The sequence below is a fragment of the Rissa tridactyla genome, chromosome 7 (genome assembly GCF_028500815.1).
Source record: "Rissa tridactyla isolate bRisTri1 chromosome 7, bRisTri1.patW.cur.20221130, whole genome shotgun sequence".
Taxonomy (NCBI): domain Eukaryota; kingdom Metazoa; phylum Chordata; class Aves; order Charadriiformes; family Laridae; genus Rissa; species Rissa tridactyla.
The window spans coordinates 1,266,313-1,338,401 of NC_071472.1; positions in this window are offsets into that span (position 1 = coordinate 1,266,313).

The following is a 72,089-nucleotide window of genomic DNA, read 5'->3' on the forward strand; positions in this document are numbered from 1 at the left end:
AATGCAAAAAAAGAGAGATCTAATAAAAAGGACCGCACTACATCCGAGACGTGCCCCAAGACCACATTCAAGAACAGAGTGGCTACAATAGTTGGTAAAAATCTAAAATATATTTCATTTGAGCATCTCCCATGCAAGTTGATAAGAACAGTGAAGCCAAGCTGAAAGTAATGCTGAATATTGAAATATACCATCAGTATAGAGAACGAGCTAGCAATTCATTAATAAATAATGATTTATGAAGACAGCAAGGACCAAAAAGACCGTATCTTGAGGCACGGCGTGAGAAAACCCCTTTATTTGAAACCTTTATAGGGGAGGGAGGGAGGAAGGAAGGAAGGAGAGAGGAGGATATTAACTACGCATAGGAGAAATTCAGAATCAAAAAGAAATTTGGCCTGAGTCGGGATACTGAAGTTTCTAACCAAGTAGCAGGTTCTGCATGAAGCAGTGGGTGATGGTGGTAAGTGTTACGGTGGCATCTCAGAGCATCAAAGCAAAAACTCATTGAAGCTCAAAGCATAAATCACTGAAACTGTTAGTGAGAGTTGCCATGACTTCCCACGGAAGAGCAGAGGGGACAGACGTGACCGATAGCCCTTGAGCACGGACAGAAGAAAGAACCAGGGGTCGTTCGTGGTTGTGACGCTGTAATGAAGTTAACTTGGTTCTCTACTAAGTTGGCAGCAGCAATTAGAATTTCAAGAGGCAAAGGCGCTGGGCTCAAATAATTATAAAAAACCAGTGAGGATAATTTCTGAGATACAAACAACCCAGGCAACCCAAAAAATATGTTGTCCTGGTCTAGCTGGAGCAGATCAAGTAGTGCACTAATTAGCAGTGAGACTAGTGCAGACGTTTCCTTCTCTGATTCAACAGTGAAATTAAAATCCTTCAGCTACCAGAACGTACCAGCTGCTTGTTGGAGTTTGAGATCAGTATCCTCCCAAACTTCACGATTCGTGTGTGTTTTCAGCCGACTTAAGTCATACAATACAAGAAATTAATTTTTAAGGGCTAATAACATCTCAGTATGTTCGAATCAAACAACAAATTTAATTTTTCAACTTTCCTAGGACATAACAGGTTGTTTGTTTAAAATGTAATTGATCGTATTCGTTCATTTAATGCGAGACATGTAACTGTGTAATTCCTACATAACACTGGCTTAGCTCATTTACCTGCCTTGGCCCGGTTTCCCGAGGGCTGGGAGCGTGGTTCCTGCAAGTGTAGATCTTCACGTTCACGGAATGACGAACCTCAGGAACTGAGTCACGTGCATGAGGAATCCACAGTCAGGAAATGAAATATTTAAAACTTCCAAAAGTGGTTTGTTTTTTTTTTTTTCCTTTTAGTAAAAGTGCACCGTAAGCTGTAAGTTACTGAGGTTGTATCTGTGTATTTGAACCTTTTTAAAAATCAACATAACAGGTTGCGCATTGGGTTAGATGATCCCTTCCCATAACACACAGGCCTCGCCTTCATGAGGAGTTTTTTTGCAATTGGAAGAATTTTCTTCACAGAATTGTCACTACCAGAAGGAAAGGTTTTGCTCCCGGTGATGCCTTACGTACAAGTCCATTTCAGAGTAAGTATGTTTTAAACAAACCAAGTCAAATTCAGTGAATGAAATACAGAAATTGATGCTTTGAAGTTCTCGGTATTGTTTGAATCCAGCATTTTAGTAGGAAAGAACTTAACAAGAAAATTCTTGCATTGTTTATATTGCTTCTGTATGTTGCTGCCAGTTGTGCCAGCATTACTTTTACCGCCTTTGCTGACTTCTCCTTTCTTTGGGTAATTTCTGCACTGTCGCGTGCTGAATTCTGGCAGGTGCTGTTTAATCAGGCCTGTGTTGACCAGAGAATCTTTCCAGCAGCTCCCGCCAGGCTGTGGGCAGGATTCCTGCCTTCCACGGGGGCGCAGGCAGGGTCACCACCTTCGGGGGGGCGGCACTTGATTTGCTTCGAGATGCTAACGTTAATGATGAGTGTTATGAATAACAACGCTGCTCGTACAGAACCACTCCGGAAACTCGCTGTCGTCGTCTTTAAACTTTATCGCTTTTCCATATGGGAACTGGAAAATCACTCTGAATGTGTAGGAGCAGATAAGCGTTCTGGTCCTAGGTGTTTTCCTGAGGTTGTTTACCAGCCTCTTGGGCTGGAATCGCCAGATCTAATTGACTGGTAACAGTATGCGGCATCAGCGTGATTATTTTCGGAGTTATCTGTGCGGGGGCTGCCGCGGCGAGGAGAGGATGCTATAGATGGACGGTGACGTCTCTGCCACTTCAATTACGGCGGGTACCCGGCTCAGCGTGCATCTCGCCCCGCTCCACGCCAGCACCGGGGGAGCCGCGGGTGAGGATGCTCGGCGGGGGCACGGCCGCGGGGACGGGTCCTGCCGTGCGCGGTGGCAGGGAGAGATCCGGGATGGGCCACCGCTGCTGCCCCCCAGCCCGCGGGGTGCACCCCCCTCGGAGGGGATGGAGGGATGGATCCCAGCTGGGTGGTTGAAAATCTGTGGGAATTCAGGATTTCCAGTTATGAAATGTAGGCGGGGCTTAAAGAAAGAAAAAGTCTTAAAAAAGCACATTTAATTGATTGTTTTCTGTATTTTCTGGCTCTCCCCACCATGGTGACAGCACCTATAGGGTGCTTTGGCGCAATCCAAGTCCATAAATATGAAGAAATATATAAAACCTTGCAAAGTTCTAGGAACCACTGTATCGGTGTCTTTTGAAACGGTTTTATTTTTAAGTGCGGAAAAAGTGGAGAACTGTGACCTATTGTACTACCTATAAATGAAAAGTAGGTACTAAATATTTTATTTTGCCCCACTGGTCTATTTATTCTCCTGCCTTGCTTTTCAATCTTCATGTAAAGTTTGTGCGTGAGTGTATGTGTACTTTCTCTCCATGAGCACATACAGTATCTGTAACCGTGGGTTGGATTTAATAATTCAAAGTAATATGAAACCTTGCCAGTATGGAAATAGCTTGTCATTGGCTGTATCTGCTAGCTAGATAGGGTGAAAAAATCTCATTTTTGGAAAAATAATCAAAGATTATCAGCTGCATCCAGGAATTTTTGGAGTCTCACAGAGGAGAGTCGCCTGTTCTGCCCTTATGCATTTAAACTTCCCTATTGACACGCAAATATAATGCTTATATTAAAAATATATCAGAATATTTTTGAGTTGTGCTCCCGTCGCTTGTCTCATGCTCTGTTTTTTGCCAAGATATTAGCAAAAGACTGAGGCGAAGCCAACGCTGTAGGAGTTAGTGGACAGAGTCAGAGCATTGGGAGAAACACAGGGAGCACAATAAAGTGTAGGAAAAACCCCCAAACCCACCAAAACCCGGAGCAGCAGAAACCTGGCCCTGACTTCCATCCCCCGCCCGTCATTCCCTGGCTTCACTTGGGCGCTCGCCTCTATTTTTGTCAGCTAGAAATGTGTTTAAGCATATGCTCGGTGTTAAAGCTATTTAAGCGCTTTGGGAAGCGGCGAGCCGCTGGCCGGGCTCAGGGAAAGAAGTGCCGCTCGTCGGAGACGTTGGCCGTAGCCCTTTATCTTTAGCTCCCTTCGTGAGGTGCAGGAATACGCTTGTAACCTCTTACGGAGCATTAAGAGCATTTCGCTACCAAAAAGAAACAGCATTCGAGGAATATCACCTAAATTACAGCATGGATACCCAACATATATTTTATATACGTATACGCACACGTACGCATTAATAGGCATTAGGTGCAGATCCCTGCGCACCACAGAGAAAAAAAGGTATCTTTGAGCTCCGAGTAGTACACTTGGTTTTGAAATACTGTGGCCATCGTACTTTGAAGGAAAAATTAAACCAGTTAAAAAGTTCTTGATCCAACTAAGATCCTCAAAATTTAATCCCTTTGCCCTTTATACTCCCTTCTTTTTTAAAAAAAAAAAATAAATTCTTATATAAATATAGATATAGAGCATCGTGATTGGAACTCCCAGGGGGGATTTTTGTGGAACTTCAGAGCAAATGTGGTTGACACTTGTTCTTTGTTACCCTTGGGCTACTGTTTTGATCATTGACTGAATGGATTTATTCTTGTCAGCACAATGAATTTTTCACTCGTGTCGTAAGTAAATTTTACAATCCTTTCTCATGTGTAAATGAAGTACAAGTAAATTCAGGTGCTTTATGTTTCTACCAACTTTGGGAATCTATAAAAGGAATATCGTCAGATAGAAGAGAGGGAACCTGGAATCCAAATCCCGCTTTCGTTAAGCCAGTCTGGGAAATGCACTGCAATTCAGAGGTTTGATTTTTTTTTTTTTCTTTTTTTTTCTCCATGTGGATGGTAGGCACATGAAACTCTAAACGGCAATGGTGAAATAATTGGTATGAAGATGGAGAAGCTTAATTTTGATGAAGCAATTAGTAGTTGTTTCCTGATTGCTCTTACTCCTGTGAAGAGGAGGTGAAGAAGATCGTGCCACCTCTTTCAATTCCGAGCCATTTCACAGCTCCCGAGACCTTTTGCCCTGCTATTGGACACCAGCAAAAGTTGCTTTGAATTTTTTTAGAAAGTGTATTGCGACCATGGATTCTCAAGAAGGTTAAACATAAATTAGTCATAAAGCCAACAAAGGAGAGAGGAAAAGATGAGGCTGTACGATTCTCGTCCAAATTTCTATGTTTTCGAACTGCTGGTGTTTAATTAGGAAAAAAAAAAGAGCTAGATTCTTTTGCTCTTTAGAATAATAATAATAATAATAATAATAATAATAATAAAAAATGCTTTGGAAAACAGTGCCATTTATAACCTCAAACATTAATGTGCAACGAGCTATGTAATGCTGCAGATCTGAGCAGTGTTTAAGACAACAAAGTGCTATTTGATAGTCTAGCCTTTCTGTGGAACAGCTCTTCTTCCTGCCTTTGATGTGTGGATGGTTTATTTAATCAATTATTAATCAAAGTTATGGCATTCTTCTTATATATTTAGGTAAAAACTAAAAGATGCCTTTTCTTGCTTTCTTGTTTAAATAAAAGTTTAAATAGAATGCGGAAATGCTTGCTTTTGAACCAAAAAAAAAAAAAATACGTATTGGAGAGCTTCCAGTTTCAGGCGTTTGAGCAGTATATTGGATGTTTAGGAAAAAAGAGGAGGAAAAAAAAAAAATAGACGTTTCTAAGTTCTGTAGCTCAGCCAAAGGCGCCAGAAGGTTTCTGCTAACCTGCCTTGATATAACAAAGAGCAGGACAAATAATTTGATTAGTGTTTTCTTGGGCGGGCGCTGAACCCGCCCCGGAGCGCGGCGGTGCCGGGGAGCGGGGCGGGCAGCCGGACACTCGGCACGCGGAGCATCTTGAGCAGTTGGTAACATTTGGCAGCTTCACATAGGAAAAAAAATGACTGCTAGGGAGATCTCAACTGCTGCTAATTAGCAGCAATGAACTGTGGGTAAGGACAGTACATTTTAATGTGAGAAGAATTTTACAATAACCGCCACACTGAAAGAAATAGAAGGAAATGCTCCCTAGCTGACCCTTGTGGCAATCTAAGCTGCATATTGCAATAATCCTGTAAATTACTATGCTTTTTTATACAGTAACTTGGAGTTAATTAGTAATTTAACATTCCTCTACGCTATTAAATGTCTTTCTTGCATTATATTATGTTGTTTCATGGTCTTACCTTAACACTAATGGGGTTTAGTTATATTTTCTCAAAACAGTAACAGTAAAATAAAACCAAGCCGGAAAATTAATTAGTTCTCTTTTACCTTTGATTTACCTGTTAGTAACAATTAAGTGGCAATGTACAGTTTTGGAGCGGTGCGAGGTTACGCAGAGACGAACAGGCTCCCGGGATGCGCTGCTGGTGCCGGGGGGGATGAAGATGAGGAGTGGGAGAAGCGCTGGGGACCGTGCTGCAGGCAGGGGCTGGGCTAGGCAGGGCAGCATCCCTGCAATTCCCCATCCCTGCAATTCCCCATCCCTGCATCCCCGCGCTCCCACGTTCCTCTGTCCCCCCATCCCCACAATCTCACATCCCTGCGATCCCACATCCCTGCAATCTCACATCCCTGTATCCCCACAATCCCGCATCTCTGCATCCCCAATCCCCTGCATCCCTGTATTCCCGCGATCCCGCATCCCTCCATCCCTGCAATCCCACATCGTGGGCGCCGACGCTCAGCGATGGAGGCAGGCGGAATTTGGCAGAGCATGGCCGGGGGCTGGCGGGCCGGGGGAAGCGTTTGTTGTGAAAGCGGGAGCTGTGCGCAATTTACTCCTCCTCCTGTGTCGTCTTTGCAGCTGCAGGAATCCGTGGGCTAATTAGAGTAACCAACAATGATGAAACACGTGATCTGAGTGAAAGTTTAGGGTATAATTATGTGGGGCATCAGGTGAAAGAGTCTCTCCTAGATTAATCCAGCTCAAATTAAAAGCTGGAGTGCTTTTTTCTCTCCCTCCTTACTCAAGTCCTCTCTCCAGATGCAATATTTGCTTCTTTTTAAAGCCACGGGAGTAGCCGGGTTGGCCAAGACAGGTTTCTCGCTGGCTGTTTATGAAACTTAAGAGTTGGGAAGTGATGGCAGGTGAGGGGGGTGTTTTCTCCATGGGCGCCACCGCGGAGCCGCTTGGTGGAAGAGGAGAGCGAGGGGCTGAATGCAACACAAAACCCTGCCCGAAGACTTTGTCTCTGGGGGCTCCTGCTAAAAGCAGCGCTGCTACCATTTAAAACCCCATTCTTTGCAGCTGGATTTGAGCATCCATAAAAAATTCATCCCTGCTTTAAGAGATTTCTGCTTTTCTGTCCTCCCCATTGTTAGACAAATTGAAGTGTGCACTCTGAAGGAGTGTGGCGGTGAACTGAGAATTTATTTACTCATTCGATTCTAATATTGAGAGAATCTGCTCTCCCCGTTCAAAGGGTAGAGCAACAATGCGAGTGACATCGGGTCAGCGGCACTTCACAGCTACCTGCGAGATAGAATTGTTCTCCTGGCAGATAGGAAGTGACTGAAACCTCTTTTTCTCATCAATGTCTATTATGATTGATGGCTCTATGGTCACACTGAATATGCCCTTTTTAAATAATTCACAATGTCATCATCATAGTACTAGTTTATAACTAGCCTGTTATTTTTACCTTTGTTCATTCACTAACAGGAGATTCGATAAATTAAGTACTATGGATTTTGGTAGCATTAGAACTGATTGAAACATTCTTTTTTCTTTCTATTTTCTTTTCTTTTTTTCTTTTTTTTTTTTCTTTCAAGGCAAAGCCTTCCTGCACACAGTAGCAAAGATTTTTTTTTAAAAGCCACAAGCTTCGGCTGTGATAATTCATTAAAAAACAGCTTACCAAATCGATATAGTTTTGTTGATGACATTAATTAGAGTATTAAAAAAATCACCAAAATGAAGCGGCTACCTTCACCTAGCGTGGCTTCGAGTGCATCTATCATTCAGAGCGCAGTGAGAGCGTGTTTTAGACATCACAAATGCCTATTATAAGTTCAGGATGAGAATCGGTCATTAATTGATGCCGAGTATTATTCTTCGAGTGCGCTGGATATAGTCCAGATACCGGGTGCTCAAATTGGATAGCTGAATCATATTAGCAGCGGTTCATGGGTAAAATATTTCACAGTGTACTTTTCAAATCAGATTTTATTTGTTTAACTTTGAAATTGGGGCTTAGTAAGTCATGTTAGGCGGGAGTTGAGTATTTATCGTCGCTCACTTAACTGTAGAAATGCTGCTGATAATTAATGGCTGTTAGGAATAATCATATGGGTTTCCGTGCCAAGGCTTTGTAATTAGAAGGCTTTAAGTAATTTTTACATTGCTTGAATTGGTGGTTTCGGGGTTTTTTTTGGTTTGGGTTTTTTTTTTTTTTTTTTTGTCAAACAGCTGTAAGTAAATGTTTAATTCAGCCCCAATTTCTTTGGGTCCCTGCTCCCCATAGGACCTGTCCCGGAGCCTCCTGCCTGTTCCAGCCCTGGAAGGCTTCAAAGCGGGTCAGGGCATCTGCAGCAGGTTCCTGAGCAGGAGGAAAAGGTCACGAGAAGCTTTTCTTGTCGGTGCGGGAGCGTCGCCTTCCCCGCGAACACAAAGGATGGAAGTGCCCTGGGAAGAGGGTGGACTCCGTCACTTCAGCAGGGCCAACGTTGTACCCAAAATGTGAGAAATCTGAGATCTGCTCCTCCCCGAACCTCGCTGGGCAGCGCTCCTCTGGCTGGTAGGAACGGCAAAACTTCGGATGCCGTGAGTACAGAAATATCCACGGTCTGTGGAGCTGCTTCTCTGTCTCCCCACCTGACCCTCGCTCGTGGGATGGAACCTCTCCCGGCTGGCTTGGAGGGAGCCTGAGGAGCACCGCACCGATGGTGGTTTCCAGAATCAGTACATTCGCTGCTCTCTATGTGTGCAGTGAGTGAAGCAGGCTGCTTGCAAACAGGAGTGGGATTTTTTTTAAGAGTCTGCAGTTACAGCATAGCAAAATTTTATATATTAAAGCACAGTCTACACTTTTGGAAAGTCAGCATAACTTCAGCGCTAAATATGTGAGTGAGATACCCTTTTCACCACCTTTTAGGCACAGTCACAGGCAGACAAATTGCTGTTCGAATCTATTCAGGATACGTGTCCAAAATACTTTGGTTTTTCTGAACTTTTGGGGGTTTTTCGTTTGGGCTTTGGTTTGGTTTTTTTGGGGGTGGCTGGGGTTTTTTTTTTCCCATTTCTGTTTGGTTCTCGGGTTTTGTTTTTTGTTTTCCCCCAGTAAGAAGCCAGCTGCCTCTGCAAAGCTTTGGATTCCCTAGATCTTCCCCGATGATACCTCACGGGAGCGGAGATGATGCTGTGGCTCCGCAACTCCCTCTAGGACCCCGTGGTAGTAATTAATAAGAAGTCAAGTTCTCGACTAACTGTGACAAATTGGAAAGCTGTGAATTTGGAGATAAGAGCGGAAGGTCACAGTTTATTTGTAACTGGGTTATCGAATCATAATAAGCACTTATAGCAAAAAGCGTCATAAAAGAAAATAGTGAGGTACAAGAACCCGAGAGTAATTGGGTTTTCCCACACAAATAAGATCCACGTCGCAAAAGAATTTCCCTTTGAAGAAGCTGTTATAAATTTGGGGTCTACAGTTTCCATTAGCCCCTCATCGTTTCTAGCTCATTGCAAAATAGATAAAATGCATAAGTCTCCCCCAACATTTGATATCGTAATCCTATTTGGTTATATTTCCTAATGTTCCCCAATGTGACTATAAAAAATGACAAAATCGCAAGAGGGATAATACAACATTTAGTCTCTTTCATGGAAATAGAAAAATGAGATTCTTTGTTCTTTTTAATATTTTTTTTATTTTTCAATATTTGGTGATTGATTTAAAAAATATTAAAACTCCACTTATGTGCACCATAAGCTTAGGGAGTTGAAAAAACACGTTAATTCACAGATTTTAGTCTTCAGAGTTGCGGAATTCCTTCTATTCAGAGATGAAGGTGGGAATTAAGGAACAAAAGTGTAATAAGGAAAATAGTGGTTTATTTTCTGGGGGCATAAAAATGAACAGTGAAGTGTCAACTCTGTAGCAGGTAACTGCAAAATTGCTAGCAGCTTTAAAATATTGCTGGGTTCTCGGACGGAAGGTTTGGGCTTTGTTTAATTTGCCTTTTCACCAGGAGTTAGAAGCTAAACATTACTAATACGCTTTAGTTTACGTGTATTTATTGAGAGCTGTTTACAAGGTCGCTTTTAGGAAGCTAGTTTGGTTCCTGGAGAATTTGAGATAATTTTGGGGGTACCCGTGGACAGTACAGGTCTCCTTGTCAGCTGGTGGGAAAGTGACGGAGGAGAAGGCGTGGGTTAGGACATCGTCTCTCTGGGCTCTTGGTGAAGCATCGTCCCATCACAGCACGGTGCTGGGTTTAATTTTGCAGAAGCCTTTCCGTGTCCATCTCCCCTGTCGGGTGCGTTGCCAAGGCGATCCTTAGTCTGCTTAACCTCTGCTTTCCAACCGCGGGTGCCACTGGATGCCAGCACAGGGCTCAGTCCCACCTCAGCCTGACCCAGGGAGTCCTCACCCACCTTTCCCGCGGTTGCCTCGGCTCCAGCGTCTCCTGGTGTTCCGGTCTCTCGGTGTTTCCTTTATTCAAGCAGCCTGGGGTTGGTTTTTCTATGGTTTGCTCTGCAGTGGTCCCCTCTCACGTCCTGCCCGGCGTTACGTGGGCAGCAGCGTGGTTATGAGGATCTCGTAGCCACGGGGCAACCTCAGCCCCTGGCTGGTCCGGGGTGAAACCCAGGATCTTCTGTTCCTGGCTTTCTCCAGTTTGAAGCCCAGGTAACCCTGGATCTAAGAGGGAACACTCCAATTCCCGAGAAAATACCAGCCTCTCCAAGTACCTGTTTGATTTCATTTGGTTTCATTCACATCCCCACCTCGCCCGCCCTGTCGAACGGCGTCTGGCGCAGGCACAGCCGCCGGTGACGCCAATACTCTGTTGGGAAAGGAGAAGTGGCTAATGGGGGGTGTTTCCTGCGGCCGGGGCCCGAGCTCCTCCCTGGAGACCGAGCAGATCCCGTGCTGGGGAGCTGCGAACCGCGCAGGGTGAATCGCTCCTGCTTCACCAGCTCTGTGGAAAATTAGGCTGAGTTTTCAGAAGCATCAAGAATTTTTGGTGTTGTGTTATTTTGTTTCTTCAGGGGTTTTTCTTTGTTTGTTTGTCTGGTTTTTTGTTTATTTTATTTTGTTTGGGGTTTTTTTTTGTTTTGTTTTTTTTTTATTTTGTTTTATTTTATTCTATTTTACTTTATTTTTAAAATTCCAGCAGGCAGGGCATTGCCCAGGGCTGCCGAGGGCTGTGCAGGGACTCTGACACTGTGAAACAGCTGGACCAGGGCAAGGGATGCTTCTTCTCAGCAGGAACCAGCCCTTCGTCCAGCCCCCCCCTCGCCCGTCCTGAACAAACCCACTTGCAAGAAGGGAAAAAGCTTCAGCCGTTAGTGCAAGTGGAGGAATTGTCCTTCGAATGACGTTTTTAGGGCCAGGTGAGTGAGCAAGAAGGAAAAGCCAGTGTCTGGCTGTCGGGGGGGGCAGAGGGGTGGTCTCACACCGCCTGCCATGACAGATTGGAGAAACAGGTTGTTCGAAGTTTCGGGACCGGGGGAAGAGAGAAGGGGCGGTTTTGCTGGGAAACCAGCAGAAATGCTAAGCAATCAGTTAAAATATGTGGCAGAGTTTGGGGTTTTCTTAAAGGCATCTCTGCTGGAGCCACTTTGATTCACCATTGCTCAGCACCGCGCGCAAGCACCCACTTTTCCAAGTCAGCCTTGCGACAACAATGTTTGCAACGCTCTTTAAACCATTTTCCACTCTTTTTTTCATCCACTGATTAGCAAGGCCCAAACAGCAGACAACTCCCAGTGCAGGCTGAGATTTCCCCCTTTGGAAGCAGGGATGAAGAGCTCACACCTCGCCTCAAACCTGGACAAGCGCCAGAGCTCTTGGGGGGCATGCCCGGCATTGATGGGGGCTCACCTTCCACTCTCATAAGATGCTGGTCAGCATCAGTGTGAGGACTGTGCTAATGCTGCGGACCCACCGCTCGTTTGGTTGCGTACGGTTTGGGATGGAAGTTCGCCATGCTTATGGGGAGATATACATACTCTATACAAAATCAGCCGGCGTGTCCTAAGGAGGGGTTTATCAGTGATAAAGGGCTCTGGGTAATGACATCTAAACAAACACCATCTTTCTAATAGATATTTTGTTTGCCCAGGGTGGCAGAAAATCCTTTATACCCACCTAAGCGTGTGGTGGGGGTGTCTTTTGAACACATGCCCAAGGGGGAAGGGTTTTACGCTGACAGAGGGGAGATTGAGATGAGATGTGAGGCAGAAATTGTTGGCTGTGAGGGCGGTGAGCCCCTGGCCCAGGTTGCCCAGAGAAGCTGTGGCTGCCCCATCCCTGGAGGGGTTCAAGGCCAGGTTGGCCGGGGCTTGGAGCAACCTGGGCTGGTGGGAGGTGTCCCTGCCCAGGGCAGGGGGTGCCACTGGCTGGGCTTTAAGGTCCCTTCCAGCCCAAACCATTCTGTGATTCTATGATACGGACAGGTATGGGCAGGTGTGGCCCTATCCCATTGTCACTGTCTCTATGAGCGGTTTAGCTGGTGAAAAAGCCATTTTCTTCTTTTGTGACTGTCCCACCAGTGGTCGCATCAAGTGGAGCTTCTCCCGGCCCGAGGGCTGGCAGAGCATCCCGGGGACAGCGCTGGCTGGGGACAGGGAGCAGGGTGGTGGGTGAGGTGGTGCCTGGTGGCCACGGACCTTCTGGCTGCCCATCGACCGTCCGGTGGCAGAAAGAAGAGAACACGCATGAGAAACGCTCCCGTTGCAGAGACTGGTTGTGAAAAATCGGTGTGAGGTGGGGCTGCAGCGTCTGAATCGCCGTCTTTAGTTTATGAAAATTATAATTATTTTGATTTCTGTCCACAGACAGCTTGAAATGTTGCAAAACTCTGCAGGTGCTCTCTGTTATAACAAAACCCCAGAACAGATGGTGCAAGGTACCAGGCCAGCTCAAGGGATTAAACGCAAGGCTTTTGAAATTTAAAATTAAAGCTGGGTGATCTTGGGAAAATGTGCCTGCCAAACAAGCTTGCTTAAAAAAAAAAGTTCTCCAAGTTCTCCATACAAGCTGATTTAAATTCAAATGAGACAAAAATTGGGCACTTAAAAAGTGCTTAAGAGAGGATTAAAAACCTGCGTTCAAGGAAAAAATGGGATGTATATGAATTATTTGTTGTCGCAGGAGGATTTTTTTTGTGTCCGAAAGCAAATGTTCTCTTCGTTTTCTTGGTGGCGCTTGAGCGGATGGTAGGGGAAAGGCTTCGCTGACCTTTCCTTTCCCTTGTCTGCTGCTCAAGGGATGGATGAGTCGGGGAACACACCGAGGGGGTGTGAGCCCCCCGCGTCCCGTAGCAGGGGTGCCGGCGGTGGGACCACCACCCTGGCAGCGACGGGGAGGGGACGGTGCCCTCGTGGCGGCCGGGGAGGCTGGGGCTTTGCTGCCTTTGGGTGGGCGTGAAATTCATTCATGAATTTTTGCAATTCAAAGGGAAAAGGGCCCTCCTTTCGAGCGCGCTCCCCTTCCTTCCGCGGCAGCGAGGAGCGGGAGGGAAGGCGGTGCCCGCTGCGCGCCGAGCGCGGTGCCGCGCTCCAGATGTCCCCTTTGTTTCAGCAGCATTGTGTCCCCTGCACGGAGCAATTCCCATTTCTCACTGGCACGGGACATTGTTTTCCACATATTGTTTTGGTGTGTGGGTTTTTTTTGGTTTTTTTTGTTTTTTTTTTTAAATCGCTCTTAATCGTGAGCCTAGTGGGGGCATTTAGGCTCACAATGAAGAAAAAGCCTACTGGGTGAAAAAGCAGCAATCTCCCCGGCTTTGATGGCCTTGTTGGCCAGAATTTGGGACTCCAGCAAACAGTTTGCTACAGCTCTATTTAAAACCGAAAGGGCTGGCAAAGACTGTGACGCTGGACGGTGTTTGCTAAAGCCTTTGTTAATGTGTTAGATAACCTATTAATCACAACTTTTATATTCATATGCAAAATGTGCCTGGAGGACAATTTAATCATTTATTACAAGCGCTTTATATATTTACTTTCCCTTTCCCTTCCCCTCACGAGAGCCGTGCTCATTAACCCAGCGCCGGGGAGGCGGCTGCAATGGGACGGGGCTGCGCGGGAAAGGGAAAACTGCCGAAAGTTTCAGCCCACGCTGTGTTTCGGTACGAGTTTGAAAGCCGGCGTGATTAAAGCAATTGAAAGATCCTCTCTTATTTTTCTTTCCTATTCCTGTCTCGTCTTGTCATATTAAAGGTTTTTAAGGACTTTAATTAGGTATACTGGTTACGGAGACGACAGAGAGCAACCCTTTCCACGCCCAGACACTTGATGGAAGATGATCACTTTGGCAGGTACAGGCTGGCAAGCTGAACCGATATAAATTAACTAGGAAAGGTTAAATTAGAGTAAAATGAGGACTGCAGGCCGATCTCTGCAGCAAAGTTAATTCTGAGCCGGTGCCTTGTTCTGGCCGCTGTGCTTAGTCATAGCTGCGCAGAGGGCTCGGGATTAGGAGGCCTTTCCACGCGAATCGTCATTAACTCTTTCTTTCAAAATAAATTGTGATGTGGGGGGCTGAGTTAAGGCTGGGAGCTGTTGGTGCAGGACGGCGCGCCTCTTGTACAGAACTTTATTTTTAGAGCTGTGTCTTTATGTAGAAGGCAAGGCAAAGCTAACGAGAGCTTGTGAAGGCTGCCGTCGGGTGAAGAGCGGAGGACGCAAGAAGACCCCGGGGTGTGCTTTTGTGCAGCCATCTGGCCCTTCAGCCCGTGCCCATGGTCCCGTGCGTCACCGTCCTCCTCCACCAAGGACTCAAGATAAGGCCAAAACGTATCTCATGTTTCATATGCCCAGCTCTGCTCTTTGGACACGCTGGGGAGAGCAGGCTGCGAGGGACTGCGGGGCAGGGCGGTGGGGTCCGTCGGTGTGCTGGCGTTGGCTGGGAGCTGGGGGGGTCTGGCCAAACCCCCTGCTCAAAGCTCAGCCAACCTGGGGAGCTCGGGGCTGGTTGCCCGGGCCCTGGTTCTGTTGTATTTTGGGTATCCCCAGGGATGCTCTCCATGACTCGTCCACGTCTTCCTCGCGTGGCCCCTCCTGCCCCACTCCTTTCCACCCATCGCCCCAGCACCCCCATGCAGGACTTTGCCCCCCGCTATTGCTTAACCTCGGGAGGTCCTCTGGGCACGTTTCCCACCCTGACACCATTCCCAAGCCGCCACGGGCAGCGCGGTGCCATGTGGGATGTTGTCCCACGGCATCCCAGCACCGAGGGACGACCGCGGCCCTGAGTCACCTCAAACGTCCTGTTGAGTCAGCACCAAGTACTTTGGATGGACCCAGCTGGTGTGTGTTTTTAGTGATCAAGACTGAAAAAAATGGCAGTGTGGCAGCAGTGCATAAATGTTAACACACTTAAATTACTTTGCAGTATCCAGAAAGACAGTATTACCTATGGATTGTTCTAGATTGCTGTTTTAACTCTCATGTAGTCTAATTGAACAGCGCAAACAAACAGGGGTTGATCCTTTTCTTTATCCGAATTAAAAAAAATGACGATTTTTGTGTTTTATCAGGATGTCTATTTGTTTTGGTGTTCAATGACAGGGTTCATTAAATAAAGATCCCTATAGCTATATTTCATCTTTTCGTTGTGATGTGGTATTGTGGTGTATATTACGTGCGCGGTGCATGAGGCAAAAGCTGAGGGGCTCTCTCGCTGCCTGCAGTTGAGAAGGAACATCTGCCGCCTCCGGTTGATGGGAAGTCGCAGTGTTTTCAGGAGAGCCTCACGCTTTGCCGGGATGCCTGCAGCCAGCATTGCACCCACGAGGTGGGCTGCTTCCACAGCACCATTTTACGGAGCTATAATAGCCGGTAAAGATGTTTTTAATTTGTTCGACAGTCTTTAATCTACCCCTTTGTTAGAGTGTTTGGTGCTGAAGTATTTTTTTCAAGGACTTTGTGGTTGCTATAGATATTTTATTCCATAATAAGGATTACATTGCATGTAATCCTATGAAAAGATACAGTAATTAATTTGAAAATTGCTAAGGAGTCGATAAGTATTTAAAACCTTAATTACGTGTAACCTTGTTTTCTCTCGCGGCTCATCAGATACAGTGTCTTTGAAGAGGGGGAACGGCCTTTTGCCGTGGGTCTGCCCTCGCCGGCTCTTTGTGCATCTCCCAAGGACCGGCCGGGGCGCAAAGAGCCCGAATCCGCCGCGGAGAGCTCGCAGGCGCGGGGAAGTTGTTCTTTAAAGCTCTGGAGAAATGCAGCGCATTTATCAGCTTTGAGTGGATATCATTGTGTTTATAACAGAGTGGAGGCACCATGCAATTTTGCTCTTGAAATTGGTTTATATAGATGACTGGTTGCTGTGAAGTGTGTGTCAGAGTTGCATGCAGCCGTTATGAAGTAGTACAATTGTCATCGCTTCTTACATGGTTGTTGAGAAGAGCTTGAGAGCCCAGCTCAGTCAGCTGTTGAATAGATAACCCAACACAGTTAACGTGGCATACATTGTAAAGAATTACATGCCTGCTACAATGAGCTCTGGGCCTTTGGTCTAGATAATAATCCTGGTGGGTGTACCACGTGTAGTGGCTGTCTGATCGCTCAGATATGACTGACGAAACATAAAGAAAAATGTCAGTCGGCTAAAAGAAAAATGCTGCTGTAAGTTTGTTTAAGGTTCATGTAAACGGCTGTGCTTTTTTATTTAACCCCGAGTCTCCCAAAGACTTGGCTGTCAAGCTAAATGCGGATCTATATGTAAGCTGCGAGTGAAACTCCATTTTAGATGGCGTTGAGATTTGTCAGCTGCGATAAAGGCTTTGGCCATCTCTTCCCATCGCGGTGGCCTTGTCTTCTCATTTCACAGCAAGCAAAGTCCTTGTGTCAGTTTACATTTGCGAGGCGGGAGCCTAACACCACTAAAAAGGATGAGTGTTCGCGACTTTTTAAGTGCCGTGGCATGATTCATTTCAGTGAATTGAAGTAAGCCAGAATAATCAAGCTGGCAATACGGACTGGACCGGAGGAGCAGTAATTAATACTGCTAGCAAATTAAAAAAAAGAAAAAAGAAAGAAAAACTGCGATGTAAGAGCTACACGGCCGTTTGCCACTCAAACAAGGTTCAGACATTGGAAAGATGAACGCGTGCGAGAAACATGTCCATGGCCTCGAGGCACGGCCGAGCCCATGGAGTCGGAGGAGGTCAAGGCCAAGGCCGGTGTTGCTCTGGGTTGCTGTAATGGCACCTGTAGTCAGCACACCTTCCGTGAGGTTGCTTTGCACTGGTCTCCCGCAGCTTTAACCCCTTGTGCTGCTCCTCCTGCTGTTTGCAGTAGAGCATCTATGGATCTGGACGTAGACGGTATGAATGAGAGAGCTGAAGGGGCTGGCGTGGCCACCAACATGTAGACACCCATTGCCCACACAGTACTGTAGGGGAAGGAGGATTAAAGTCCTGCCGATCCTTTCATAAATCGAATTTTTTTTTTTTTTCTTTTTTTGTACTAGGAAATTGGCATTTTTTTAGGTTGCTTGAATTCTGTGCACGCATTCCTGTTTGGAGATAAGCCAGTTTGGCATCAATGCGGTTGCCCATGCTGAAAGGGCAGCTGGGCTCCTCCTGTGACCTGCACACGGGGCCAGCAGCCGTCCAGCCCTGCCCGAGCAGGATGAGTGCCAGCACCCGCCCTGGCGACATCTCTCCACCCGACACCGGTGGCCGCTCTGCCCATGAGACGCTAGTTTCAGAGGCTTCTCCTTATAACGGGTCCGAAATCCTACGGGATCATCTTGGGAATTCCAAATTCCTCTCCAGATATTTTAATATTATGTAAGTAATTGTTTGAGAATCGCTTTTATTCGCCCGAGTGACTGTAGCACGGAGTTTGCCAGAAAGATGGCACCCCTTCGAAAAGCCCAAGCCCCAGAAGCCGATTGGTGATGGAATAGGGTGCAGATGCTCCATTTGGGTAAGTTTTAAAGAGCAGCATCGCAGCGGCGGTGCTTGTGTCGGGGCAGACTTGGGGCTATTCTAGGGTTGTTTCAGTAAGAGCTGCTTCTGTACCACGTAAACCCCCGTAGACTGCTTTGCTTCGGTTTGGGGTTTTCTTGATTTTTTTGCACAGCAGTCAAATACTGGTGCTTTATTTATGACACCAATAATACTTCTGTGCCACAACAGGACACTTTTATTGCTGGTTTTGAGGTATTTGCATTTTTATTTAAAAGTCTGAGCCAAGCAGCAATCTGGAAAAAAAAAAAAATCGAAGCGAATAAATAAGAATTTGACAAAAATATGCATCGTGTGTCCCTAAAGGGATGAGCAGAAGAGGAGAGGCTGTGTGCTGAAGGGACCCCAACCCTTGGGTCCGGGGTGGCTGGGTGCTGGGCTCGAGGAGGAGGAGGGCGGGCAGCGATGGCCCTGGGGCTGGGCCGGGCTGCGGGACCCACGCAGCCTCCACCTCCCGCATCCCCAGGAGATGTTTTCCATCCACAACTTTGTCACGTGAGATGTGAAAATATCCAGCGCACCCTTTCCCTGCACACGGAGGGAAATGCCAGGTACAGCTCTTCCCTGCTTTATTATTTTCTCTCGGTTTACGTGGCAGTCTTTTACCTTCTATTTTTTGCCCCCCCATTTATTGCCCCCGGAGCTCGCGGTAGCACCGCGGTAGCTCAGAGCAGCTAATGAAGCATCAGCTACCTTGAGCAGAACGGGAATCTGGGGCTGAACCCGCGTCCTGCTGACACCAGGCTGAGCTTGGAGCAAAATAATTGGAAATCTTTTCAGATTTCCAACTGCCAGCGCGTACTGGGGGAGGAGGGGATGGTTGGAGATATCCCTTGGTAAACTCAGAGAACCGTACGGCTCAGAGAATGGGTTTGGACCGTTGGGTCCGAAGTCAGCAGCATCACCACAGAGCTGGCAAGAGAAGGTGACAAGGGAGAGGAGTTAGAGACGATGGATTTATTTCTTTCACCCTAAATTCCTCTGTCATATTTAGCCCTAAAAACTCTCTACTCACAGCTGTTGTGTGTGGTGTTCCTCTCCCCAGCCCGACGGAGCCACCACCAGCTTGGGGGTGTTTTCTTTTCAGTGCAGCAAAATTTGACTTTTTCTGATGAGCGAAGCTCTTCCTGCATAACGACAGCCTCCGCCTGCTGGGCACGTACGGTCTCCTTTTACCCTTATACCTGTCCTCTGTTAACTCTGATTTCGATGTTGTCGTTGCACCCCAAAAATGGGTGCCAGTTCTTCCTTACATCTCCCATTAATCGCAGCACGGGTTGTAAAGCGTGTTGCCTCAGTTTTCCAGAAGACTCTCATTGCATGGAAGTTCCTTAGGGCTCTACTCTAACCCTGAGCGTCTTTTAGATCTTTATCGTTGGGATGTGGCCGGTCATAATTTGGCCACTTTTCTTGTTATTCTCTTCCCTCCACCTCTAACTCCCCCCTCCTGCCCCACTTTTTATTTTCTCTATCCGAAAAAGTCTCTTTAAAGAAATCACCTTTCAGGAGCTATGTCTGAAAATACCTAGTAACAAAGCTGCCGATCCACCTTTCCTTGATAAAAATATTACACTTGAAGTAGTCTGATACCGTGCGCTATTTTGGGACAGGAAGAGGTTCAAAGATCATCCCAGGAGGTCAAAAAAAATTCTCAGGGAAGAAAAATTCCAAACAGCCACTACGTTAAATTCTAGTTTTACAGAAAAAGAAAGACTGAGGAAAATTATTAATGCTAAATAATAGAAAGATAGCAGCAGAATGCATCATTTTACAGCTAAGGAATACATATGCACACAGATGCAGGAGCTTTCCCCTCGCATGCGATAGCTGCCCGTTCTTTAAACAGCCAAACTGGGGCTTTCTAGTTTAGATTCTCGGAATTGCCCTCTGGAGGCACCTGTCTGTTCCTCTGAATACTTTAACTGAAATCGATAGCAATAGGATGCCGTTCAGTATTAGACCAAAAAATGCATGCCCTTCATATTTTTTCATAGTAATCTTATGATATCCTAATTCGTAAAATTATGCTAGAGGATTCCGTTTATATATACACATGACATATGTTTATGCATTTTAATACGAAATCCTTTATAATGGCTCATATTGAAATTTCAGACTCTAATGGCACAATGTGTGCGGCATGAAATGCAGCAATTTTTCACAGTTTCTATCGCTGCATTTTACTTACGGTACTAAAATCTCGACTTCCGTTCAGAAACTTGGCACAACCCCATTAAAACAGTCCAGAAAACAGAGCTTTAGACAAATTCTCTAAACTGTTTGCTTTATTTTCTTAATATAGAAGGGGGGGTTGGTTTGGGTTGAGGTGGTTTGGGTTTTTTTTTTTTGTTTTTTATTTTCTTCCACCAACAACTTAATAAAAATGTGCAGGCAGCTGGTTTTGGAAGGGGTCCCTTGAGCGAGGGTGGCAGCTGGAGAGCTGGTCATAGAACCATAGAATGGTTTGTGTTGGAAGGGACCTTGAAGCCCACCCGGTGCCACCCCCTGCCCTGGGCAGGAACACCTCCCACCAGCCCAGGTTGCTCCAAGCCCCGTCCAACCTGGCCTTGAACCCCTCCAGGGATGGGGCAGCCACAGCTTCTCTGGGCAACCGGGGCCAGCGGCTCACCGCCCTCACACCAAAGGATGTCTTCCCCTTCTCTCGTCTCAATCTCCCCTCTTCCCGTTTAGAACCGCCACCCTGCTGTGTGGCCTGGATTCAGCGGGGAGCCGGCTGCGGGGCGAACGTGAGATTTGCTCTGCAGGGAGCACACAGCCTTGTTTCACGTTCGGGGCTCCTCCATCGCCCTCCCGTTTGGAGCCAGGCTCCGGGTCGGGGTTGTGTAGGAAGATGAGGCTATGAAAAAATAATCAAATGAGGGATACTTTGCAGAAATGTGTAGAATATCTGTATATATATTTATACAGACATATGTATTTGAGAGAGCTGCCTACTCTGTTCTCTCCCCAGGGGAAACAGGAGGCCGTGGGTTCAGAAGGGAAGGAGAGCTGCATGCAATGGTGCGCTGTACACGCTTTTCCCCTCCTTGCCTCTTTCTTTCTCCCACTAGCAGCCTCTTGAGGCCTTTATCCTCTCAGAAAGTTGACTTATATTTGTAAGTGCGGAAAGACAGAGTTTCAGGGTCTCCATTCCCCCTTCCCTTGTGTCTGTGGGAAAGCTCCAGGAGCAGAAGGTGGGTTTCTCTGGCTCCTCTGGGAGATGCTTCATGTCTCACCTCTCCCCCTCTGATGGAAAATCCAGTTTTGTGCTCAGCCAAACTGCCCGAGCCCGGCGTCCCTGCGAGGCACAGAGCGCGACGAGCGCCAGCAGTGGGGGTTCGGAGCAGGAGCCCCCACTTGCTTGTGCTCAGCACGCAACGGCCACGCTCTGCTCTGTTTGAGCCTCAGAATTCAGGGCACACCAAATATTGCCTTACATGAAATATTTGCATTACTCAGGCAAATCTGTTCCCAAAAGGAGGATGGCCGTGGTTTCACCCCCCCCTGCCCCTCCAGCGGGCTCCTCAGGCGGAGGGGCTGTAGCCCAAAGATGTGTCTCCGTCCGCTGGGTTCCCCCGGTAGCCCCCGGCTCAGCACAGAGAGACCGGGACGCTGCTTTTAAAGCATGGATAGAGAACTTGGCAGTGAGCAGGGCGAAGGGAGCCGTTCCGCAGGCTGTTGGTGGCTGAACAGGAGCACGGCTACAAGGAAAATGAATTTCATCTGGCACAACCATGCAGGATGCGCACCGTGTGAAAACTTAAAAACCTCTTGTGGCTCTGAAATCCGGGAAAATACCGAGGTTTTGTTCTATTACCTTTTTTTTTCCAGCTTAAATGTTTGGGGGGGGTTGTTTTTTTCAGGTAAAGTAGTTTTATTTTAATAACTGTAACCAGCTCTGTTTGCGTCCTTTAGACATAAATCCCCACAGTGATTACGTTTCTTTGCTAATGGAAATAAAAGGTGAAAGAACTAAAAATAATAATAAAAATACTTCAGGTCTCTACACTTGAATTCAATTAATGCCTCCATCTTAGTCTATCAAACACTTGAGACAGCCACAATAAGAGGAAATATAGATATAAGTGCCTAAACAAAGTGGTCAACAGTTGCACAGCCATATAAATCGCTCCCTCTTCATGAACGTGCTCAAAAAATCAAATTATCACTTTTATTTTCTCCAATTACTTTAACTACTTTCACCTCAAAACCACACAATTAACATTAAAACCTTCTAAAGGCCGTTGCCTTTGCTGCTGCAGAGGCAGAAGATGGGGGTCCATCCGGGCGGTCGAGCAGGGACGGGGGCTCTCCTCCCTGGCCATGCGTTTTGCAAACAGGCGTGATTTGCTCTTCGCGTTTGAAGGAAGCCTTTGCAAATTGGCGTTATTTTTTTAAGTGTAAATCCCTGGGGATGAGTTAGAAAATGCTTCAGTGCTTTTAAAAAATAGCATTTTGCTTGAGCGGTGGCTCGGCTGGCCCGGCAGACCGTATATATTCATTTATTTAGAGGGTCCAAGGGTGGCGTCCTGCCCCTGGATCGCTTCCTCCCAGTCCTTCCGTCACACCACGCGCTCCCCGTTGCTCCTTGTTAAAAGTAATTTTAGTCTCTCTGTTTTCCTTTCAGTGGCCATTATCCGCCAGGCAAACTAAACCCTAAAGAAGGCCATCCTCCCTTAAAGGCTAATTATATTGGTTTATAATTATTCTATCTCCAATTTTCCCGTAGCACCAGGGAAAACATGGTCTGAATTGAGGGAAAATGACTGCTGTGATTTTGTGCTACCTAAAGCTGGTGGTGATGGTGGCTCTGCCCGGAAAGGAGCCCCGCCGTAACCATGGTTCCGCTCCTGGAGGATGCGGGATGTGCAGAGGGACGCTGGGGAGGGACAGCCCGGGGGGCAGGATGCTGCGTGGGTCTCCTTCAGCATCACCTAACCGAGAAACATATGTGCTTGGGGGAAAACCCAAACCCTGCAACTCTCCCCCCGCTAAGGCTTTAGCGAGGAGGAGGATGGGAGAGCGCAGGATTCCTGGCATGTTTCCTGTTAAAATGGGCAGATTAGCAGTTTTTGCAGCGTTTCATGGGGAAGTCAGAAAGCCCAGCGACGCGGACACCCTTCGTACATCTCAAACCAGGGCTGAAGCCACAGTCTAAGCACACGTAGAGGTGTGCTTATGTCTTCTATACCGTAATGCCCGGGACCTTTGCTCGTGGATTTGCTCCCACAATGTCCGTCACGGTGCAAAGCCAGCACAGCAACTTCCCCCCTTCTCTGGAGGAGCGACAACGCTGGTGGCCCCAGCGGTGCCTCTCTTGATGCTGGTGTGCTGGCATCCAGCCCTGCCCCTCGGCACGGCCACGCGTCCTGAGCCCAGAACCTGCCTCATCTCCATCGATCCGCGCTGCTTCTCCCAGCAGATGTCTTTGGGGATGCATCGATTCTTTGCAAGATCAACACAATACTTGAAAAAAATCGGTCTTCTGTGGGCTGGGAAACGTGATGCAGAGGAAGGAGATGCCTGGCGCCTACCGTCAGCAAAACAAAGAAAAGGAAGAGATGAAAACACAAGCAGCCTTTCGTGTCAAGGTAGAGGTTTGGGGGAAGATGCTCTCGTCTAGATGTGGCCAGTTGGGCGCAGAAGGACATCGGGACCAGCTCGGTGTGATGAGCCTGGGTTCGCTTCAGCAGAAGGAAGCGATTTATTCAAACATCGCATACCCAAACAAACCAAGCCTTTCCCACCCCGAGGAACTTCAAAATGAGCAGAGTCTGTTAGTGGCGGTGCGTTACCATTGCCTCCAGACAGCCCGGGCGTTTGTCATTAGAAAACACGCTTTAGTCAAAATATCCAGAAAAGACACATGAACACAAATACTTAGATTTTTGTTTACAGCTGAAAAACACCCACTGCCCGGTCTCTGCTCACACTGGCCAAAGTCACTCGTTCTGCCCAGCGTGAGCCCGGCACAAAGGCTGGATCTTCAGGATTGGACCTCTTCCCCAGGCACAAGGTGAAATTTTACCTATGCTAGGGGTGCTCAGAAATGCTTATTTTGGTTTTCCAATTTCAAGATTTCAATTAAATATTTTACCAAAAAATGCCACCATTTTATTTACGGGAATAATTCCCAAAATTGATTTTGTTAAAAAAATTAAATTTTGGTCTTAGAATGTACATCTATTCCAGAAGAAAGCATCACAGGGGCTGGTAAAAATATCTTTGAAAATGTCGTATGGAATAAAAAAAAGGCATAATTTTTTTCTTTCTTTTTCAGGCCAGGCTTGAGCACAAAGGGAGTGACAATCCCTGGGCAGCTCTGCCCGGTGGCGTCGGCGCGGCTGGGACCGCGGCTCCGTCCAGGGGAGGACGGATGCGCCCGGAGGGATCGCGTCCCATCTTCCGTGCACCCTCCCGGGGCACCTGCGGGGTCACCGCATTTATACCCCCCGTGTTTGGGAGGGAGACATCTCTGTATGCAGGCGTGCGTATGTTAGTACATACATGTATCAATCACCACCTGAATTTTCATGAGATAAATGCATGTTTGCAGTTGGCAGAAAAAATGCCTGAATGTCACTGAAATATTTCTTACCTGCTACTAACAATTATTATTTCTAGCATGATCATTATGCAGTAGGGTACTTTCTCCTGGAAAGACCGGTTAAACTGAACTATTTCTCTCCGGTAGAAAAAACCACAAGTCAATACCTTTTAAGGTTGGGTTTTTTTTTCCATCTTATTCTTAACTCCTGCGTCGTTGATTTGAGTATCCTCTGTAATGTGTAATTGTAAAAACATTTTGAAAAATTAAAACGCTTACGCACTTGTAGCCATTCGTTACTACTGAGGTGTTAAAATAATTTATTCCATTATATTAACGATTGCTTGATGCATCAAAAGATAATTTGCCATGTAATTTTGTTAAACCTGAAACTGTAGCGTATTTTCTTGATAATACCATTAATATATCAAGAGTAAATAAAATGTTTAGTGGTAGGCACATTAATTATCGCCTTCATCTACTGGTGTTTAAAACTAAGAAATAATTAAATGCGCTTTAATAAGATATGGTTCTGGGAAAGCAGGATCATTTATGAATTGCTAGAGGTGCGTACAGCTGCCTTTCCCTTGAGAGGAGGAATTTATGCCGAACACCCCGCTGATTGTTCAGGAGGTAAAGAACCAATAGCTGCATGTACAGAGGTTTAATTTAAAGTGTGTTTCTCACTAGGCTGCTCACAACACTTAATTAAACTCTGCTGTTTTGGCAATGACAAATGCTGTAGTGCAAAAGGAACCAGAGTAGCAGTGACTGAGAAGCTCTCGTAATTTCTTTCATGTGCTGCACTGGCAGCCGGATCCAGGTCAGAGAGAAGGAAAGAATAAAAGAAGATTTATTTAAGGTGTTTGAAGGAAGTTGCCACTTTCCAGCGTCCGTGTTAATTCCCAAAGACAGTTTCCTTCCCTGCGGGATTCATCAACCCGTGGCTGCAGACACTGAGACTCTATGACTCTATATTACGGCGTGTGGCCACGGACAACAATTTGCCACCGTTTCTCAGCCTTTTCACCCGAGATGCTCCTATTCGTCGTGTTGGGCTGGTGGATAAACCAGCCAAAACCAGAGGATGCTGGCAGGTGCCTGGCCGTCCGCTCCCTCCCCACCGCCACCGCTCCTCTCGACTTCAGGCGGCCCATTAATGCCGCGTTGAGCGTGCGGCGCTTGGATACTGAAAAAAAAAGTGATTCCAGGCAATATAGGTAATCAAGGTTTTAGTCAGATTGTGTCAGTCCCTCTTCAGATAGATTTATAAATAGGCAAGTTTCTTTCAAGCCAGTAAAAAAAAATAAAATCTATTTCTTCACATTTCTGCTACGAAATACCAACCTGAAATGTGAGGAAACACTCTTTCAGAGATATTTTTAGCTTCAAGTCCTTTATTTTAGGCATACATGGACATAAATGGTATTGCATGTTAAACCACAGTCTCTTCTGCTTTTAATTCACTGTTCCCCTGTACACCTGTCCACACGGTTTAAGGAGGCTAATGTAAATTGTCAGTAATAGATAGTCTCTTTTAGCACTTGCATTAATAAAAAAAGCAGTGAAACCGCTATCACTGATAATAACGGGGTTTTTTTCCTCTCTCCCTCCGTCTTTCCAAGCAGAATCCAGAGGGTTGTAAGGATGCGTGTTTTGGGGAGCTCTCCCTCAATTTAAGCCTGTGTTGAAGCCGACAATTTCTGAGGCAAAAAGCGCTAAGATCTTTTGCAGTGGAAACAATAATAGATTATTGGTTTAGAGAATGCCAGATAAGGCTTACATTTCCTCTGTGGAGGTAAAAAAAAAAAAAAAAAAAGAAAAAAAGGAGAAAATAATTTGGACCAGCTTCCTTAAGCGTGCGGATGGAGGAAGGAGCCAGGAGGGAGGTGAGCTGTGTTTAGCCTGTGATTGTGCCATGAAAGAGAGCTGCAGACATCTGAAAAGTTGGGCCCGAGGAGAAGCCCTTGCAGGCTGCGAGCCTGTAAAATATTCCCTTTCATTTCCTGAGGGTCTCCGGATGAATCGGAGGCAGCGTTTCCCGCGCGCCGGGGGCGAGGAGCTCCTGCGAAGTGCTTGCCAGGCGCTGCTCGAGCAGAGCAAAGAAAATGGTTTCTCGTCAGCGTCGCGAGGACGTGTCAGAAGCGGTGGTGATATTTATAAAAATATCACACCCGGTAAAGCTGCTTCTTTTTTTTTTTCTTTGAAGGATATTTTTGATGAATTCTAATGTAAACCATTTTGTTAATTTAATTGATTTTTTTTTCTCTTTTTAGTATGGACTTAGATAAAGCCTCACACGAGTCCCCAAGGGCTGGCGGTTCTCTTTGATCTGGGCGAGCTCTTCCCCTGCTCTCTCCCATGCTTTTTGATGCCTTTCTCCCCTTTCCCTGACACTTTTTCTCTGCCAGAAACTCTCCCGTCACCCTTTGCACCCATTGTATTGCTTCCCACCGCCTTTCCCCTCTCTGCCTTCTCCCCTTTGCAGCTGTGAGCGTCCCTCATCGTTTCCCCATCGCAGCTGGGGGGAGCGTGGGGAGGGGTCTCTGGTTCCCCACCCTAACTGGAACCACCTGCCCTTCACTTCCCTCTGATTAACCCTGATTTCCCCCCCTGCCCCTCATGCCTCCCCACGCTTTTGGGCGTTTGGCTGGGGTGCCCCTGCTCCCCGTCCCAGGACACCTCCATCAGCAGAAGCTGCTCCATCTCTGGAACCTCCGAGCTGGCCGGGTTCAGTAATGGGAGCGCAGCTCCTTGCTGATGTGCCCTCTGCCTATCTGCTACGGTCCCGACCGTGTTTGAAGTATTAAGGTAAAACTTTATATAATACCTTTTACTGGAGATAGAGAAGTTCAGCCGGGGCCTATTTACTCTACCCATTTATTTAAAAGTCCAACAATAAAACCAGTCCATTCTGAATGGTAGATAAAATGTGGTGTAATTGATGAATGCCTTTTGGCAAGTGCAGTTGAGTTTCCATGGGGTTTTATACATTATTGACACTGTCAGTGATTTCAGTGATTGTGGCTACAGCTGGGATATTATTATTACCGTGTTGCAGTACTTCTGTCGGGAGGCTATTGCAGAGGCACAGCTGGAAGTGCCAGTGGCATTTGATGTTCATGACCTGCAGTAATTGTACCATTTCATAATGGGAGTTTAGGAAATGCATAGTGAAGAATTAAGGGTGGCCAGTGCGGTGGCTCGGGGGCGAGGGAAGGGGCTCTGACCCGGCCGGCTCCGGCACCGTGGGGCAAGCTGGGCTCGGGGGGACCGACAGGGCTTTCTGTAGCTCCAGGCGCTTCCATTGCTTCCAGATGGAAGCAATGTCGCTAGGGTGGTGGCAAATGTCACTAGGAGAGCCCTTCACCTGCCCTTCCTCTCCCACGGTGCTGGACGCAGTTGCCCCCTGGGCTGTACAAACGGCCCGCTCGCCTGTTGGAGCTCCAGCTGGGTCTACACACAACAAAGATTAAAACGCTTTTCTCCCCAATTGCTGATGTAGTGACAAATGAGACGTTTAAACAACCTGTCATGACTCTGGCTCCGCTCTTGACGCGTGCGGGCGGTGGTGGTGCGGGCACCACGTGCGCCATGGCGTGGTGTCACCGGCTGCGATGGGGCCAACCTGCCCCGCGACACGCACGTGACACTTCTGGTAGGAAAGCTCTCGCCTTTCTTTCCTCTGGTGGGTGGTGTGGTGAGGGTTTTAAACCTTTTCACAGCAGCAGAGAAACCTTATATGAGGCATTCCCACGGCAAACCAGAGGACAGACAGAAGCGCGGCCTGCCCAAGCACAGCACAGGCACGGGGTACGCTTTGTCCATCGCTCTTTGACTAGTTGTGTGGCTCTTTTGTTTGTCACTCCGCTCCTAACAGCAAACATCTTCAATCTGTCTTGATGACTTTGCAAAAGCAGTCATTTTCAGAGCCTTTGAGAGGGCTATCTGTGTGCTCGGATGGGTTGCCGCTCGGTTTGGAAGGGGGTTGTAAGTTGGGCCAGTTTGCAGTCTTACCGTGTTTCACAGCTGCGGTCAGAGGCCCGATAAAAACATGGTATTTACCTGCAAACAGCATCTTCGGTAATGCCAAGGAGCTACGGAGCTTCTTGTACAGAAGCAACGCTGACAGAAAATCCATCCTGGATCCAACCGTTCCATCCCTGGAGGGGTTCAAGGCCAGGTTGGACGGGGCTTGGAGCAACCTGGGCTGGTGGGAGGTGTCCCTGCCCAGGGCAGGGGGTGCCACTGGGGGGGCTTTAAGGTCCCTTCCCACCCAAACCATTCTATAATTCCTTATGAAACAGCTTAAGAGTAAATGATAACGTGAGGGCTGATGGCTTTGGATAACCTAAGGGTTGGTGGGTTTGAACGTTTTTTCCTTCTATTTTGTTTTTTTTTTGGGGGGGGGGGCAGTGGTGGTTTGGGGGGTTTATTTTACTTTTTAATCATCTAAACTTTAAGAGGAGTTTCTGTCGCTGCTGTGGCACTCAGTATAGAACTGAATGACCCTATAGAAAGTATTGCACTTTCCAGTAACTAACCTCTTTGGTAATTCTCTATTTCCTGCTAAATTTATATGACGTTTCATAACATTTGAGGATCCCTGACACACAGTTCTGTATTTATTTCTCTGGCTTCATCTTTGGCACGAAGCAGAGGGTTGCAGGCCGTGTTTGCCGCGGTGACTCTGGTGTTGGTGTCTCAGCGCTGGGGTCCGACTGCCTGGGGCATCTCGTGGGCACGGACCGTGGTGGAACAGCCACGGTGACCATTAGTCTGGCAGCTGGGAAATGATGCTGCCATGGTTAAACCTGTGGGTTTAACATACGTACCGGCTTTGTATACGTATATACTTTGCTTTCAAATCTAAATGTTTGCTCTGAATCTTTGGCCACTTTTCTCCCCTTCTTTCATTTTATCTCCTGCCTTTGACTGGTTACAGTCTCAAGGTGTTTGCCAAATATTCTACAGTACAGCAAGAAATCCATGTTGAGAGATACCAAATTCCTGTTAGCTGTTAAGGTTGGAAGAGGTGTGTTAGGTAGCCCATCACATAAAGCTTGATAAAAATCCCTGAGTAAATGCCACAGGAACCCTCCAGGAATAGAGCCTTTAATCTTTAGATCGTCTAAAAGGAGCCCGGTGACATGACTTGGCTTATTGCAGAAAGCTAATTTCAGTGACTCTGGTGATATTGTGAAGATCCTCAAGTCCTTCTCCCCATCCTGTTCTAGGAGACAGAAACGGGTTCTTGCTCACGACATTATTTTTTTTTCCAATGGTAAAAAAACTAAAAATTACAAGAAATGAAAAATACTTGGGTACGCCGAAGCACTTCCAACCTTCTCGAAGTGCTGGGTGTGGCTGTTGTGTCCCCTTACCCAGGGCAAGGGCTGGTTCAGAGCATCCCTGGCACCGCTTGGCCCAGGGTGCTGAGGAAGGGATGTCCCTTGTGCTGTCCACTGGAAAACGATGTCCCTCTGCTGCTTTGTCATCCCTCGGAGCTGGGCGGACAGGAGAGCTGGCTCCCTGCGACAGCGGGTGTGCTGCTTGCTGGGAAAACACTGTCCTCGGGAAGAAACTGCAGCAGGCGAGAGTGGAGGCTTTAATTTGTTTATTATCTTAGTATTGGTATCTGAATATATTAAGTGACATTCTGCAGGAAAAAAACAGCAAAGGAAAGATTCTGAAAAGTAACTTTGATCTTACTAAAAGTGATGGGATCTGCGTACCTAACTCACAATAACTTGGGACATTTTTTTTTCTTCAGTATCTTTCTCAATAAGTAATAAAACTTGGCAAACCATTTATTATTGCTGTTTCATGAAATAATGTTTCATCGGTGGGGAATATGTAGGAAAACTGTTTTATGGTGTGGTGCGAGTCCTTATGGATCTGCATCCCAGGTACCTGTGTCGCCCCGCGCTGCTGCTCGACCCTCTCTGATCTTGCCCACCTGGACTCGCACCTTGAAGTCGCCTTGGATGGGTGGGAATCGGAAATTTTGGGAGTTTGCATGCATGCTACTGACTTGGTGTAAAAATAGACTACTTTTTTTTTTTTTTTTTTTCTTCTACCTTGTCAGGGCAATGTGTTTTGATCTGATCCTACCACTACTTCAGCCCTGTCTGCAATTTTTATGGACTAATTTATTTTGCAGAAGAATGTGTGAGGGTTTTTTCTTTTTTTTTTTTTTTGGAGAGGTAAATAAGATGAAAAAGTAAGCTTCAGGAGGTGTAAATGCTTTAGTAGCTGAACCTAAAATACCTCCTGCGTTATAAGCCAACTTAAAATCCATCAGCGTTGCTACAGCTTGCGTGACCCGCTGGCGTTGCTCAGCATCCTACGAACGCCCAGGGCCAGTGCTCTGGGTTTGGTGTGATACCGTGGGGTTTTGGGGCTGAGAGAGGAACTGAGAGATGCTCGGTACCAAGAGCGCTGCAGACCACAGATGTGGCGTATCGTCTCTTGAATCCCAGCCATGCTGAACTCAGAACTATGGTTTACGTTTTGTCCCGCGTTGTTAGTAACGTTGTACTAATGGCTAGCTTATACTTGAGAATTAAATCAGTCAAGAGAAAAGAAAGGGGCGGGGGGGGCGGAAGGTGGATTTCTCACCGTGATATTTCACTTGAAGACAGAACACGGTGATCGCCATAAAGGTGCGCGGTTAGTACAAGGCTGACGCTTGTACCCGCACCCAGACACTTCCACCCGTAACGGAGACGGCAAAGGATGCACTGTTGATCTTGGATTTTCAGGAGTTCATGTTTTTATGGAATAAATCAGACCTTTTTTGTAGTTTTTTGGTTCAATCCACTACTGGCATGTGGTTAAGAAAACAGATTAAGTTTTTAATATGTATAAGCTACTATTATTTGCTTTTACACATACAGGCTAGGAAATGAAAAGCTAGAAAATTATATGAAAATCACAGCTGCAGCGTTCTTTATTGGTGATCATCACCTCTGCCACTTAAAACAGACCGCGTGAATGCCACCCCTCCGGAACAGCCATGCCCCTGGTCCAGCTCCCCGTGAACACAGTGGAGATGCCGTTTGGCATCGCGAGCTTAACACCGACCCTGTGCAGGTCCTTTGCCTGGAACTAGGCTCTGTAGCGTCGTGTCTTCCCGTTCAAACCTTCTGGGAGTGCTCTACTGCTGGATTAACTTTGAGACAAGCTCTAAGAACCTGTCATTAGCACATAGCACTGACACATCGTTTTATTTCCACACAGAAAATTTTAATCACAGCCAAGCGCAGTACGATTAGGAAGAGTGGGTGAAACTGGAGTGTAGGAACCTCCAGTTCCAGCGCGCGCTGTGAATGAATGGCTGGTGGTGGAGGGAGAGCCCAGCAAGTGGATGCTCTCCCCAACCGCCTCCTGGGCTCCGTCCTCCCCCCCATCCCAGGGAGAAGCCTCGGTTCTTCATCCACTTTTTTGATCGTATTTTGTTTTATCCCTTTCAAATTGTACGCGTCACAGCTGCCTGAGACCAGCTAGCAGTGTCTTGAGGCTATTGCTGTCACTCTTGTGATAACCAAGAGAAATCATACCCGGGAAGGGGGACAAGGGAAAAATGTTGGAGGCAGGCCACTGAAAAGGCGAGATTTAAGAAGCTGGGTGCTGAGTGAAGAGGATGAAGAGGAGGCTCCCAGGCAAAGAAAGTTAGGAGGCAGGGGCAAAACAAAAAAAAAAAGTTAGTGTCTGGGGCAAAAAAGGCGGAGTACTGGAGGAGGATCCAGGGCTGCAGGAAGGACGCTCGGGAAGAAACGTGGGGTTGGAGAGACATCTCTGCCCAGAAATGCAGCTGGGTGGCCCGCAAGGGAGGCCTGAAGGAGAAGTCTGGGTGCTGAGGCTGGGGTGGCTGGTCCTCCTGGGAGGAGCGCAGGCTGCTCCAGAAGATGGGGCAGATGGGGGCAGCCACCACGCGAGCTGGCAGGGAACATACAGAGAATTTGAGCGTGCACGTGTTTGCTCCCAGGACCCAATAAATACAGATGCTGTAGCCCTTCTTGCTGCAGCTGGGCAATTCTCAGCCCAGTGGTGCCACCGGTGACCTGTGCCACCCCAAGAGATGCCCGGCCCTGTCCCACCTGAGCCTTTTAGGGGCAGAATTCAACTGACATAGCTGCCTGCTCTCATCTTCTACCTCTTGGACATCGAAAATAGCATAGTTGTATCAAGACAATGCTCATCTTGGGTTAATTAGTTTCTTTGCAGGGCTAATTAGCTCAAGCTGAGCGCTGTGCTAACACACCTGTATTGCTTCTACAACAGAGGCCGTGTGTCTGGGAGGAGGTCAGCTGTAATTTCTTTTTATACTCCAGATTCAATCGAAGTTCCTGCCTGGGTTCATTCTGAGCTTGGGAATAAAATTCAGGACAGTTCTTATTTTATGTCAATTGGTTCTTATCTTCTTAATCTCAAACTTCAATGTTTGCCCGGCAGAAGCAGTTAGCTGTTATGAAAGGACTTGTGCTTCTGTGGGAGATGATGGGAATTTTACTTTCAATTTTGGTGGAAGTAGAAGAAAGCTGTGTAACGTTAATCTCGTATCAAGACATAATCTAGGCACATCTAGGTGCTGAATGGATGTTTTGTGCAAAAATTGATAAACAGTTGATCGACAGAAATAGCTGAGTCTTACTTCTGCTGCTCTGACCGGCAGCAGGGGCTCTGTAATTTGCTTCTCGCCGTCCTTCCTCCTTAAATGCCTCCCCTGTAAGACGGTGATAAAGTGAATGTCTAAAAGTGTTGTAATTTGTTAATTTTTTGTACTGTGATTTGGAAATTCAAATGCGAATGCCAGGAATAGCTGACGTAAAATGCATCGAGGGTAAACGTGACTGTACATTAAAAACGCACCCGGATCCCCATGGAGCTGTGTGGGATCTGGCTGGGGGTCAGGGAGCCCCACTCTGCCAAATTCCTTCCGTACAATTTTCCAAGCCGTAGCATTTAATTGACCATTTCTTCTTTTGACAAAGCATGTAGATTAGTGTCACTTTTTCAGAATAAAAAAATGATTCGTATGCCATTACGCTTCTAAAAGATCAATTTAACTGTTTTGCAGCAAAATTACTTGTGTGTGAACTTTTTAAGGGATATCGTCTGTTTTAAGAGCAAAGCATACTTTATAAATATTTCCTGTAATACAGAGAGCAAAGATGGACTCTGGTTCCTCAGCTGGTATCATGTTCAAAATAAAAGTAAATATAGAAATATTTCCATTTTACAGAACTAAAACCGTTTGATCCATAGTAATATAGCACTGCTCTGACAAATTTAAATAATAATAAATATTGCATGCCGAACAACACTTTTGAAGGTGCTGCCAGTGTTCTCATAGCAGTTAATAAAGTAGTCACAAATGATTCTGCCCACTTTTGTCCCAAAGAGGATCATATTTAATGCTCCATTTAATTTGCTCAAATGTCAGGGAACATCAAAAGGGGAAATTTATTGTATTAGTCACTGAAAGAGATATAGTAGGAGCATCATGCTATCTAAAGATGATTAATAAAAATAGCTATTGATTCTGCAAAGTCAATAAATCCAGCTGTTCAAATGGTAGTATTAGTCCGTCGAAGGGACTAGTTTAGTTTGTTTGGGTCTCAGCAGATATATCTGCAGCCTTTGCTGCTCCCCCAACCGGGTAAGGACGAGAAGGAGCCGCGCTGGGGTGTCCCCTCCCTGGGACAAGAGGTAGATCTGCATCACCCACTAACGGGAATCTCTGAACCACAGCACAAACACTGAGTCTCACTTGTTTTATTTAAAGCTAAGTCCAAAAACCCTGCTCCGTTGCCCTCGCCAGCCTGCTGATGAGGTTTCGGGTGAGACAGGATAAATACACCACTGAAGAGTCTTCAAGCCATTGAGAGGGGAGATACAAAGAAACAGATGAAAGAGAAAGCCTAGATAACCAGATTTTACAATTGAAACTTCCATTTTTTTGTGTGTCACGGTCCTTGTCGCTCATGGGTTTTCATCGGTGTGTAGATCCGTTGGCACCAATCTAACAAACTTCCCGCGTGGTGGCTGCAGGTTTCTCCCAGCCCTTCTCCTCCATGGGCTGTGCTGCCTGTGTGGCACGGGGCTGCCCCAGCTCTCCCCGGACACTGCCTTTAACAACAATTTTTTTTTTTTTAATATTTTTTTTCCTCCGCAGTTTTATGCGTGGAAATGCTCCTTAGCCTCTCGCTCTGCCAGGCCTCGTGGCTATAATTCTCATTCCTGGAGCAGTCCTCGCTGGTATTTAGAGAGACAACAAGCTCATCCCCTCCCTCCTCCACGTCAGAGGGCTTCGGGAAAACGATTTCAGCAAGGAGTTTTTTTGTGAATTGCATCTCGTCCCTCTCTGAATAACTTTTACAGGAACAAATTCCAAGAAAAATACCCTGGCCGTGTTTGCACAGTAATTCTCACACAGCCAAGTCAGGCTCACCGCCTTCATCTCCCAGTGGCGTAAGCCTTGAACTCTGCTTAATACTTTAAGAAACCTAAAATAAGTCAGTATTTGGCATCAGAAAGTGGAAAGCACTGGCTGATTTCAACATTTCTTTTTCTGTTTATTTTCTCAGCAAGGCCAGACGTCATCATGCTAATTTTTCTTGGGTTGAAGATGGGAAAAAATTAAGGATGCTAACTTTAGTTTAAAAATATTTCTTCAGCTGCATCACTTCTACATTTCCTTTCCAAACTCTCAAGCAGCTGAGTTTCATTTGCAAAAAATGTTCATTACAAATTTGCAGACAGTGCGGAGATTACCACTGACAGATAACGATGAGCACAGAGTTACCCAGACCTTTTGGTGCCGGGTCAGGGGGGGGAAGTATCTGTAGTTTAAATACTAAAATTACTTACTAGTGAAATATGGAATAAATTATAGGATGGGGTAGATCACAGCAGCTTTGAAGATATCAGGATGATAGCGCTTAATTTCTGATACTCCACCATGATGCTGTGCTCAGTTTTAATGAACAATAGGAAGCATAAGCCATTGGTGCCTCTTACAGACTGAATTATCTGTCACCTGCAGCATTTAACCAGAATGAGACGTGCTCCTTAAAAGCTCCTTAGGCCGTCGGTTACTGTGCTCGGTGCAAGCACAGAGGAGACACGTTGAGTATCCTGTGTGTTATAGGGGGAAAGCCAAACGATCGCTGTCTGCTTGTTTGATTTCCGATGGGAACTTTCCTCGTGTCCTTATGGGAATCTCCCAGGACTGAGATTCCTGAAGGCTGTTACCAAGCCCTCGCTGCGGTTTGTAGGAAGCAGGATCCTATGGGCATTTGTAAGTCATGAGCTGCTACAAACCTTCTCACTTGCTCCTCTGGTTAGCCAGATCTGCAATGCTGCGCTCTACTGAATGTGATCCAAACCTTTCCAGGTTGGGTTGGACTTGTCTGCTGATATCTCTTCAGATTTCTATGGTTTTCCTCTTTGAGAATATAAATTATTATCACAGAATGGTTTGGGTTGGAAGGGACCTTAAAGCCAACCCAGGGCCACCCCCTGCCCTGGGCAGGGACACCTCCCACCAGCCCAGGTTGCTCCAAGCCCCGTCCAACCTGGCCTTGAACCCCTCCAGGGATGGGGCAGCCACAGCTTCTCTGGGCAACCTGGGCCAGGGGCTCACCGCCCTCACAGCAAACAATTTCTGCCTCACATCTCATCTCAATCTCCCCTCTGTCAGTGGAAAACCCTTCCCCCTCGTCCCACGGCTCCCCTCCCTGCTCCAGAGTCCCTCCCCAGCTTTCCTGGAGCCCCTTGAGGGCCTGGAAGGGGCTGGAAGGTCTCCGCGGAGCCTTCTCTTCTCCAGGCTGAACCCCCCCAGCTCTCTCAGCCTGTCCTCCCAGCAGCTTCGAGATGAGAGAACAGCATTGTGATTAGGAGACACACATGTTGGAATACTCAGCTATCCTCCAGGTCACAAGCTGATGCTCCCCGAGCACTGGGAGCTCAGCCAAGGCCCGCAGCCTGCCTTTGCAGGGGTTCTTGGGGGCTGTGTTCTGCCTACCTGGGCAGTTGGCAAACTCGGTGTCTCACCTAGGAACAAGGTCTGGACAAGGCTGGATCCACCTTTTAAACCAGCCCAGTGTTTGTCTGGGAAATATCCCCCTAGCCGATCAAGTCGGACCCGGTGCGATGTGAAGCCTTCTATTCTAAACCAGTTTGGTACGTTTATCTTGGGTGTTAATCTGCATGGTGAAACTTTGTCGAATGCCTCTTTGAAAATTCAAGTATACTACATCTGCTGAATCTCCCTTATCTACCGTGGCAGTAATATCTTCAAAGAACACCGGGGATTAGTTAAGCAGGATCCAGCGTGCTGAGAGCCATGCTGCTGTCCTTAATCACACCCTCCTCCTCCTCCTCCTCACCATGCCTCCCACGGGAGGGTTTCCCATACTTTCCCTTCCATGGATGTGAAACTCCCTGGCCTACGGTTGCCAGTTTGTCTTTTTAAAATAACTGAGCCATGTTTGACAGGTTCAGAGCCTCTGTAATCTCACCCAAAAGTTTATGAGCTCTTTAAAACGTCCATTAAAGATTCACAAGTTGCCCTGCTCATTATTTGACATTATAATTTAAGCACATTCATTCTCCTGTCATTTTAGGTTTGTGGTTTTGGGTTTTTTTTCTTTTTTTTTTTTTTTAGCTTGCTTCTTCATGGAATTGTGCTTGTAAAAACTCGTTGTGGTAGCTGGTTTCTTGCTGGTGGTACCAATGCAGGCGAAGGGGCAGGGAGGGGATGCTGTGATGGGCAGGCTGTGGTCCTCCATGACGCTGATGATTGCCAGGAGGAATGAAGGACCCATCACAGGTGAGCCTGAGGTGCTCCCCACCCCGGCCCATCCCACATCCCTCTTTTGAAGCCCCACTGGAGCCCCCGGTGTCCCCACAGCTTGGCCATGCACCGAGCCCTGCCGTGGGGAAGAGGATGGAGCTGAAGGAGCTCATTGTGTGTGCTGGGGGAGGAGGAGAGTGGAAGGAGAGGGCGCAGGGCAGGGGGTCCTCCCCACCAAGGGGAGGATGGTGGCAGGGCAGAAATGTTGGTCCATTATGGCAGAGAGCAGATAATGTCTCCTGCACGGGTATTAGTCTCGGTGGGTGCTGATCCGTGGCAGCTTCTGAAGCAGGCACCCAAGGAGACCTAATCTGGTGGTGAATGGAGACATTAGTGAACATACTTCTTTGTAAAAGTGTTCTTATCTCAGACCTTGCATATGTACCGTGGGCTTCTGCAGTGCCCGTGATAAGTAGTGCTCCTTGTTTCATTGAATGGCGGAGTAAATAGTCACATAAAACCCATATAATTTGCTGGCTTGTAAGTTAAAGCCCCAGGCAGTCTTATCACTTCTTTTGTCATGTCCCTTACACTTCTAGGGCAATTCCGTGTCAAATTGCTCTACGTTTTGCACCCTGACCCAGCAAAAGTGGAAGCCTGCAAAAAACTTACCATCCCTTCATCATCTTCTTTTTTTCTTTTACATTTTCTACCTTGTGAACTGAACTATTTTTTCCCTTCCAGAGAGCTAAATGTATCTCTGTAGCTGCACCGAGAGCACATCATTTCACCAGGCCTTGTCCGTGTTATCAAAGTACAAAAGAAAACCACCAGTGTTTGACTAACTTTAAAAGTGAAGATATTAATTATTGAGCAGCGGAGGAGATCTTACCTTAATACTGATGTTCAGGCAGCTACCATATTTATCTTAAAGTACCCCAGAGCGAAGAACCCGAGAGGAAGACGGTTACCTTTGCAACCATATTTATCATGTAAATAGCTCAGAAAAGGATACTGCCAGTTACATCTTTAAAATACAAAAATGCATGCATTTCACTATTTTGTAAATGCCAGAGAGATGCAGCATCCGTTAGAGTTAACGGTGCGGCACTTTTGTGTTCAGTAGCATGAATCATTAATCATGAGGCAGGCCATATTCTTGTACTGCTTCTGCTTTCATTACTTGGCCTAATTAAACAGTTCTCTGAACTGGAATCTCAGATTCCTCTGTTACAGATTATCATTAATTATGGTGAAAGTGCTCAGAGATGTTGGACTCAATTATATTCTGCTCAACTCTGGCACGGCGTGATTCATTGCACAGCCTGCTCTGCAGATGTACTCTTTTCTTATCTTGCACTCCCACTTTTGTAAATTGGGCTCTGCCAGCCAACAAACTAAGAGTTATGTGCCGCGTTTCCATTAAAAACATGTTGGAGAAGCGCACACCAATTAAGGATTCTGTATTTTATGCCGAGCGAGGAGCCGAGCGCCGGGTTTGAGAGGAAGAGCTGGGCGAAGCAGCCGCGCCGGGGCTGGGTTCGTGTGCGCTGCTGGGGGCTACCGAGTCTCCGGTTTGGCTACGGACTCTTCCTCTCCTCCACCTTCCCGCGGCGCCCGCCCGGCAGCCAGGGGGTGTTTGCCCACACCCGGCCTCGTCCTCCCTAGCGTGAGCGATTTAAGCACCGTTAATAGTCCCACAGCCAGGGTTTTTCCTTGGGATTAATGCAAAAAGTAGCAGTAGCTTATACCAGTGGGGTAGCGCCCTTCAGGCTAAGACATAACTGGCCTTAACGCCTCTTACTTCTACCAGACACAGGTTAATAAATTAACGTATGAAGTAAATCCGTGGTTTTGGCAATTGGTGGTGTTACGTGTTTTATATTCTAATTTGGGCTGAAATTTAAAGTGATAAGCATCAAGAATTTTTTAAAAAAGTAGTATCTGAAATGCACTGATGCTGCAAAAGAATAGAAGGGTTTGGTTTTTTGTTTTTGTTTTTTTTTTTTTCCTTTTATACCCTTGTCGGATTCAGACTTTTAAAAATCGGTGGCGATACCTGCTAGCTGTACTTCATGAATATCTGTAAGGTGACATCGTGGTCAATTAGGTCCCCTTCCATTGGGTAAAAAACATCCTGTGGTAAAAGTGACGTGATGTCACTCCCGGCTGGGAAATGAGAACAGCCGACTGCCATTCCTCAGGGAAAGCACCCACCGCGGGATGCCCGGCGTGGCTCCTGGGGGACGATGTCGCCGTCCCCCCTGTGACCAAGTCTGCAAACACTCCGGGGAGCGGCGGAGCCGGAGCCGTCCCTCCTGCCCCCCGCCACCAACCCCAAGCTGGCGCCCAAGTCATCTGCTTCGGAGCTCAGCTGTTCATAAAGTAAAATAGATTGCCGACAAAATTGCTTATACTGCTTATACATTGTCAACGTACAAGTATTTACAGATTGCAGGTTAACATGGCTTACATGAGAGAGCCTAGGCTAGAAAAATTTTAAAATTCAGTGTGTGGGGAATTTATATTCATCATCATCTTTACGCCAAGCACGAGATGTGTTTTTACTGATATATGATTAGCTAATTCACCTGCGGTAAGTGGATTTGTTTCTCCGTGTCAAAATATATGCTGGATTTTATCTACAGGTAGATTGAAGCAGAGAGTTCTTGATTAAGTTATCAGGAGAGCGGCGCAGTTTGTACTTGGTGTTTGATTGCGATGACAAAAGCCACCTAATACACAAATAATTGGCGGTCGGACTGAAAGAGACCTGGGGTTCCTGCTGTTTTGCCCAAAAAATGTGGGCTCAAAACCTTGCCACGAGGGAAAATGAGTTTGGCCGCCACCGCCACCTCCCTGTGTGCTCAGACCGTGAAATGGCCAGGCTGGGGGCGATGGGGAGGAGGAGATGGGGCCCACCATGGAGCATCCTTGTCCCCCTTCTCCTCCCGCCGCCTGCGTGGAGCGCGTGTGGTTCAAGTGCAAGGTTATTTGGGCGCTCTGGTGCGGACGGGTGTCCAGGGACACGGTGGTGGCCAGTGATGTATTTACAGACCCTGGTGGAACGTCCCCCTTGGTCCCCGTGCGGCCGGAGCGGCCAAATGACAGCGAAGCCCCCCAAGTTCGCCACGGGAGCTGTTGGGCGCCGCCGCACGCGGAGTCTCGTGTTCCGCAGGAGTTGCGGGTTTTAATATATATGAAAATCAGTAGTCTTGTATCTCTGCATATGTGCCTTTTGTAATATAATTTTGACAGATGGTGAGCTAGATAAATCTAGCTCCTCGCTATAGCAAACCTTGGCTTGACTTGCACTCTCCAAAAACTTGCTTTAAACTGCTTTTGCATTTTATTTTTTAAATATAGATGTTTGTTGGGTTTTTTTTCCTGGTCTGCTTTTGTTTTTATTTTCAATGTATCTGCCAAGTATTTCCACCCCTGATTTCCACATACAAATTGCAACTGAGCTCTGATTTCTTTTTTTTTTTTTTTTTTTTTAGCCCCATTCAGTGCATAATGCCTGTGACTTTGCCATTCTGCGTGTTTCCTTATTAAAAATAAATACGCTACCCTGTCCCTGTTTGCGCCGTCTACCACTCCGACAACAATCCCGACAAATTCTTACTATTTAAGGGTGGCGAAAAAAAAACAACGCACAACCTCAACCAGGAAGCAGTTTCCTCTCCTGCCAGCTCCAGACAGACTGCTCATTGAAAATGTAATACACTGCTGCCATGTCACAGGTCAGCTGGCAAATGGCAATCTGAATTTTAAAAGGAATATGAATAAAATTCTGTTTTATTTTGAAAATGAACTTTGTGCCCTCCATCATGAATCCAATATATGTCTTAATCTTCTATGCTCTTGAAGCCTGCGGCTCCTGGCTGCGTCCTTTGACTCCTGAACCTAATAAGGAAATAGGTTGTTTTCTCATCCTCGCCTCATTTTTAGAGGGGCTGAAACAAACAGTCCCTATTTCAAATGTAATTGGTAAAGCATAAAAACATGTGTGTGTTATAATTTTTTTTTTTTTTTTTAGGTTTTTTATGACGGAGCTCGGCGCTGGGGTGTTTTATTTTAAAATCTGATTAAGATGTTATACCTTCTGGAAATGCGCTGTCAAGATTCCAGATCGGAATTGACCGAGGGCGGCGTTTCAGGTTTACCTGGCGGCTGCCCCCGTGCAGCTGACAAGGGATGGGAGGGCCGGCAGCCCCTCCAGCCGGGGGACGCTCCCCGTTTAACCGGGGCTCTGTTCGTAGCCGGGGACCGAGCGCTCCGCGTTCCCGGCGTAAATCGGCCTTTAAAAATTGCAGAGGGCTGGCGGGAGGGACGCTGTCGCCGATGGGTTAATGACGTCTGATGGGCTTTTTAAAGGTTTTGTTGGTTTTTGTTTTTTTTTTTTTTTGTCTAGGATGCTGTATGGCTTTGTCCTCGCGGGGTGTGTACATATATTTGCATTTAGGGTGGGTTCTCCCCATTCCCAGTGACCTGGCACCACCTGGCTGGAGCTGGTCCCCTCTCAGGGATGCTGAGCATCCCTCGCTCCCCGCACGCAGATGTGTGCCGTCGCGGAACGGGTGCTCTCCTCGTACCTCGGCTCCTCATCACATCCCTCTGGCATCGCCGTCCCGCTGATCAGCTCCGAGAAATTAATGCTGGCGTTTTTGTTTGTTAGGAAAATACCGTAGTGTTTTTTCTCCCGAAGCCGCCTCGTGGATTTGCTGTGCCGGCTGGTGGTGCAGGGTCCGACCTGGAAGCAGAACGGGGACTTCTGCAAAATAGGGGCATTTTCTCTCTTATTAGGGCACGTGTTTGAAGGCTCATACTGAGTTTCGGGAATTTCTCCTCAAATGCAGGAGAAAAAAAAAATGTCCCAGCCTGAGAGGAGAGAGAGAGAGAGATAGATAGATTAGATATCTCTCTGTGTGTATATATATTTATAGAATCATTCTATATCCATATACACGTATGTAACCAGTCGATGCTTTCTAGCACTCCCAAGAAGTCAAACACCCAAGGTTTTCTGATTTTTCTCTCTGACAACATGGCTCATACGGCAGGTAGCCGAAGGCGGAGGCTCGTTGGTGGAGCACGAGGGTTTGGTGGCAGGGTCCCCGCTCGGCGGGGTGCTTCAGCAAGTGCCTGGCGTGAAGGAGGAGCCGCGTCCCTCCCGGGAGCACTCGCACGCGTGAAGTGAAGCATTCGCTCGAGTGCTTTGTTGATCAGAGCCCAATCGCGTTTCCCGCAGCCAAGCCCCGGGGTGGGTGCCTGCCCGGCACCAGCCTCCCGCGCATCCCCCTCCGTGCGATGGGCTCGGAGGCGGCTGAGCCCTCCCCTGAGCATCCCCCTGCCCCACAGCCTCACCTCTGCACTCCGCGTCCCAAACCCCTCCTCTGCCCTCTCAGGCTTTGCTCTCGGGTTGCTTTCTCCCCGACGTGCTGCCCCCCTCTGAAGAAAACTTCTCCGGGGCTGTGGGATGGGGATGCAGTGACCCTGGTGGGTGCAAATGCCTGCGGTCTCTGCCCTGTGCCCAGGTCACACCATCGCCGCTGCCCCAGCGTCCTGCTTGCCAATGGGTCCCCCTCTCCCAGTTTGCTATGGTCTGAGGAACCCACAGCAATTTATTGTCGTTTAGACAATTATTCTCTCACGCTATGACCCCTCCCCACCAGGGAAGGGGAATCGGGGGAAAAACAAGGAAACCCGAGGCTTGAAATAAAAAAAGATATAATAGAATAAGACTAAATAGTTAACATTAAAGAACCAATATTGATAACGACACCAATACAAATTATACAAGGGTTATACTCAGCCAATTATCAGGAAATTGTTGCACGTGATCTGTCAGGAAAATAAACCCATGCCAAGCGGAAAATCCCCTGTCAGCCTTTCCCTGCTCCTGCCCCCGGGATCATGTCAAAACCAAAACAAAAACCCATAAAAAAACCAAAAAGCACCCAGAACTGACCCCCACTCATAAAACTTGTCCTAGGAACCTCCAGGGACTTGTGTGGTGCCTGAGTTAGGGATGTGGATGGGAACGTGGGGGTAAGCCACAATATAGAGAGCTATGGGGACGTTGCGGTACCGCAGCCTGCAACATCAACCCCGAGAGGCCCCAGTGGATCCCAGTTTGGTCAAAGACATCTAATTTACAGGTGTCCATGGGCACTGGAACACGCCAGAAGATCAGAACGCATGGACTCTTTGGGGAGGAACAGGGAATGAAGACACACAGGGATCATTGGAAATGCATTGAATTCGCTTTATAAAGTAGCTATAATTCTAAATACCATATTGTTTAAAAGTCTTCAGGAATATTAACAATTGTTTTCTGAAAGGATCACGCTTCCAGGATGTCCGGGTGCTTAGCACGCCTAATTTCAACAGGTAGCGGGTATTCTCCCCTTGGGGACGATATTTTGTTCTAGTCAGGGCCGTTTTGTTGACTGAGGAAGGTTTGACCCGTTGCTGTGTTAATCAGATAAATCTCTGTACCTGAAGTGGGCACATAATGATTTACTTTTTTTTTTTTTTTTTTTTTTTGTGGTGATAAAATATGTTTTGCTTATCAGCATTGCAAGGGCGAGCACATTTGAGAGCGCCGCCAGGGGCAGGACCGGGCCGTGAGCCCTTGTGGTCTGCGGCGAAGGGAAGCCGCTGCTCGGGTGATGCATCGGGCAGCACGCAGGAACAATAATAATAATAATAGATACAGATTTTTGGATAGCCATGTATTTTCAAACTGAAAAATACAAAGGAAATGCACCGAGTTAGAGATTAGCTGGAATTTCCACAGTGCCTTGGGCAACGCAAGAATTATGGCTGTAATATATCCAGGAGTGATGTAAAACATGGAAACCCCACTGTACCTGACACGCTGTAAGAAGGTCAGGTATTTGGGGGCTGGGGAGTGTCCCTGGGCTGCGAAGCAAAGCAATTATTTCATTACCCATCCAGCTCTCATTTAGAACCAGCTCCTGTTTGTGTTTGATTGCTGTACTGATAATGATGATGTTGAGAATTGCTGTGATGAGAAATTGCAATCAGCTAAATAGCAGCAGAGGTTCCCCCAGGGAAAGGGACTTAGGTAATCCCGCGCCGGATTGTTTTGGGCTTCTACCTCTTTGTCTGGCTGAAATCGAGCCGGGTGGAGGCAAGGTACCGGCCGGTAGGTTGGGGTTCAGGTGCCAAAGGAGGGGAATTACAGGCAGGGCAGGCGGCTTCGCAGTTTTCTGCGTTTTCTCTTGTTCCCGGGAATGCCAGCGTTTCGGTGCGTGTGCATGTATAGTGAAAATGCATCCGTACGTATAAAACACTTCGACATTGGGGAAAGCCAATGCGGGATGTGTGGTTATCTTGTCCCTCGCAGCGTATGGGATGGCAGCCGCCTCCTGGGAAGGTGCGGAAAAGGATATTTTCTCAGCACCAGCTTAGGCCGTGTCCGTACTTTGCATGACATGGAAGCAATAACTAAACAGATCAACCTGCCAGCTCGCATCCCTCTTACAGCTGCTCCTGCAAACCGCCGGACTGTTGCTATAGCAATGCTAGCTTTTGAGGACACCCTTTACTAAAATTCTCCCTTCAGACGCACTGAGTCACTTATCAGCCTTCCCTCGGTGCTGGCCCTGCCCTGCTCTGCCCCCGCCTGCGCCACCCCTCACCCGGAGGAGCGGGACGAGAACAACGCCAAAGCTGGACTGAAAACTAAACGGAACTAAAACCTCTTGGGAATCTTTAAGAAAGCATCGTTTACTTATTGGGCGGTGATTAAAAAGCTAATTTCACCAGTGAAGGAAATGAAGGTCTAAAATATAATTGCTTTTATATATATATATATATATATATATAAAAAATTCTATATATTATATATACAGAATTCTATATATTATATATAGAATATATATATTTATATATATAAAATTCTATATATTATATATACAGAATTCTATATATTATATATAGAATTCTATATATTATATATTATTCTATATATTATAATATAGAGAGTTCTATATATTCTATATTATTCTATATATTATAAATTAAATAGAAATATAATTGCTTGCTGGTATTATTTAATAGTTGCATCCCATTAACTACTGTCCTTGCCTTGTACCTTGAGAACTCCTGGATATAAAACACGGGGACGGCCCTGCAGATGCGACGTGCTCCATCACGGGCAGCAGCGGATGCCCAACATCTCTCCAGCCTGTGGCAGGGCTGGAGGCCCCTTGGCACGAGGCGAAAACCTTGACCTTTCCTTCAACAGGGCAAATTGTCCCCGTCCTCGGGCTGGGGAAACGCCTGGTTTGTCGCTGGGTTCTTCGCGCCCTCTCCCCTGGACGGGTGGTGGGGTTGTTCTCACGCTGCCGTCACCGCTCCTGCCCGCCCCAGGCCCCCGCGGGGAAGGGAGCTGGGAGCGAAGGCCGCCTTGTCCCGGGCGCGCAGCCCCGCGCTGAGGCAGGGGTCCCGGCAGCGTTCCTGGGAAGCACGCTGGTGCTGCGCGCGTCCCCTGCCTACCTCAGCGCCGTCCATCTGCTGCGCGTGGCTGGCTGCCAGCCTCCCAGGGGGAACAAATCCCAAGGGAGACGAAGGAGGTTGGTAGTGAAATAGGTGATGTGACCCGTGGCCCTGTGCGCCCTGTGCCCCCGGCTGTTTTGCGGCGGGGAGGTTGCGCACGCAGTGGGGGAGCTCACCACCTGCACGTGAGAAGGCGTCACCTGAGCATCCCTCCTGCCCACCCACCCGCCCTTCCCAGGTGCAGGAGCCGCTGGGGGCTCTTCCCCCCACCAGCCCCCAGCGTTGCGTTTCTTGCTGCCTTCTACCTCCCACGTTCACAACCCGCCATGGGGAATGGCAATCAGCCTCTGCCACCAAGCGTGAAATAAAGTAAAAGTCGTCTTCTGGTCGCCAGGGAGGACCGCGGGCAAGGCCAGAATAGATCAAAGTCCTAAGGAAGGCAAAGCTCACGTCTAAAATAAAAACTTCTGCAGCTTGGTCCTTCAGCTGTGGGATGGACCAGCTTCTGGGCTTGCCTGAGACACAGCTATGTGTTATTTATGGTGGGGCCATTATTCAGCCAAATAGAGATTAAATGGCCTCAAGGACGAGGTTTGGAAAGGAAAGAGAAAAAAAAAAAAATCCCCAATTTTGAGGCTGCGGGTACCAGCCAGGGGGATGGCAGTGGGACATGAATTGTGGACTGGGCACAATTATGGAGTCCAAACAGTTTGCTGCTATTAACGAAGCAAACGTGTTCTCATCTCTTGCGTGTATTCACCTGTGCTTTCCAACCCTGTTTACTCACAGACGTGCACGTACGTACGATTGTTCCTTTTCCCGAGGAAGTAAGTGACAACAATAAGATCCTGAGGTTTATTAGAAGTTCCCCAAAAGAGCAGGTTTATGTTCCAGCAGAACGTTTTACACGGGGGGTCCAGCATCCACTATGGGTTTGGTTCTTCGCTTTTCCTCGGTGGTTTTTACTTTTGCTGTGGTTTTAATTCCTGTTCCATATAAAATACATGTAACACTCAAACGTGATGTGAGAAATCTACCTGGCGGTAAGTGGAAGCAGGTTTAGAAGAGAACTCCTGCGAAAGCAGAGACGGGAGGGAGCGTTGTGTCTCTTCTTCGTTTTGCACGTTTTGTGGCATCTTTTCACCCAGATAGCAGAGGAAATTCAAAGCAGGCAAACGGTCTGAAAAGGACCACGTACAGCCTGAGTTAAACACTCGCAGGAACTTCAGCCAAGAGAGACACATTCATTATAACAGAAGTATCTGAAATTACATGGGAAACAGCTGCCACAATTGGCAGATTATGGTTCAAGTACTTGTAAATTTTTATGATTCTGAAATGTATATTTTTTGAAAGTGTAAGAAATGCGTCTCGGTAGGTTTAGAGAACAGTGGCAGCTTTAAAAAAAAAAAAAAAAAAAAACCCAAAACAAAAAACTTCTCAGTTGTGCGTAAGGCAAACCAGGTGGAAGCATCCCCACATCCCCAGTGTGGCATGGCCGGGATGCGGCCGGGCCAGGGGGCTGCCTGGCTACTGGTCCCCGGCCCCGCGGGGGCAGCCCAGAGGGAAGGGATGGGCTGCAGGGATCCTCCCCCACCTTCAACAGCAGGATTAGCAAATTGGAGATTAATCCAAAGCCCCTCTAACCTACTGGGATTCATTAGCCGAAGGTTTAGAATTATTTTCCAGGTTAAACAAAAGAATTAGGGGTTTTTGCATATCTCTGTAAGGTAGTAATCCTCCAGAGATTGTAGATTATCTCGGTAATATTTTTTCCCCCCGTACATTCCTGTAGCTAAAAATCTCTGAAAATAATTTCTGGAACACTTACCAGGGTTACTGAGAATGCCTGTCTTAAATAAGGATATTACACTTAATTAAGCATTATGCCTGCGGGGCCGAGCGTGTAAGGTTCAGCTGAGCAGTCTCAGGTTATATGAATTTATAGTTGAACGCAATGGCTTGAGCAACTTTTAGGATTGGGGCTGTTGGCTGATGAGGAAATTTAAGATGTTTTCGGAGTAAAAAAATACTGGTATAACCTAAAAAAAAATATTCTATTGCTTTGCTGTGTTAAAAGTGCGGTGAGCACACATTGCTGTTTAGTCATGCTCAGATGAAATCAGAAGTGTTTCCTTTATCCTCACCACAATAAGAGGATTATTATTTTAAAATGGTTATTTATTTTTTTTTCCACAATTTCAAATTAGGCTTTGATTGTGTGGCAATATAAATGGAGAGCCACTTTTCTAGAGCCTGCTATTTATCTTTAAAAAAAAAAAAAAAAAAGAAAGAAAAAGAAAAAAATCTCCCAAAGTTTGACTGACACTAATTTCCCGAACAAGATACCCTAGAAACTCCAGTTTATCTCATAAAATCATAACAGACAGGGTTTGTGATGTCCCCTCCGCAAGATTCTTTATTCTGTCAGTTGATAGCATTTGAGATGACGGAGGGAGATGCGCCGCGCTCATATGCCAGCGAGGAGAACAGAAGCTGTCACCAGCAGTGTAATGTGCTGTGTATTATCACTCAGACTGATCCGGGGGCCCGGAGACTGTCATCTTTTTAGACTGTACAAGTCAACACAAATAAAACTGAGGAGGCAAATGATAATGTCTGAGATAGATCCAGGCTCATTCTAGCCATTACTTTTTATTCAAACCTTAGAGATGACATGATGTGAAAAATGAGCCTGTGTCTAGTTCAGTGCCCATTAGTGTGTGAGCACATTATCTTCCACTTTTCACATTGAATCTCCCCGTACATACTGTGGCAGCTAGAGCTATGCAGCCCGTCAGGTGTAGGGGGCTGCGAGCACCTTCTCTGCCTTCATGTATAGCAAATATTGCCCCGAAAATGATGTATTGCGAGCACTTGGGGATGCACTTTTAGGAACCAGGCTTTAAGCACCCCGCGCATAATATTCTCCCGCCCATGCTAGAGCCGGTGCAAATGGGTCTGTGGGGCCCCTCCAGCATCCCAGGCAGGATCACCAGGAGGGTTTGCTCCTTGTGCTGGACCCAGAGCCACCCACCAGCGCTTGGGAGCCCCTTCCGCTGCTCAGGGGGGAAACTGGGAGCTGCCTTCCTCCCCTCGAGCTCATCCATCGTCATCCCCAAAACCGCCGTCCCTTCCTCCGCTCCTGCCGGGCGAGAGTGCCCCTCAACGACTCAACTGGATACAGGAGCTGACAGAGCTCAGCCCCAGCCTTCGCCGCCTTTAAAAATAACAGGAGGAAAAACTCAGCCGGGAACATGAATCACTTTCCCGAGGAGGTTTTAGCACAGTTGCTAACACTATCAGTACCCAAGTAAAATTCCTATTACTCTCCTGTATAACCTTTAATTACCCCCACCACCCCAAAAATATCCCTCAATTACCTTCCGGGCAGAATTATGCATATTTTTAAAGTTCTCCTAGGGATATAACACTAAACGTTGGGTTGTTATGGTTCAGTGGTTTAAATTACAGTGTACTTAATTAAAACAGCGTAAAAAGCTGTCAGTATTCCATATAATTTGAAAGACTTTGATTAGTGATTTTTTTTTTTCTTTTACTGTTAGAGCATAGTTAGCTTTGCCATTACGTTGTCATTTACTAGCACCTTGGTGTTGAATGATGCATCATTTCATGGCAGTAGGAAAAAAAAAAGAAAAAAGTAAACAAATGACAGTTCCCAGCAAAAGAAGTGAGAAGCGAAGAGCACCCACCCTGCGAGAGAAGGGGAACAAATCCATTGGAAGGTTAGACTGATAGGAAGCGAGAAATCTTGACGTTAGCCACGCATTCCTGCTGGGACTGTTTCACCAGGAGAAAAGAGTTGGCCAAAGGCAACCTGTGGGCGGCAGAAGGAATGACGGCAAGGAAAAGCCAGAACATCTTGTTGAGTGCCCTGGTAGGGACGGTGATGCCATGATGTACTCCAGAGGCTACGGAGATACAGCAAACAAAACACCTTGCATGTGTAAGGTGGGCAAAAAAGATGCTCCTGTGTATATTCACGGGAACTGTTGAGAGCAGCATCCTCTTCCGTGTTTATAACCCGTCAGTGGTGCCATGGGTTTGCTCGGCCGGGGGTACCGGTGGGCAGGAGTCCCTGTGCGGGGAACGCCGGTGTGCTCGTGTCTGTACAAAGCACACTCGCGGCTGTATTGTGCACGACAGGTTCTCTGTTATTTCCAGAACTTCTTCCTGAGCTTTGGGAGGAAACCTTGTTCTCCCGCACAGTAGGAGCAGCTGCACCGTTGCTTCAGAGAACACCCTGGGCAGCCGGGTTATTGTGAGACCTTGCTTTGGGACATTCGTAGTATGCTTAAAGACTTTTTTTTTTTTTTTTTTAAAAATGTAATCCCTCTTTATTTATAAACTAATGATAAGACAGTACTTGTACTCTGAACGTCTATATTTTTATCAAGGCTTTTTATTATGGCAAAACATGAAATCATAACTGTGAACAGGAAAATCTTGTTTAGCCACGGGCTAAACATCTAAGCGTTGATACGCGGTTAAACTCAAAATCGTGTTTCACTTTTTAGATTATAGGACTAAGCAAATATTTCTTAAAATACAGTTAGAGAAAAGCATATGGTCAGGATTCGCAATGTTTTTTTCCAGTTCAGAGAATTTTCAAACCTATTTGCTTGCTGGAAATGTGCAGATGCATTCATGCTTGCTTGAAAAATTATCCCGTTTTTAAGTAATGACTTGCTGGTAATTGTTATCTCCTTCGAACTCAGGCTCAAGCACTTCAACGTGCGCTCATCCACAGGGCCTGATCCTTCCAGCAAAAGTGGGTTTATTTATTTCCTCTTTAGGATACTGCAAAATATGGTATGTTGGAAAAATATTGCTCAATTGTCCTTAGCTGCTGGTATCAGAGATGCTTACGAGAGGCAGAATTACTGATGTTGGGCTTGTGTGACTAGCCCCAGTTTTGGAACAGGAGTTGTCACCTGCAGTGGACACTTATTTTGGGGGCTCCAGAGCTGCAGCGCTGCCTCCAGCTCTGGGGCACCAACAGCAGAAGGACACGGAGCTGTTGGAGCGGGGCCAGAGGAGGCCCCAGAGATGCTGGGAGGGCTGGAGCCCCTCTGCTGTGGGACAGGCTAGGAGAGCTGGGGGGGTTCAGCCTGGAGAAGAGAAGGCTCCAGGGAGACCTTCCAGCCCCTGCCAGGCCCTCAAGGGGCTCCAGGAAAGCTGGGGAGGGACTCTGGAGCAGGGAGGGGAGCCATGGGACGAGGGGGAAGGGTTTTACACTGACAGAGGGGAGACTGAGATGAGATGTGAGGCAGAAATTGTTGGCTGTGAGGGCGGTGAGCCCCTGGCCCAGGTTGCCCAGAGAAGCTGTGGCTGCCCCATCCCTGGAGGGGTTCAAGGCCAGGTTGGACGGGGCTTGGAGCAACCTGGGCTGGTGGGAGGTGTCCCTGCCCGGGGCAGGGGGTGGCCCTGGGTGGGCTTTAAGGTCCCTTCCAGCCCACACCATTCTATGACATGAGCAGTTTGGGATCTTCTCCCCATGGCCCAAGGTCCAAGCTCAAGGTGGGGTGGCCAACCTGTGATGCTCTTCCCATGGCACTGCCATGCCCCGACTGTGCTGTGGAGCCAAGATGTGCAGTTGGGTGCCCCCACCAACCTCCCTCCATGGGCACTGGGTGTATGAGAGCCATGAGTGCCACAGGTCGGCGTGCCATGCCCAGGGCTCCCACTGCCGTGCTCTTCCCACCCTTTGCTGGTTAATTTTGCCAACCCATTTCCCAAAATTCACTTCTTTCCTACTTATTTCACCCCTGAAATCTTTTCTTTTCCTGGTGTCTGTTCTCAAATCAGGGATGAAGCAGGAAATCAGGGCTGAAAAACTTTGAGATACCATTTCCTCACTTAAAATCTGGTGCCTTAGCAAAACGACGCAGCGAGCAGGTATACCGAACCGCCCTGTAACCACCCCCATCGCCGTGGGGTTGACCTGGAAAATGGTTTTCAGGTAAAAGGGAGGTCTGAGAACTAGGCTGGAGGTGTCCCGACGGTGGCACTGCCAGACCCACACACCGTGCAGGGTTTGTCATTACCACGTCGACAAAATCTTTAGGAACAAATTACCTTTGTGAGGTTAAATCTTGCTTAAAAATGTGTTAACAAAAGAGGAAAGCATGCAGTCCGACGATCCAAAATCAATGCGCAGATGATGAATCTTGAAAAGATTCTAGTGAAATGAGGCAGCTCATGTAATTATGGTTGTATGTTTACTGACACTTCGAGCACCCTGCATGGCTGGGGATGGGAGAGGCAGTTTTGCCTTCGAAGATTTAATATGTAGGAGGGTGGTCACCTGTTCTAAAAGGTCTAATTGCCTGGGCTGATTCCCCCTTTAAAGTAATTTATATTGCTGAAAGGATGACTCCCTTAGGGGTATATTCTTTGAAATTGTTGCTAACACAGAAAAGATTTTTTTTTTTTTAATTTTTTTTTTCTGTCGTTGAGGTAGAAAAATTCTGCAAATTCTCAAATTGCAGCTGACCTGCTCTTTTTGGGGCACCTTGCTCCCACGGAGGGGAACCTGCTGTCCTGGGAGCGGCCGCGGGGGACGGCGAGCGGGGCCCCCCCGGCACGCGCCGCGCCGGGGAGCCGCCGTGGCACCGACAGCAGACGCTCTGCAGTGAATCTTAATTAGGCATATGCAGATAGCTCAAAATCTGCTCAAGATGGATTATCTGAATGAATACTAGTAAATTATCCTTTTATTATCCTTTTAGTGTCCGCTGGGGAGATTGGATTGGATAGCAGGCATCTGATACTCTTACTCCCTTGGACTGAGATGGAGGAGCAGCGTGCTGGGATGGGACGTGGGCGTGGGAGATGTGGACGTGGAGATGGCTCGGAAATGAGGAGTGGGCTGCACCCTGGGGTCTGTGCAGCCGGAGGAGCTTCAGGCACAGCCGTGGCTCCCAACAGGTTGGGGGCGGGGGGGTGATATTTCGCACGGAAAAATGCTAAGAGCACACCCAACAGGCCTGGAAATCTTGCTTTGAAAATGATATTCTAAGGGGTATCACGCTACAGTGGGGATTTGAGAGGTATCACACTGCAATGGTAATAATGCCAGTGCCCGGAGAAAGTTTTGGTCTGTTAAGTGGGCAGTAAATACCTTGAACACAGCCTGTATTAATACGTCCCCCGTGGAGCCATTTAACGTTGCTCCAGGAGTCCTGGAGGTGCAACTTGTGTAGGGTGGCGCTGGGAGCCCTTCTGTGTCAGCCTGTGCTGCGTGGGAGATCCCTCCCATCTTAAATCCGGGGAATAATCCCCAGGGCATGCCCGCAGGATTTTGCTCAGAAACATTTAAATATGCGACATACTAAAACTAGAGTAAGATGCTGCTGCTGCCGCTCTTCTGAAAGCGAGCTCCATATGGTTCTCACGGGAGCCTGCGGAGTCTCGCGCGCTGGATGGGAACGTCTCGCTGGGAAAGCGGCAGGAGCTGAAGTGTAACTGAAGACTTGTGTTATAGCCTCAACAACCAGGATGGAGAGATTTTTCCCAACTAAGAATCAGAAAGGGGGGGGGGGGAAGATCTGAAGTACTTGACCCTCTTATTCATCTTACTCTGGTAATGAGTAAAAACCATGAAGCCAGCATCCAGCACGTTTCCTGCTGGCAAATTTTGGTGCTCTACTCAAAGGCTTGCAAAATACGCTGTGAGCGTCCTTTAAGTTTGTTTTGGTTATAGTCTTTATTTTTTCACTGATGTTTCGCAACCAGACTGTACACGTGCTGGAGCAGGAGCCTCCATCTCCACGAGCAGGGCTTGCTTGGCAGCGGTTACGATACTGGGGATATTGGAAACAAGATGCAATTGCATGGCAGTGCCCAATAGCAAGGTCTTCTTAGGGTCTCTGTGATCTTTTCCCTATTTAATTTTGAATTAACAAGGTGTTAATTTCTTCCTAAATTCCTTCTATCATAAGCAAACAAAGAACTGTAGACCAGAAGCTTTCACACCCACACCAAAATGGCTATAAAATGGCCTGGCTCCCCGTGTTTTTGCTCTCTGCTCTTCCCCCAGGTCGCGGCATCTGACAGGCCTTTTCAAGTGCGGCTTGAATTCCGAGCGCATCCCTCAGCCCTTTATTTCATCTGAATTTATTTGCTCGGCCCCTGGGTGGGCTCGGCGCGGCGGTCAGCACAACTGCTGGAACTCGGCTCCCCAACGCCCAGCCGCGCGAGGCAGGGCGAATTCCTTCACAGACTATTTATCCAGATTGCTAATTCCCTGCACAGATGGTTCTGCATAAGACTGTGTGGGAGAAGAGTGGCTTTTTAAGCCAATTAAATAGAAACCTTGTCCAAGAAGGATTTTCGAAATGCTTATGCATGTGAATTCATGACGTATTGTACTGTGTATTCTGGCAGCGCTGCCTCTCTCAATAGGAAGAGAGGGAGTGATGTGCAGAATTTCCTTGGTTTGTTAAGGTCATTTCTGATTATTTTTTTTTTTAATTTTTTTTTTTTTTAAAGAAAAACTCCTAAAAGAACTTCCAGTTTGGCAATATTGCGGAATATTTTAGATATAGGAAGAAAAGTCTTTTGTCATTTCTGTCAATTAATTCTCGCCGCCGAGCTCTTCAGCCTGCTCCTCGGTATGTAAAGCAAGCTATGATTTGTGGTGAGACAGATGAGAGGAGGGGAGGGAGAGAAAGGGGTATTAAGTGACATCCAAAGGGGAAAATACTAGCTAATAACATTAATACTCCTTTATTATTACTGCAGCATTTGGGCTCAGTAATCCAAAAAGCTGCAGTAAAAATCCGTCCAGTTCAAGGAGAGAAGCCAACACGTTCCCACCGTCGCCGTTTCAGGCTTGTAAGGGTAGAAATGTTTACGGTGAGAGCGGGCAGTCGCGGGCGTGGGAAGGGTGGGGGGGCTCCCTGCGTTATATGCTGTAAGAGCTGGATTCTCTCCCCATCAAGTCAACCTCGACAACAGCAAAACGGACTACACTAGGTGGAATTAAGCTTTGAGAAAATGCTTTTTAAGATTCAGGGCTTGGGCAGAAACTTCCGCGAGAACGGCGGCAATCCCGACAAAACGTAAAGAAGCAAAACCACGGCGTGTTTGCTGTTTGGTGCTGGGCTGGTCCTGCCGAAAATTGTCTTCCCCCGGATGACTGCCCCCGGAGGCGTTGCGGGAGTGATGGGTTCAGGAGCACGGCTATGGACCACCCGGGACAGGCCACAGGTCACACGAGACCGCAAACACCCCAACATCCCTAGAGACCCCTAAAAACCACTGAGCAGGCGCAAGTAATACCAGGCTATGGCTAAGCTAGGGATTAAACTCCCTATTTGTGGACATGTATCTTTTACCGAAGTGGCACAATTTATTGCAAGTGCTTTACTCCACCTTGTAATTCCCCTCTCCGTGCGCATTTGCTGCAGGCGGGCGCGTTCTGTCAGATCTTGTTCAGGCACTGAGCAGGGCCCGCTCCACACTCACCCCTCTGCAGCCTCTGCGTCTCAGGAGGGTTGCCGTGCCTGTTGCGTGTGTCGCAAAGCCGGGGGTCTGGGTCTTGTGGAGTTTTGTGTCTTTTTGTGATGCAGAGACTGGCTAATGCTCACGCCTCCCACTGTTCACGTCTCCCTTTCTCTTTATTCTCTCATCCCCTCTTTCTTTTCATTCTGGAGGTGTTGCGGTGAAGGGAACGTCCTTCCTCTTGAAGACATTACAGCACCCTGAGATAATAATTGCAATAATAAAATAATAATAATAATACAACCAATAACTGAGATGGAACTAATTGGGCGTATAGACTGATTTACCAAGAAGACGTATCACACAAAAGGTAGCAAAAATCCTTTTATTTGGGTTGCAAGTCTATACTATACATCACTACTGCAGTAGCTGACACAGATCTAACCGAGTAGGAGACTTAGAATTAATAGCCTTTTGGCACAAAATTTGTAATCTCAGTTCCTTTTAGCGTGGTGTCATCAGACTCTTGCGTGGAGGAATCCAGCAGATTCCTCTGCAGGTGATCTGAAGCAGATTTAGATCTGCGGGAAGCAACTCCCACAGGAGCCAATTCCCAGAAGAAATGTGTGAACATGAGTCAAGTCAGTGATGCACGCATGTGTTTTGTAAAATAAATGTCTCAGACATTACGTACCTTTTATATTTCAAGCCTTGTGAAAAATTCATCTTTTTCACTAGGTGGGTTTATGTGGGGAATCAGTGAGATGAGACGTTCCGCTTTGTGTCTGAATTAATGGACTTTGGGCACCAGAGTGAAGGTAAGGGTTGAGTGGGATGGAAGCTCCCCTACCCCGTTTTGCTCTGTGACGAGTTCACGGTGACACGTGTCCGTGTGGCAGCTCATCGCTGTGGGACACAACCAAGTGACAGGACAGGCCTGGCCCATACCCCGGTGCTGCATCTAATCCCACTCCAGCCCCGCGCTGGGCAGATGCGCTAATTCTGCTGTACCATAGCCATTGCGCTTGAGCCTTCTTCTAACCACCCCTGCCTGCTTTGACAGGGTCAGACCTACACAAATGGCACCTTACTGTTACGTCTCCAGCCAAGTGATCAGCTACCCTCCACAGGGCTGTCTAACCAACCGAGGCATCCCCAAAGCCACCTTCTCGCTGCTGCCACACAAGGTCAAAGGCATTGGCTTTCTCCTTGGTTTTCCTCTGCTGGGGAACTTGCAGCTTCCTGAGTTACCAGTTTCTGTAGGGTCGTTAGCCTATTAATGGGGAGAGTTCCAGGTGGACTGGGTGCATCTGTCCCCTTCTCCTTTTTTATTTCTGTCTTCCCTGTTCCCCTTTCTTTTTTCCCTAGATGTTTGCTGTGAGGGTGGTGAGCCCCTGGCCCAGGTTGCCCAGAGAAGCTGTGGCTGCCCCATCCCTGGAGGGGTTCAAGGCCAGGTTGGACGGGGCTTGGAGCAACCTGGGCTGGTGGGAGGTGTCCCTGCCCAGGGCAGGAGGTGGCACTGGGTGGGCTTTAGGGTCCCTTCCCATCCAACCATTCTATGATTCTGTGTTTTGAGTCTTACGTTTGTCATGCCCCAAGAATAAAGACTTCTTTCTCTCTTTATCCCTCCTTTCTCCCTTCACCTCTTTGACCTCTTCTCCCTGCCTCTTTCTTTCTCTTTTTATCTCTCTTTTTATCTCTTTTCCCTCCTTCCTCTGTTTCTTTCTCTTTTTCTTCCTGCTTCTCCCCTTCCTGGCTGCTGTGCTAGCATTTGGACAAATGATATATGTCATTTCCTCAGTGGAATGATCGAGGTGTAGGATGGAGAAGACAAGGCAGGGGCTTGTTGAACTGGTGTTGCTTGACCACCATGATTAAGAAATGGTGGCCTCGTGAATTTATTAGCAAAATCATCCAGCCGCTCTCTCTTCCTGCCTTTGGGGCGCTGTCTGCGCCCAGTGAGCACTTCTGGGGCTCCCATGCTCGTTGGGAGAGGGGGCCCATTGCCTTTGGCCTCTCTCATTAGGGCTTGGGTAATGAATTGTCTGTGCGCATACAATCTGCACGTGGAAAACACAACACGTGGGAGAGGAGAGCAAAAAGGGAGCAGCAACGGCTGCTGGTGGACGCGGGAGCTGTACCCCGCACCTCAGTATTCACCAGCTGAGCCTTCCCAGCCATCATCCTCCCTTCCGCGGCGTCCTGCATTACACATGCATGCGCTGCACCATCATTTACAGATGCAATGAGAAGAAACCAGATCAGATGAGTCTTTGGGAACAGGGAAGACATAGGACAAACACAAAAATTAAAACACTCGGGAATAAGGCAAATACTGAGAGTAAGAAGTGGGAATGAGACAAATATTGGATTAAGACAAATACTGCTGCAGATTCCAATGTCAATTCTGACAGCGATAGTGAAGTTTGGAGTGTGTTGACAATTGAAGATGAAGGGCTAAGACAGGAGGCAAAAAACCTTCTAGACTTCAGTCGGGTGTCATTGTATTATTTGACTCGGTTGACCTAAATTACTAGGATATAACCAAATAAACTTAAACATGAGCAGTGCGCTTAAATACATGACACTCCACCAAATTAACTTGCATTTTTATAACCAGAACCTCACAGATGTGGTAATCTTTGCCTGTCATCTGGGTGCTTCAGGATTTTTAGTTATATTTCATTATATCGGAGCATATTCAAAATAGGCTACAAAAGCTGTCCTTTTTACGCTAACAAGATTAATAATCTATTTACTGGAATGGAAAGTACAGGCACAGTATGTGGAAAACGTATGGTGAGAAAAATAGTAGAATGCATTTGTTGAAAGTGTCAAATGCTTAAAAAATTATTTAGAAGATTGCTGGGCCCCTTCATATGTGACAGACAAGAATGACAAAATCTGGCCTTATCCAATGGTGAACGGGAACTTTTCAAAGGCAATCTCATTCAACTAGAGTATTTTAACTTTTTGGGTACCATCGTTGCAGAAGCATGTTGAAGTTGGCCCAAGTTATGGTCTATGAATCTTGTTTAGCTGTAGATCTTATTATAGGTAAGAACTGCAGTTATTGAAGAAAAACAGAGTCCCAAAATTAGAGTCGGGTTTTTCTATGTGGATAGAAAATTATTTGAAAGACTGTATCGTGCAATTTATGCTTTAGGACAGATGCCTGGCAGTTACTGTAAGACAGGATTGTACAAGCACTCTGCAGTTTAATGACTCAAAGGCATGCCTGATAATAGGGTTGCTTTGCATCCAGCTGCAACCGGGCTTTGGAAACCCATCCCGCTTATCCAAGAACGTGCCTGTGCTCCGACTGACTTGAGTTCACACCAAAATAGTGATGATCTTGCCAACGAAGGAAACTTTTTCTGTGCATGCTACCAGTACGGCAGATTTGTAAGGGAGCGCGCTGGGTTGGAAGAGACAGATTTCTTTGTGCTCAGCCTGTGACGGGGCTCTCCACATGGTCGGCTGACCCCCTGCTCCCCCAGCGTCTTCGGTGTTGGCTCCTGCACCTCTGCAAAGCTCCAGAGGAGCGTGGTGGGGTTCTGTGGGAAGAGGATGAGCTACTCCAAAGCGGCCTGATGTTTGCTGTGCTGTGAACCTGCTCTCTGGCACAAAGAAAGGTGAAAATGCGGTTCATTACAGATCCAGGCCATGCATTATCTTATGAAGGTTGAGGACAAAGAAATTTATTATCCTGGTGATCGCCATTCGCAGCTTGCGATGCAATTTGAGAAGGTTTTCCAGTTGTTCTGCACTCATTGCCTGTTTTCGTTGTGAGTTTTTTTCATTTCTTTGTTGTTTTTTGGGTTTGGTTTGTGGGGTTTTTTTGTTTGTTGGGTTTTCTATTTTATTTTTTTATACTGACATTGAAGACACTCTACGTTTTCCAGCAGTGTAGAGTAGCTTTATGTGATCGGTTCCTATACTACCCTTTACTTTAAGGAGTACTTTAGAAGGGAGCGGGGCTTTCTGTTGGTCCTGGTTCAGAGCTCACACAACACCAGTACATCCCAGTCCTGGGGACGTGGCCGGCTTGGGAATTGCCTTTTCCCTTACACCCCGTGTCTCGCACCTTCCTTCCCTTCTTCCACGCTGCCTTACCCCGCTGCTACAGACACTACTTGCCGCAGCAATATCACTAATTACTGCAGTGCACGGTAATTGTTTTATCCTATCCCTACTCAATAATTGCTCATAATTTGTTACTGTAGTCGGATAGGCACAGAGTTTTGCCGTTTTCCCAAAGCGAACGCGGGCACGGTGTGTGTAGGCACCATTGCCCTGCCCGGCGCTGGGGACTCGCCGCCCCACGCCAAAGCCCTCGACGATTCTCCGCAGCTGAACGGGTGGATGGGATTAAATTAAATGGGCTTTATGGGCGGATGGGATTACATTTGGGAAATGGGCGAATCCAGAGGGTGCCATCAGGCTTATGAAGGACTCCCCTGGGGAGAAGCAATCATTTTTATAAGTCTGATATTTGTACCGGTAGATTAGAAAAAGCAAGGGAGACTAATGTGTTTTTTATCTGGAGATGGGGAGACAAGGCTGAAAAATATTTCCAAACAACAGGATAATAGAAAATAAATGCAACATTCTAGACGAGTTTAATTATTTTAATCAGAGATACCATCTTTTCCCTTTCTCTTACGAGTTATTTTCTTCTACTTATTTTCAAATAAAGAATGAGTACAGTAGGAATATTCCTGTTCAGGAGTAATACATAAATAAAAAATTTAAATATTTAATCTCCCTTATTCCCAATACAGAAACAGACATATTTTCAATATACAAACTCCTCTAACTTCTTACTTTGGTGCACATTTATTCTTTCTTATGGTCTTCCAGTGGATTTGGAGGTGTAGGCTCTGTGGGCTGTGTTTCTTTTAGAACAGGCAAGAAGCGTCTGTTCGTGTTGGACTTCGGGCAGAGGAAATGTTGAGCTCCTGTGGTCCCTCTGGTGTGAACACCACAAGGAATAAACAGTTTTTCAGCATTGCGATGCCTCCGGTTGCCTTTGCCGTGCTCCCGGGATTCAGCAGGTCGTGAGATTTTGGGTGTCGGCCACAGAAATTACTAATCTGTCAGAGGAAAGAATTCTAAATAATGGCCGAGGTACTCTAGAAAAAGTTAAAGTATAATAGTTCTGCATGAATGCATATATTTTAGCACAGCTTTTTAAAAAGCAAAAGATATCACAGGGTTTTACAGGGCACACAGAAGAGTTAGCTCATTATCCTGCACTAGACTGCATTCAGCAAATATGTCTGTACTAAATAAAAATGTAGCCTGTAACACAGGAAAATCCGCTGGAAAAAAGCAGATAGTGGGCATGTGAGTTTTGAAAGATTCTGCCGGTTTCAGAAAGATTCAGATCCAGTCGCTAGTACTCAATATAATTTTTCACATGAGGGAAATCTTCAGTGCTCTTTGTGCAGATGAGAGTGTCGTGTAGGTAAAATCTATGGTTGTATGGATATTCTCTGACCTTCTTTAGGATTGTCGCACAAATAAACTGTACAATCAATATAAATAATATTAAGAAGCAGTCAAAGAAAATACCAATTCATAAACAGTTACGTTAACTACAGGGATTTAAATGAGGGCTTGCGAGCCCAACAAGCTGGCTGCTTCTCAGCTATCTAAATTAGTCTAATAAACTATATCTCCCCATAAATCTTGTTTCCCTTTAATTAGGACGTCGCTGAAAAACTAAAGACACAAAAACTTCCGGTGCTGGAGGGTGTTGGGTTCTATGAGAAGCAGAGATGGGCGTAAATAGGCATAAAAATCTTCCCAGGAACAGTGAAGAATACGTTTTTAATAGCTTTGATAAAGGTTTGAGCAACTAAAAATGCAGCAACAATAGCGGGAAACATCTACATGAGGTACTGAAAGTGAATGAGAAATTGATGCTATATTTATTAGACTGCAATCATCTTCCTAATATGCTTGAAGATAAATGGTGAGGCATTCTTCCAGCCAAAAAAGCGTAGCAGAGTGTTGCATTTGACATAGTGATTATTGATAGTGATGATAAAGTTCAAAACATCGAACAGTGAAAAACCCAAAAGCAATACTAAAAATGGTGGAGTGGAAGTGGAAAATTATGTGAAATGTTAGGGATGTTTCATTTCAGTACCTCTGCCTCATTATACCATCAGCAAAATGTAAAATACATAGACTAGATAAATGTCTCATTAAGTATTTCACTGCTCATTCTGGGTGCTTGGGAGTGTGCTTGAATAATGAAAAATGTAGAAGTACCTTTATCACGCGGCGATGGTGGCAGGAGATAGCACTTTGTCAAAAAGGTGGTGTTAATTCACTGTATAGACCAATATTGTATAGAAGTGTATGGTGTGACAAAGTGTTACAGCTACATAAAACCAGGATGATTTAGAAATATCGGGGGTGTTTCATGTGTGGATTTTACAACGGGAGGCTAAGATCTGTTCCGTGTCCTTGTGAAGATGGGGCTTGTTTGGTCTTTGTGGGCTCTGCGGGCAGGATGCAGGAGCTGGGATGGGGCACAGTTGGTCCCCACCTCAGGATGCTGCCGAGGCCGGTGCGGGTGCAGCCCTGGCACCCCCTGCCCAGCCTTAAGGTGCTCCATAAGAAGGGAAAAAACCCCTTGGTTGCACAAAAGCAACTCTGATTTAAGAAAATCCCACGGCTCCATAGACCTTAAAGTTCAGGGAATTGAGTTTAGAGCAGTGAGAGTAGTCAGGCTTCCACCTCGCACGGTAAGCCTGAGCCGGGAGAGTCATTAAATGTGTTCTCAACTGTCTGCACTAATTTCATCAGGGCTATTCATGCACCTAAAATTATACAGAGAATTGGTAGATGCATAATTGGTAGAGGCATAATTTGCACCTTTGGAAAGGATATATAAAATACAGATAAAATAATATAAACTACATATATATATGTTTTATACTTTTGTGCTTAAATATATAACATGGAAATCTTTAGTAGATCGGAGTAGAGCGTGCACGGTTTCCAGCAGTATTTTCTGATATCTCATGGTCAAAAGTCCCTTTTTTTAGCAGTGGGGGAAATTCCCAAATACGTTCCTTATAGCTGCCTGCGACGGGACAAACTCGCAGGCGCAGGGGGTGAAGCAGCGCTCGGGCAGCCTGGGTGCGCGTGTGGCTGGGAGGCTGAGGCACTCGTATTTTACCCTTGGCTGGGGAAAGAAACCACCACATGAAATCTGTCTCGCAATGTCTGTGGTGTGGATAACATTATGCTCAAAGATATCGGGGGGGAAAAAAAAACCAAACAGCCAACCAAAAACCCCACCAAACCCCCTTCCACGCCAGGCTGTGGGAACGCGCGTAAACACCAATACATCCAGCGGCGGCCCCGGGGCGGAAAGTCAGGGGGCAGAAAGCTGGTGTTGGCTGAGGGAGCTGCCTGGGAGGAGAGGAGCTAGAAACGGGGAGTGAAAGCAAATACCATGTGTTAGAATTACGGAGAGCACGGAAATAGGTGCCCGTTATGTACTTTATGAAGATGCAACATGGTTTATTCTTCAGGGAATGGCATAATAATTAGAATTAATAAGATTTTAATGGTGATAGCCTAAGTGCCAAATCTTCACAGTAGGAGGTTTTAGTGCTGTATGCCACAGGAACATTTTCTACTGTGAACAAGCACTATAGTTAAAATTACCCTATTACTACAAAAATGGAAACAGACACAAGGTTTGACTGCTCTCAGCTAGTCAAGACCGAGCGCATCAGACTGAGCCACCCAGTGAATCCTGCAAGAATTTCTAGAGTTTATGGCAAAGAGAATTATTTCCTAGAAGCAGGCTTCTAATAAATATCTTGTAGGTACCCAGCTTTCACAGAATACGTTTTTTTTTCCCAAGATGTGCTTTAATAGAAACTGCATTCAATTTGTGGCACTGCAAGGGACTGAAATAATTCAGGATTTTCAATTTATTTCACTATAAACACTCTTAGTATGGCTAAGCCCTTACATAATGCTTTTTATAAAAAAGTACTTCACAAAAGAGAGCCAGTATCATTATTCCCATTTTCTTTTCTATGTCCACATTCATTGTAGGTGGCTTACACCACGTGGGCTTTTGAAAAGTCAAGTTTACATAGCATAAACTTTCCTTGCCTGTTATGTATTTTTTCTGGACGCATCCAAACAAAAATTTTCCTTGAAGCAGCCAATATTTTTAGCTTTCAAAATAGCTATATGATTCTGAAATATTTTGATGCTTGAATTGGAGACCTCAAGAATAGCAAAATCTGATTTAAATTTTTCTTCTTTTCTTTCAGGAGTGAGTTCTACTGACGATTATCCAGGTCAGGAAGTGTGTATAGTTTCTATACACCCCCTGAGAAAATGAACCTAAACTTAAACATGTAGAAAATTCCTGGAGCACTAGGAATCCTCTCTGGAACTCTTCTGCTCTGGGTCCGGGTATACTGGATTAAAAAACTCTCTGAGGCTATAGAAAATATTAGTTACTGGAAAGAGCGCTGAAATTACTAATGTATATACGCACGTAACCCCTGCCCCGTGCCCAGGTGCGTGGGGAGCGGAGGATGCTCGGGTACCACCTCCCTCCGCTGAGGCCAGCGGTTGACAGACCCCAGGGGCAGCACGTTTTGGATGAACTTTTTCAGTCGTGGGAAGGCTGGCCGATACAAACGTACCTGCCTGCGATAGTGTTAGATTCAACCGGTACAAAAAAACTTTGCCTTTTCACTAATTTAGAGCAAAACTACTCTGCAACACCACCTAGTGCTGCCGGGACGCACGGCCGGCGCCAGGCAGCGGGGCCCGGGCTGGAGAGCCACCGCACACGAGCGTGGGTGGGCTGTCACCCGCTCCAACAGCCAGCGTGCCTGGGGTTGGAATTCTGGAGACAATAAAGCCATTAGAAATCCCTTCCAAAATGCGTATTCTTCCCCGGGAGTTCATTAGCTGGCAAAATGCAGAAGAGCAGTGGAAAGGTGTAAGAGTCTCCCAGGCTTGTTCATGTGGCATCTGGTTTAGGAGAAAGTCGTCTTTTCTGTACCTGAGGCAGCTGAAGGAGTAATTCATATTCCCTGAAGCGTTATGTCCATATCAAGGCTGTATGGTGTCTATAGAGCCCTTTAAGCGCCAGTTGCGTACCTAGCATCGCTCCTGCTCTGGGAACATGGGTAGGGTGATGGATCGATTTTTCTTACAGCATTTCCATTTGAAAGTCTTCAAAAATTGGAGATATTTAGATGTTAGGTGCTTCACTGAAAGGTAATAGTGTAGGATGTGATTTCTGTAGGTGGCCACTTCTGTAGTTCCCACTGCCAGCCCCGCTGCCGAGAGGCAGAGAGCCCCGACACAGCCCCGTGCTGAGCGCACTGCACATCGTGTGCGTAGGAATGCAACCGTGACCCTGGAGCAACCCAGTTGTGTTTGGTCTTCCCAACACAAGCAATTACAGAGAGGTGGGTGGAGTCATCATTTTCCAGAAAGCAAAACTTAAGTGTATATGTTTTTTTAAAAAACTACAAAAATACCTCTCTTTTTAGTCCAGTGGCCACAGTTCTGCCTTTGCACTTTGCCAGGGTCTCGGGAGAGGTGAGATCAGCCCATCCCCATCCCACACCGCTGAGCCAGATGTTGCTGCAGGACACGGCAGCTGTTTGCATCATGCCCGTCTCCCGCTGGGCTGCTCCCAGGTCTTCAACGTGATCCTCAGCCAAGTCCTCAAAGCAGCCCAACCGCAGTGATGGCAGCCCCGGCCTCTGCAGCCCCCTCCGCCCGCCTGGGTCACAACAAGGCTTCTTGCTACACAAGGGCAGATCTTAGCGTGCAAAATGAGCTTGAGGAGAAACGCAGCTCATTCCCGTGCGCTGCTGCTGCTGCCGCTACTCAGGGAATTAAAACACAACGCTGGGTGCAAAGTGGGTGCTCTTCCCGGTAGCCCTGGTCGGAGGTCAGGAAGGGATGGGATGTTGTCCCACTGCCAGTCTGCGGCATTCCCAAACCACCGTGAAGGGGAGAAAGGGCTGGGCTTCCGTCAGCCTGGACGTCAGTGCACAAGGCACTTACCTTGGCACAACACGGTTCTTCTAAAGAACTAATGGGAAAAAGGAAACTCATCGTGAAACAAAAGAAGGCTTAAAATTCAAAGATTTGGCCTTTCAGGCCAAAGAAGGAATCAAATCTATTATCGCAAAAATGCTTACGTTTTTAACAAAATCACTCCAACAGTGAAAAAATCCCACCACCCTTCATGGTTTTGTAACCTGCTCACCTCCTAAAAAGTTGTCAGTTGCCTTTGTGTAGTGTTATAGAATCACAGAATCACCTGGGTTGGAAGCGATCGTCAAGTCCAACCACCAACCCAACGCTGCCCAAACCCCCACCACCCCACGTCCCTCAGCACCACGTCTGCCCGGCTTTTAAACACCTCCAGGGATGGCGACTCCACCACTGCCCTGGGCAGCCTCTTCCAATGCTTGACAGCCCTTTGGGGGAAGAAATTTTTCCTAATATCCATCCTAAACCTCCCCTTCTTCCTTAAAGCTTTTATTTATGTTAGGATAATTCAGAGAAAATGAATTTCCCATGGAAAGAAAAGGTATTTATGTGGCTTGGTCCCCTGCAAAGAAACTGTCCGGATCTGACCAGTCTGTTTAGTTTCTTACGCTGATCACACACTCCGCGTGTGATTGATGGTAGAGAGGTTTGACAGGGGTAGCGATATAAACTGCTGGCAAGGATTAGGAGGTTGCTGAGAACGCAGTATTATGGAGTTAGACATTCCTTTCGGAGCACTCCGGGACACGAGCAGCCCTTCACAGGTTTCTGTCACCCGGCTTTCGAGGTCTGTCTTCCCGGGGGCCCAACCTAGGCAGAAGGGCAGGAGGAGAGCAGCCACGGGGCTCCTTCCTGGGCCTTCTGCCACGAAGCTTTCACATAATTAACGCTGTTGTATTTTTGGTGCAATGATTATTAAGTATTTCTCACCACTGAGATATGTAAAGTTGACACTAATATCAATGCTGATAATATCAATATCATTAGAACAATCCTGGAGGAACAGTATCTAAGTAGTTTCCCGATGGAGCAATAGAAATTAGATTGTAAAGCAATAATATCGAGTGTTGCACTGAGGTGCCAGGAGGATGCGTCATCTTGCTTTTACAAAAAATACGGCGCGCTCTGTACTACTTTCCTTTTTACTAATTCTTTATCCTTGAAAAGACGCAATGAACAAGCAAGTCCCAGAGAGGAGTGGGGAACCACAGGAGTAGAAGAAAAGCCTCACGCTGGAACATCAACGTGATGGGTGCAGTACTGGTAACCTGTGGAAGTCCATGCTGAAGAAGGAAATAAGCTCCTTTCCGGACCACAGGCACAAAGAAAATGGAAAATTACATATCAAAAGTGCTGAAAATTCGTGTTTTAAGGAAAGACAGAAAACCTCGGTGAAATGCACATCTTCAGTCCTTAGGGTGGCTGTTGTGCTGGACACCACAGCTTAGGCTAAAAAGTGAAGCAATTCAGAGCCGACATAATTAAACTGATGAGTATAATTAATCCCCCCCTGTGATTACCCTGAAGGAGAAGCATTAATAGGTGTAAATATGATGAATTCAAGATGCAAGTGGATAAAGCGAGGGGCTCGGCCCATCGCAGAAGTATTTTTCTGGTGCGATGAAGAGGTGAGGATGCCCACATCGGGCTCCCAGGCTGGTGGGACGGCGGTGGCCCTGCAGAGCGCTGGGGCGAGAGCTGAGCTTCGCACGGGTGTGCCAGCTTTAGGGTAAGTCTGTTTTTGCAGGTTTATAAACAGCTTAAATTTCCAGCATCTTGCTGGAGTATTTACCCAGGAAAAGCTCTTCCTGGGCTCTGTTAGGCGTCGTGCCATGTAGCAATGTTCTGCTTCCAGCTGTACTGTAAGAAGAGCTACATGACACCGGCACCTCCTGTTTCAAATTCTAGTCCACAAAGAGAAAAGAAAAAAGAAAGTGTCTTAAGTTCTTCCATACGAGTATTGTTACAGGGAGAACATCCAGTGTACTCAGCAGATTTTCCTTCAGCTTGAATAGCTGCTTAAATTAATATTACTTTGTAAGTGTTCACAATACTCTTCTCTGTACTCTCTCATCCGTGCGACATTTGTTTGCATTTTCTGAAGTCGGTGTATTCTCTCCTGTGGGTACTCCATCCCCCCGAGGGCTGAGCCGGGGACCCGCACCCATGGGTGGCAGGGGTGCTCTCGCTTGGGGTCGAGGAGCCACCCAAACCCTGCCCTGCTCTACCTGGACTTGGCGATTGCAGCGGTAAGAATTTACGTACTTCCATACTGCGTAATTCCAGGTGAAAAAGGGAAAAAAAAAGAGAATTAAAAGAATGGCACAGAAGGAGCTCACTGGCCCCGAGTGTTGGGGCACAGGCATGTCCTGAGGAGCCGACGCTGGGTGATGCCAGAGCAGATGGGAACGTCCCCCCCGAGAGCCAGCCCCTTCCAGAGACGTTTCTGGTTACCGTCACCATGGGCAGCCTGATGGGAGAGGGAGGGAGAAAAGCATCTACCGTTCGTAATGAAGACGTGTCAATTAATAAGGTGTGCACGTGTCTCTGTGTGGGTTTAACACACAACGTATGGAGGAATGCCAGCTGCTTAAGCATCAAGTGATGTGCACGCACAGACCATGCCTCCTTGTCCTCAAATGTAAGATTTGCGAATATCAGATGGCAAAAACCATAAACAAAGGAGCACAAAATATACTGATAGCTAATTCGGCTAGTTATATTCTTTATTATGCTGTCCTTCTTAATGTAATGTGTCTCAGCTGCCATCGGGCAGGAATCCATTGTGAATAAGCTGTCAAGTTTAATTGGGCTATACTGTGAAAATACATAAATAACTCCTTTAATAAATAAATAAACCCACTTCTCTCTGAGGCAAAAGCCAGAGGAATGTGCACACTCGCAATCCTAGTCTGTTAAAAAAAAAGTTTAAAAAGGTTAAAAGAAAAAAATTTGCCAGGAGCTATTTTAGAGGAAAAACCAAAGAAATGTAGTGGTTTATGTGGATTCATGAAATCCTCTTTGGGATGCAGCCTTGTTTCTGGATCTCCCGTTGCAGACACAGCGATTGCGAGTGCTCGGGGACGTGTCTCCCACCGAAGAGTTGGGTGTTTCCGTAGCGTGTGTCCGCACCTGGAGCATCGCCCCGTGCAGAGAGCTACAGTCTGATTTCGCTGCTGTCGCTACGAAATCACGAGAAGATCTAGATTTTAAGAATGAAGTTTTCTTTTGAAGGCTGTTACTGTTGTTTCATTAAGTAGAAACGTTAGCCCTGCAAAACATTACCGTTCGGCCGCTCCTCCTTTTCTGTGCAAGAGCGGGCCGTGCCCCCTGCTCGGTGCTCAGAGTGGTGGCAGTAAGAGCAGCGGTGGCCCCGTGCAGCCGCTCCCCGCACGGACAGTGGCCACCGTCATCTGTTCTGCCTCTTTCAATGGGCTGCCGGGAGGAATTTTTCAGTAGGGAAAAAATCCATAGGCTACAAATTTTGCAGGAAGCGTAAAGATGATATGGGAGGGGATTAGAAGCTTTCTGTGGTCTCGGAGGTGACATTCTCTTCCTCCTCTTCCCCCTCTCTTCCCAGCTGCCCAGCGCCCAGCCTGGATGCCCAGCGCCCGCCTCTTGCTGCGGGGTTTGGCCACCGCGTCCCCTCCATGCACTGCCCCGCGCCGGGGGCTGGCGCTGCCGAAGTCTGTGGCACCCTGCGGCACTGAATGTAGGCATGAAACCCCAACTTTTGTTAGATTAAGTGCTTTTTACTGGCAGTACGCTCCAAGGCGGCAGCTCAGCTACCTGCCAGTGGGCCACCACGTGTGCGTGCCGCGAGCTGCATCCGCACCGAGGTGCCCAGTTTCGGTGGGGCTCTGCATGGACCAGCCCAGGAAAAAGGCCCCGAGGGTGCTGCGAAACCACAGGCAACTTGTTGCTCTCTTCTGCGTTCTACCTACGGAGTCAATGAGAGGTTGCACCTACTACAGGACAACCGTCGTGTGGCACGATGTGTTGATCACGGAAAACCTCTCTCCTCAATCACGTAATTTGCAGAAGGCAGCAGCCCTGCAGCGAAACTTTCAGTGAATTATTGAAAAGTGCTGAGAAGTACTTTGTGCAGGTAAAAAGCGAAATAAGGACCATACTAGTCTTTAAGTCTACTGACATACAAGTGCAAAATAAACAAAGTCTGTGTGGAGGTATTTTGTACAAAATAATTGTTTCCTCACTTTAACAAGCTCAAATAAAATAGAAAGATATAAACTTTCTGATGCGCTTCAGTTCCTGTTGTTATGCATTCATCAATAGGCCTGTAAACATGATGCATTCATCAATAGGCCTGTAAATAAACTTTTAATAGCACGCTGAGGGTATCAGGAAGAAAACAGTAGTGACCATAATCAGCATAAACAAGATTTGATGAAGACAGAAGGAGAGATCCAAAGGAAAAATTATAGGCTGATTGGGGCGAAATGGGACCGGAGTCATGTGTTTAAACTAAGGGAGGAAGAAAGGCAGGGAAGGTGAGACTGTGGGTACGTTTGGAAGAAGGAAAGAGAAGTAAAGCCTCATTTTCCTGGGTAATACTGAAATCTGCCGGTGAAACCAGCTCCGGGAATGGTGGCTACCACCAGATCATGGTAGCTGACAGCAATAATGTCTGTGCAAACTAGGAAATTTAGAAGATGAACTCTTTAACTGTGTATTTGCAGTCTTTAACAAGTTAGAGCAGTGGCAAAGCTGTAAGTGAGCGACTTCTGAGGTGTGGTGAGAAGAGGAAAACCTTTCTGGATGCAAGGATTTGGGCAGAGGGATTGCTGAGAAACGAGTAAGTATTGCAGCAGGTGAGGTATTCTCTGACACCGGTCTGTTTTCTTCCCTGGCCTACTGCGTTATCCCTTGGCCCGTGCTGTATCTACAGTTTGAAGCCCCAAGACACACTTTTTATGACGTTATTGTGTAGAGGACTTTTTGTTTACTTCGTTTCTTGCTTTGGTGTGTGCACATTTTTCTGTATGGAAATCTAACTTTTTGCCTCTCCTTATTTGTGGTTTTGTTTATTTTTCTGACGATCAGCGCCACCAACCCAGTATTCACGGACTGGCTCAGTGCACTTGCGCAACGTGATCTGGTTTGGATTGAAAATCAGTGGGCTTTGCATCTCTGCCTCCTCAGTGTTTTCCATTTGATCATTAACCTAAGCTGGACTTTTTTTAACTGTGGAAATCACACACACATGTGCACCTTTATCTAACGTGTTATTGAAACGTGATTCATTCAAGGTTTGACTCTGTTCACTGACATTGTCATGGTTTCGGCTGGGATGGGGTTGACTTTCTTGCTGCCAGCTGGTGTAGTGCTGTGGTTTGGATTCGGGATGGGAATAGTGTTGGTAGAACACTGGTGGGTTTGGGTGTTGCTGAGCTCTCAAGGCCTTTTCTGCTCCCCACCCCAGCAGCGAGCGGGCTGGGGGGCACAAGGAGCTGGGAGGGGACACAGCCGGGACAGCTGACCCCAACCGGCCAAAGGGATGTCCCATCCCACATGGCATCGTGCTCAGCATAGAAACCTGGGGGAGGAAGGAGGAAGAGGGGGACGTTTGGAGCGATGGCGTTTGTCTTCCCAAGTCACCGTTACGTGTGATGGAGCCCGGCTTCCCTGGGGATGGCTGAGCACCTGCCCGCCCGTGGGGAGCAGGGAATGAATTCCTTGTTTGGCTTTGCTTGTGTGCGCATCTTTTGCTTTACCTATTAAATTGTTTTATCTCAACCCATGAGTTTTTTCTGACTTTCACTCTTCCAATTCTCTCCCCCACCCCAAGCGTGGGGAGTGCACAAGCAGCTGCATGGTCCTAGTTGCTGGCTGGGGTTAAACCATGACACGTATTAACCTCCTTTTGCAAAACTGAAGCAACTGTCGTGGCTTCTATCAAGGAGACTGAATTTGCGCTTTGTCACCGTTTTCTTTTTCTAAGCAAACATGACTTTGGGTACCAGAGAGCGAATTGTTGCCTAGACCATTGCAACCAGCGTCCTTGGTGGTGGGAGATGGTGGAGGAGTCAGAACTCGCCTTTCCCTCGTGCAGGGCTGGATTAGTCACCGGTTACCCAACTCACAGACATAGGAAGACAAACACACACGGAGCATCTGAAATGCTCCCTCTCTTTCTCCCTCTCAAATAGCCCTGTACTCTTTGAATTCTCTGTGTGGGGGAAATCAAAGTGCAGAACAAACACTGTTTTGATATGCCTTTGAAGATGATAACAGCATCTAACAGAGGAAAAGAAGGCTTTGGGTCTGCAAAAAAGCGGTGATTGACATGACACACAGTCCAAGAAAAGTTTACCCCTTAATGAGGAGCAGAAACCCCTCCGTGACTGTTTTACAGGAGAGAAACTTTCCCGTCCTCTCGTGCAGTTAATGCTCTTCCAAGCAAAACTGCCTTTTGAGGCAAATGAGCACCTGCTTGGACCAAGATCCTGACAGGAGGAATCTCTGTTTGCTGAAGGTTTGGAACTTGTTCGCCCTTGAATGAAGCTTTCTAGGAAGGTGCTGTGGTGCTCAGCTCAGGTGGCAAAGCCTGTCTGGGTGCTCCGGGAGGTCCTCCACGAGAGAGCGCATCAGGAGCAGCCCTGTGGTTCAGCGGGGGCTTCCTCAGGGGCTGCCACCCAGATAAAAGCTCAGGAAGAGCTTTTGGATAGACAGAAAATGTTGCTTCGATGGCGTAATTGTCTGACTTTACACCTAAATGTAGGACCAGGCAGGGAGATGAGATCTCCTTCATCTCTCAACTAACTGTGCGCCGTCTCTGGTACTCAGCCTTACCTCCCTCCTCACCGCTCACATGAGCATTAACCGTTGTTTGTAAAGTAAGTATGAACAATGGGCACATCTTGGTATTCGAATTTTCAGTGGTAACGACAACACATTGGAGAAAAAGATCCCTGGCTGAAATAGGTTGTCCACCTTGCTGCTATTGGGCTGCCCTTGTCAGGAACATTTTTCTAGACCCTCAGGTTG